Consider the following 72,089-nt stretch of genomic DNA (forward strand, 5'->3'; position numbering starts at 1 on the left):
TGTGATATCAGCTGGAGAATCTGGTTTTATGTGATATTTTTATATAACAATTGTTCTTTATAAATAAATCACTTGTTTGCTTCCCCAACATTGTTGTTGAGACAGTAAAAGTATATTGAAAAAGTGTATATGGCTTTGTCTGCATCTGTGCTCAGATATCTTCATCTCTATTTTTTCATTCATTAATTCATCCCAGCAGCCCAACTCTATTTGCCCTTACCCCAACTCTATTTGCCCTTACCCCACCCTGTTTGCTCTATCGCTTAGCACACAGCGGCGTCAAAACCGGGGCCTTTCACTTTAAGGGAAGCCCCCCCCCCAACAATTTTTTTTTACATTACATTTTTTATTATTGGCTCTGACAGCCAATGAAAGCCTGCTTCGTGAAAGCTCCAACCAATGAAAAGTGACGGTAGGCGGGGTTTAATGACACCAGCCCAAACCCAGTGACTCAGCACTGACGAGCGCGTGCGAAATGATGCCTGGTGTTGATTTAAAGACACAGTCCCTAGAGTCTGAAAGGTATGTGCACCCACCCCCCACACCCCACCCCAACACACACACATACACCCCCCCAAAAAAAAACAACAACAGTTGCACAGTGTGTGAAGTCTCAACTATAGGGAAAATATGGACTCGTGGCAGCAGCATTTAGAGAGAGGGACACAACTGCAGTTACAAACCCAGCATGACTCAGCCTTGCCCTTTCTAACCCGGACCCACATGACTGCCAGCAGGGCAGAAGTTTGGGTGTCTTTGATTTCATAATGTTTCAATGACATATTAACAGACACCAGCAGCCAGGTTCTGATTGTAACATTAACTTAACTTTGAACTTTGGGATCAAAGTCCTACACAACTGAACTTTTCTGTAATTTATCATACAACATATATGACAAAAAGCGCAGACTATAATGCAATGGTTTCAGAAACCGCTCTAAATTCAGCAGGAACCTTGATCAGCATGTTCCTGCGCCAGTAACCAGCCGGGCGGGATGTGAGTCACATGTTGTTCTAGCAGTTCCCCTTAAAGTGTAAGAACAGATTACTGTTGGCCTAGCAAACTCTGATAATATAAAGAGTTCCCCCCCCCCCCCCCATGTATTGAAAGCAGAATTATTTATTATACTCAAGTACACAATGATAAACTCATGTGATGATGTTTGTGCACTTCATTTAATCATATGTGCCAATTCCTATATTTAGACAGTTGTAATCAAATTTAATTTTTTACCACAGTGGACAGCCTATGACCTCTAACAAACACTGCATTGAGTTTGGTGAGTTATTTATGGTAATACTTGTAATGTACTAGTGCCAAGAAAAGCTTTTTTTCTGAAAACTATCCCAATAAAATGGAATAGCATTCAGCAAAAATGCTTTATATAAGCGATATTTTAACATTTATGATAGTAACATTGTGCTTTCTTATTCATCTGAAAAAGCACAAAGTAACACTCCCATTAATCCACTTATTGTCTGAACTCGGTTATTTCATATTACCTTCATGTGGTGCCTGGCTGGTGGACTCTTGCCCTCTGTATGTGAACATATCTGCCCTGCAGGCAGCATAAATGAAAGTTTTGAGAAATATTTATCTGTCTGTCAGTGTGCAAGGCCAAGGCCTGCTTACAGATAGGAGCTAGCCTTGCTCATAGAATGGAATGAGCTTGAGCTTGCTTGGGACAGACAAGAGAGAGTATAAAAACACCCATGCTGAAATGCAGATGGAATCTGCAACACTGTGTGGACCCCAACAGTGCATTATCTACAAACACAAACAAAAATGTTAGCTGATGCAGATTGAAAGTGTTCCTGGTGTAATCATACGGGACAGTACAGTACATACTGAATAGTGCAGCATTTCTGTACATATGATCAGTCCTCAGAGCATATTTCCAGTCTTTGTTAAAACAGCAATGCAGCAAATCATCACTTCCATCCAGTTCACAAAAATATGGTATTGATTTGACCAATATGAGTGATTTCAGTCTCTAGCATGTTTGGCCACTGCAGGGATAAGGGATGTGTTTATCAGACTAAAGTTTAGAAAACATGTTTAAATGATTAAATGCTTTCTAGGGAATTCATGTGAATGTGCAGAATGATAAATATGTGGTTCTGAAGGGGAGAACAAAGATAATATACATGAAGTACAACAAAGACCGAAGAGCCACTTCTCCAGTAAGTGCTTAAGCAAGCTCTACACAAGTTACAAAAATATTTGCTAATCTAGCAATCATTCTAACCCTAAAGGGTTTTAGCCTAATGTTACCCTTGATGCTATTTGTGTTGGTATGAGGATATGAGACCAGAAAGAACACTTTAAAAGTCACTCTGGATAAGGAATCTGATAAATGCTATAAATGGGAATAGTGTAATTGTGTCATAAAATATAAGAATCAAAGATCAATTTATATTGTACATATTGATTTATATAACAAATAGAAAGCTGAACTACAGTTATAATATGTATTGCAGTCAATAGTGGAAAATTAATGTTTAAATATTGACATTAGTTTCAAATAATTATTTCAATATTGTTTCAGTTGTGTCTGTTTTCGTATGTGACATTGCATGCTCTAGAGGATATAACGAAGGTTTACAAAGTAATGACAAATGTGACAAATTACTGAATATGATTTTTGTAAGATAACCCGAATGCAGTCTCAGAGGAAGGTGGCAGTTGTGTACAGAGCTGAAGTCTATTGGCCACTTCTATGGTTAAAACCTTTGGTTGATAACCCTGAAATTTCTGAGCAGTTGAGGCCAAATTTTAACTGGTTTAACTTTGTAACTGTGAATGGTTATGGCACTTGGCTGTTACTAGGTGAAACAGCACTTTGCCTTCTGCCTGCAGCTTACATAATGGTGCTGGTGGCTAGAGGTGTGATAGGATCTGGCAGGGCACATCACAATGCATGACTGGGTCAAAGTATACTGTTCTGTGAGCTTATTCTTATATCAATCTTCCTAAATCTCTCTCATCTGTTCAACCGGCTTTAAAGAAAACAGATTCTCTTAATGTGTTGCTTGGGATCATATGGAAAGTGTGAAAAAAGAGCTGAAATGACCGGAGGAAGTGTTCCAACTCTCAACACTGCCTTGGTTTTGTCAGCACGATAAGGTCTCTGTGGAGGAGGAAACTGCCATTCACTCTGCTATTCCCTATTCACACCTGTTTGAAACTCGAACCACAGCTGACAGTCTTACAGTCTGACACAGATCCAGTAAAACTGCCAGCTGATTTTCCACAAATAGAGCCCAGTGCTCCAGCTATAGCACAGAGCTCCACTCAACACTACACGTTTATATAACCCGGCATGCAGGCAAGCATGGAGGAAGCAGAGTGTTGCTTAGCTGTGTCACTGCACCACCCCCACCAACCATAGCACTGACACTCCTCCTGTCCTGTGTGTGTGGGTGTGAGTGTGTGTGAGTGTGTGTGTGTGTGTTTGTGTGTGTGTGTTTGTGTGATAGATGGTATATAAAGCATGTGCACATACACTTCACAAGCACATCCTTTTTATTAGCTTACCATTTCAAGTGTACACATGATGGTTCAATCAGTTTATATTCAGTATAATTTTATGAGTTAGTCTGAATGTTCTAGAAGTACAATCTAGTCTACGGATGACCCTTTGCCTCACACAGTAATCAAATACACTGACCATATTAGTCCTTCCCTTCCTGTACCATTCACATGACTGAAAACGGAATCTGATCTGTTCCCTTAGTGCTGTTTCTGATGGTATATGTAGCAGGATGTGAATGTCCTTTCTCTCCCAGGTGAAACTTAATCCATGAAGAATGTGAGCAATTCCTCATAGAGATGCAGCCTAGTTGGCTCGGACTGCACAGAGAACACAGAGGCGACTTGGTTTCTACTTTTGGAAGAAAAAAAAAAACACAATCATTAACATAACTGCTGATTCATGATATGCAAAGAGCTGCAAAACTTACACATTCGTATTAGTTTCCTGATACAGGCAAGTCTTTAGGACAGATGAGTGCTGTTTCTTGTCAAGGTGCATTTTTTGCATTACTAATGTAGAGAGATAATATGATATTACATATAATGAAAATGATAAAAGGAAATGACTCCTATCTCTGATGTTACACGATATTAAAAATAACTACAGATGTATAAAAAGTATGACACTTTGGACAAGCGGTTATAGAGCAACAATCAACTTTGGTATTGATTGCTGTCCTGTGACACCACCTCCTGTAGTGTTTTATTCCTTATATAATACTTAAATTAGGATGGATGTACAGTGAGAAGCTGGACATTTTAACCTTCACTTTGTAGAGCTGATAAGGGTTTAAATATTAAAATCTATTTGAATTGAACGTTACAAGTGCCCAAGGCTGCTGTCAGGGTGTTGGGTTACAGTGTGACATGAAGCAGATTTAAACTCTGCTCAGGGCAAATGCCTGTCCCACTTAAACACATAAAAGGCAACGTTCTATTAAAACACTAATCTTAAAAACATGTAGCTATTATTTATTAAAGGGCGATATTTCAATATACCGTGTGTGTGTGTTTGTAATTATTTTATTGATTACGACCCTAATAAAGTGCATCAAAGTGTCAAGTATTCAAGCTCTACGTACTCCTATATTCAGTCCTTCTATATCTGTTATTTATGTAACTTCTTTTTAAAACAAAATGTAGATCTCTGTGGTATATGTACATTCAGTCTTACTACTTTTCCATGCAAGGATTAATCACATACAACAGAAAAAAAAAAAGGTAGTGGTATTGAGCAATGCCCAATCCCAGGTCTGTGTGTTAGTGTGTGAGAGTTTGGTTTGTTTTGGGAGTGGTGACAAAAGGAGCAGTACTCTGAGGCCTTCTCACGCGGACATAATAAGACATAACATTTCAAAGAAAGATATGTGCTGTACTTTTCTGGCATGTGAGTGCTTCATAGTTTTATCGTTAGGAGTGGAAGTTCAGGTCTGTGGATTGAAGAATGGAGGTGGAGGACGCCTGTCTCGTTCTCCATAGTTCCTTCTAATGACTAAAGTCTCAAGGACAGAATTTAGCTGTTTCTGCATAGCATTTCCATTAAATACCTGCATGTTTTAGTTGCAATGTGCATGTTACAGGTAATCAGGGTAGTTATAAAATTAGGTCCTTATTTCATGTTTCATGCATGTTAAGAAGAGAAAATACTAAAACCTACACAAGACAGGGACTTACACTGGGAACTTGCTGCTTGGTAACAACCCTGTGGAATCTAAAGATCCTGTTTAGTCTTTTGCAATGTTCAAAGCTCATCTGTTGTCAGTCTCTAGTCATGCTATGCAGGCACAAATCTGCATAATGGAAAAAGATCTGACGCAAGTCTCCACGAGGGAGTGCAATTTCTCTACAGTGGGACAGGGAAGTGCAAGACAGCTTGTTTAAGCATCACCAGCTCCTTTTTTCTTCTCTCGCAAGCAGCTATGAAATGTGATTCATCTGCAATCAAAGGAAGAAGAATGTAAGATCCTCGCCCCAGTTTCTCCACTGATCTGGTCTCTTCCCACCCAGCAAGACAACATGTCACATTGCATTACATCTTCTTCTGACTGTGTGAGTCCTGCCCAGGGGAATGACATTAACTGGCGTGAGAGATTTTTTTTTTAAGGTGACCCCACCTAGTGTGCCTGCGTCATGCTCATGTTGGGAATTTGCCGAACTTGCCGAAGGCCACAGCAAATATTTGCTGCTTGAGTTGGAAGTAGTCACACCTGGATAGTGGAAACAAGGAACCGCTTTTGTTACAGGTCAAACAGCACAGGTGTTATCAGTGGTGTGAAATAAAGAACAATCCCAGGGAACTCGAAATAAATCCAAATAAAGCCAAGACCATTTTTTGTACTGAACCGAACTAAATCATTAAATTAAATCTAACATCCTGTAAGTGGGAAAACCAGACATTTTGGCTGGATAAACTAGTTAAACTTCAATTCCCATGGGATTTATGTTGTATGTAGCAGCAACCATATCATTAAACTATACTCAGTGATTGTCAGATCAAGATTTTTTTAAACAGATGATGACTGAACCCATGAGCACTGAGTCATGAAGGCACATGCACAAATTTAGAAAAAACTGGAAACTTTGCTGTTTAAAATTCAGGCATAGTCATGCAGTGAATGCATTTAACATGTGGGCTGAGTTTTGATTGCAGTGTTTCCACTGAAAAGGAGTACTAAATATACATTTCCAAGCCAAACATGAAGGGACTGTGTCTGTCGTGTGTCTGTCGTGTGTGTGTGTATGTGTGTGTGTGTGTGTGTGTGTGTGTGTGTTGTCCTAGTTGGTTTTCATCAGTCTGATATAGCTGCTGCCATGGTAATGCAGTATCTAAGCATATACTTTTAAATATAAAACCAACTATAAAAGGATTTTAGTTTTATTTAAAATAAAAACCATTAAACTTCATGAGAATTCATTTTCAGTCACGGTATCATGGGAAAAGAAACAAGCAACAGCTTTCTCTACAGGTTAACAAGCATATGCCATCTTCCAGAGTGAATTACACAAGAATAAATAACTCAATATGAACTCAAACTCATTTACTGCTCAGATTTGTGATGCCTCAGTCACTGCTGAGAATAAGCTATAAAGAAGAAAAATTAAGTAGATTAAACTTATTCTTTATCTTCTTTTCTTTTAGCAGTATTTTGTAGCAGTTAAACCGGACCAAAGTCTAGAGCAACACAATACATTACTCACAGTTTTAAGTCAGTCGATCATCATCATCATCCTGTCACCTTTCAAATGGTGCTTTTAAAGAATCAACAGCTTGTCAAGCCACAACAGGATTTCACTTGAAATTAAAACTGAATAGGTTGTTGGCACTTGGAAAATAATGGCACTGTATGTGTGAGATGAAGAAAAAAAAAGTATTTATTCTTTAAAATGTAATTAATTTTCTTATATTATTTTGATTTGCACACTCTAAGTAGGAGTCGGTTTGATTTTTATTTCACTGCAAGTCAGATACTGTATAAAATCTAGAATCCTGAATTAAAAAAAACATTTCATGCAATACTACACAAACCTCTACTCTTACCTCTTGCCTTCCCTGTTCCTATGCCAGAATAAACCAATGATATAAATGAAGTTGAAGTCAGTTGTAAAAAAAAAAAAGAAAAGAAAAGAAAAGAAAAGAAAAAAAAAAACCTAGCAAATACTAATGAGTTCTCATTACGTTTAACAGCATTAGACAGTCTACTCTTTTGCTCTGCTCCATTTGTTTCCATCAACCATCTTCAATCAGTTTGATTCTCCACTAGATGGCACTGTGAGCATTACAATTTCCAACAAAGTCCTTCTTCTGTAAGCCATTATATCACAAGCTATTACATATTAGCAATATAAAATATCCAGCTCAAGTTTTGTCCACATTCTGCACTGGTGTTTTGATTTTAAAAAAAAAGCAGCAGACTTGACAGGTAATTTATATGCACCTAAAAGAGGAACTGCTGGGTACAGAGGTCACTGAAATTTACCAGAGAACAACTGAAGTCTAGATCTGTTTTGGGGAAGGTCTGATTTAAACCAAGACATCACTAAAGTGAACTGTGGCTAGAAAAACACATCACCTGATGCAATGAATTTTTTTATTGTATAAATCTGTACAAACCTTCACATACAATACAGTTTTGATTTAAAAAAAAAAAAAAAAAGTAAATCTCAAGTATATGATTTTAATTAACCTCTTTCATCGAGCATGTAGATAATTTAAACATTGTGTTATAGATTAAAATGTAAAAAGATTGGCATGTCAGTGTATTCAGTGACAAAAGCAAGAACAACACCACAACCCTGCAACCTTAGTGTGGTCAACAAAACCCCAGTAGTTCCGACAACTACTTAACGACACGTAACATGTCAGACAACAAGGCAATTATAAATATCCCAGCAGGCTCAAAGAATTATAGCACAAATGTAATGGCCTTGTGATAACATTACAGCTCATTGCTCCACCTTCCAGAAGCTGCACATACTGAGAGCGTTACCTCATGGAAAATTCTGTTTTTATCATTTTACATGCAGGATGTTGTAATGGCAGTGAGATCAGCGACAGACAGCCGCTGTCCAGATGAATGTAAGGAATAGATGAGGGAATGAGATACAGGAAGCACCATGTAAATCATGGAACACAGTTCTGTTACATGACTACTTCATTAGCTTTTTTTTTAAACTAATGTTCTCAACTCATTCACATGTACCGTCTTATGTATGTAGATATCTGACATATACCTCATATGTTCTGATATATTTACTTCTTTTGAAAAAAAAGAAAAAAAAAAACCTCCTCCATGCTGTGTCAGTAATCATCATCTGGTGTAAGACCTCTGCCAGTTGTAGATGGTGTGGATGTCATGTGAGCAGACTGGTAACCTTTTGTAGCTGCTCACGCTGCGATGGCGGAAAGATTTAGCACCGAGGTTTGCACCACGACGCCTGGCGGACACCTTGGCCCTCTCTTCAGCTGCAAAGAAGTCGCTGGTTCCCCTGAAGAACTCAAGAACAGCTTCGTGGCTCCAGAGCACAGAGCCTTCATTGGCAGTGGAGAAGCCACAGTGGCCTCCGCTTTCTGTCAACAGCAGGAAGAAGTGAGGGTTGCTCTCAAACAGCTCTAGGGGTAGCGTGGACCGAGTTTCACCACGGATCGGATCGTCACGGCTGCACACGCACAGCACAGGGATTGCCACCTCGTCCACGTCCCTCAATGCGTCATTGCGTTCCCAGTATGCCTCCCAGGCTCCTTCAGCTGGCGCCTTCTTCAGACCGGACTGACAGAACAGTGCCTCTTCCATGGCCCTGAGTGAGCGGCTGGAGAACAGGCTGTCGACATGGATCAGCTCCCCCAGCACTGTTCTGTACCTGCGGGAAAATTCCAACCCAATCACTAAAGATTTTGTCTAGACGTAAAGCAGGCTTCCATCTTTAAAAGCCTGTAATATGTTATTGAGCTTTAACCAATCAGAAGCATTACAGAAATCAATACCACAATAATACATAATTTGTCAACTCAGCTCCACCCCATCACCCCATCTTTTGCTCCTATAAAGGCACGCATAGTAAACAGTTTGTTTTTAAGTGCCAAATTATTAGAAATCAATGAATTTACTTGTACATAGTGGCCAAAGATTAAAAGCAATCTAAAAAAAAAAAAGGTTAAGCCAATGTACAAAAATTTTAAATGTTATGCAACATTGCTTTTAAATTCTAAAATCTGATTGTTCAGATAATGTTGATTAATTTCCCTTAACAGCAGTTCTGACAGCAGTGAAAACTGTACATCAGAGCACAGGTTTTTATTACATGTGCTCTTTCTAATACTTTATCTTGTATTGCGTATATAATGACCTATTCAGGTCATCAGGATGTGCTGTTATTCTCTGGTTTCCTCCCATCTTACAAAAAAAATGCCAGTATGTAGATACACTAAATTGCCTCTAAATTGTTTATGAATCCATTGTGACCCCAGTCTCATGTGGCTGAACCTTCAGACTGACTGCAGAAAGTCTGGACTGCATAACAGCTTTCATTGGCCAAGGACCACCCAACAGGGCATCTGACTGGCACGCAAAGCAACCAATTACTTTTTGTTTTGTTCAGCATCACATTCAGGGACATGAAAATGTAAAGTTAATGTCTATACTAAAACAGACTGGGGTGCAACCACAGATCGTTCGTTTAAGTAAGTCATGCAAATTAATGAGACTGTGAACTTCACATCATTTGGAAAATCCAGTGTTTAGCTGATCCTCAAAAGTGCACACTGTCACAGTTGTGAACATTCCAATTTTGTGTGCAATATGCATGAAAAGTTCAACCAGCGGTATGTAGGTGTGACGCCTGAGGACTACTGTGACCTTAACTGGGATAAAGCAAATACTGCAGATCACTTGAGATTAATTTACTTGAGATTTAGCCTGTTTTAGTTAATTGATGTAAAGTCAATGAAATGTTCTTTATTCAAATGAAAACTAGTGTAAAAACATATTGGGTACACTTTGGTTCAGAATGATTTGTTCGAATGAACAACAAAACTGTTACAATACTGCCAAAGATAGCAGAAGAGTACAAGAAAAGATGAAATGCGCTATAAGATTCTGGATGTAGATATCACTTTTAAAAAAAATATCAAAGAAACCACAAACAAACGAAACAGTCCATTATTTCTATTTATAACAACAGTCTGTATTAAAAAAAACAAAACATATGTAAAATTCATACTAATTGTTTTTGTACATATTGGCTGAAATTGTTCTTTTTTGTGATTAGTCACACATGACAGGTTTAGTGAAGGTTAAACTTCCAACAGGTAAAACCAATGAGACTGTGGTTATATATACTGTAAGAGCAGATCAACAGAGCAGCCAGACAATGCGCCAGAAATCAGCTGTGTCTCAATCAGCCGGAGCTGCTTTGTATTTGATTGCTAATTAATACTGTGAGTAAAAAGGAATACATCTTTCTGAGTGTTGAATATAATGCAAGCATGATTTCAGCATTACCAGTTTTCACTAGCCTCTACAACTGTCCTGAATAAATGCCCACCATAATGCTAAATAGTTTTCATACTGTATTTTGCTCTTGTTCTTTAACTTTAAGTATAGAGGTATATTTCTTGATTTCTAAGAATGTTTGCTTTATACAGTACATACAGTACTGCTCTAGAACAGAGCAAAATCCCAGTATTTCATGGCACAACTGCTACCACACTAGTGTGACATGTCGTCGGTGTGATGAGAATAATCCACTAACCAGATAATATCTAATCAGTTCCATTAACATTGAAGGATGAGGAGGAACTGGAAAATTGAACATAGCAACAGATGGGCAGCGGCCACGAATCATGCATAATACTTAGAGTTCACCTTTGTGGTAAGTGTACCTAATAAAATTACCATATCGTGTGTGTGTGTGTGTGTGTGGATACTACTCTCTGACTTTTCTATGTCCTACCACAGCACACATCTCCTAGTACCTTTTGTGTTAAGGGTTCCTGAATATTTCCTATAAATAATGTTCCTAATATTTATTCTTGAAATTATTTTTCCCAAAAAAAAATTATATAGTCCCTAAAATTATATACACTGCCCAACCATGGAAGTGCCTTGTTAAAAGACATCAGAATAAAATAGGCAGTCCTGGACGGATAAAAAAACGGGAGAGGGTAAAAAAAGAAAGAAAAAAAAAGCAAAGCTTCATCTGTCTAATTTTGGTGAACATGTGCCTACTCTAACCTGTTCTTGGCTGATAGGAGTGGATCTCCATGTTGTCTTCTGCTGTTGTAGACCCTCTGCTCTCTATTATGCCTTCTGAGATACCTCTTTTCTGCTCAGCACAGTTGTCAAGACAGATTTTTTGTGTTATCTTGGCCTTCCTCTCAGTTCTCTCATCAAAAAGCTACTGCACCCTGTCGTGGACACCAAAAGTTCGTGGACAACTGCCCATCATACCCATCTGTCAGTCTTATGTGGCATTAACATCCCTGCATTTTTTTTTTAAATAAAGTGGTGGGTAGTTTTATAATGCATGCAGATAAAGTGTGTCTCACTTTACTATACCTGCTAAGGCAGACCTTCTGATAAAGCAGGAGGACCCAGTGGAAGGGCCAGCCAGGACCGCTCTCAAACCAGCTCTGACAGCGGAAGATGGGTGACAGGCAGGCAGCAGCAGTCATGTAGCTTGAGGAGCCACACTCTCCCAAGTAAGATAGGAGAAGGCCTGAGCCAGTGCTCTCACTCACTGCATAGACACGGCCTGTAGGCTGGCGGTAGCGGATATAACGTACCGCCTCACGCAGATCAGCTGGGTCACCAAACTCTTGTAGTTTGATGGTGCTGAGCGGCGTACCATTCTGACTGCGCCGGTTAAACACCACTGGGAGGTAGCCATGATTCAGAGCTGCCTCACAGAGCTGTGGAGAAAAAGCAGACACCATTATGTGCCAATCACATGGGGAAGAGAAGTCTAAGAGGCATCACATAAACAAAGATGAGTCTCTTCCAGATGTTCAACTTTTATAGCCTTGAGAAAAGAAATGATTCTCTATGTGTGTGTATTACAATTTGTAGAATTATTTATATTATGGGTGTGTGAATGTGTGTGTACACGTGTGTGTGCATGTGTGTTTAAAAGATTCTATTTATCCTGATGCACAGTACTGCCTCAGATTTATTTGAAACAAACAAACCGTTGGACCGTGTAACTGCAGTTGATGCCGCTCAGTATTTTTTCTGTGTAAATCAGGCACATGGGGAATTCTGTCAAGGGGGCTCAAGACTCAAATAAGCAGCACTATTGCTTTACACCACATTCCTCACATGTTCAACGAACCAGAGAATCCATCAAAATCAAGCATTCATTCAACAAGACAGAATAAGGTCAATACTGGACTTTTATTTCAAATGCTCATCTGTCTTTTGTACAAGACACAACTTCAGCACTTTTGCTTGATGCAGTCCATCACAGTCAGCAAGACCAAAGCAATACTGTGTAAAGTTTCTCTGCAAATGATTTTTTATATTTGGTGGTCTGTATGATGATAGTTCACATTATAATTACTGCTGTCTATGATGCTGGTCTGACCACAATATGCTCCATCTGCAATACAGCAGCAGCCTTTTCATGCATGCAAAATGACACCTTGTAACACGGGCAAAGGTTAATCTACATATCGGTGCAGTATATAAACAGAATGCAAGTTTGCATGCAAGCAAGGGAGAGGAGCAACAGCTGATACAAACCATAACTCTGATTCCACCACCAAAAAACCTTGCAGTTAATTTAATAAAGCACTCTTAGGTTCTATTGATTTTTTAAAGAGACTTTTGAAAAAGGGTTATAACCAGATGTTTTTAGCTAGTATATTCGATTTGTATGTTATACCGGAAATAGCCTATCGCTGGTGCCTATGAAAAACTATCCACTCTTCCATTCAGGGAAGGAAGAACGAATAAAATCCAAGTAAATTGAGAGCAGTAAATCAAATAACCACAAAGACATGAACAAGCGCACTTTACTGCTTTTTTCTTGGCATCAATCAGATCCCAAGGAGGCTGAGCCAAATTCAAACGTCACTAAATTCATGACCAACTGGTCTGTACACAAAAGGTATGTTCAAAACAGTATTCCAAGAATGTTTTGGACCAGGAAATAGATGGAAACATCAAATAGGGAAACCTTAATTAGTGAGCCTTAAGGCTTGATTTTTCATATGCTATTTTGTTATTATCCTGTCCAAAAACTATTTTTCAATCGGCAAAGCAGCACCACAGACCTGCCGAGCAAAATGAAGATAATGACTTCCACATTTGACTTACTAACCTGAGGTGATTATCTACACATTATATATTCTCACCTTGTAACCCAATTACTATAAGGTTACTCATAGAATTCACCAACTGATATTAGGCAACACACTAAAGAATCATGATCTAATAAGGAAAACTTTAATTGGGACCTTGGAGTAACAATGGAAATAAAATACTCATGCTCTGCATGCAGGAAGCTTCATAACTGTCAAGCCTATGTGACATGCCTGCTACTGACAGAAAAAAAAACAAAGAACAGCAACCCACATTTCCTCTTGCCACACAGTCTGGTGCACGCCAACATCCACAGAATATTTCTGCATATCATTTCATTACAGGGAGACTGTAAGGCTGTGAGCTCACTTTGTAAAGACTGCAGCCTTATGATGCAAGTAGAGCAACGCGATCCAAATAAAATAAACGCACAGCAGGGTGTCTCCAGTCTCTGTTGCAGCAGTAATCCTCCTTATATAGGTGAAAGGGATCCAGTGACAAAGGATAGTCAAAATTTCTTTCATGCATTTTGAATCTAAGTGTGCACTAATTTTTTCTGTCTTGTACAAGAGGTATATCATGTTTATTATTTCTAAATATCATAACATGAGGATATGGCCCTTATCGAGATTATAAGATCTCTGCCATGATCATGCTATGCTTTAATGACTCTTCACTATATGCATATAGTCCATTTGATGAATAAAACATTAGCAAAACAAAACAAAACAAAAAAAAATCATACCAAGAAGATCATACTACACAAACTGCTGTGGGCGACAGACTATTCATTCCTTATTCTTTTATCTTCTCATACACTGTGATGAGACCTGATACTGATTTGGTATGAACATCATATCCGGACAAGACTTAAATCCGATTACCTGTAATACGTTCCTGGTGAGCTTTCCGAAAGAGTTGGGAATGATCAGAAGAACGGGACTAGAGGAATTGCTTGAAGTCCTCCTCCTCTTTGGACCAACAACAGCCCAATCTAGAGCTACCAGGCCGTCGTCACTCAGCTGTAAATAATCTCGGATGAAATGCACGGCGCAGTCGTGCGGCCAGAGAGCACCCAAAACTGTCTGTAAGCACGGACTCGCACGCCAGTGCCACGCCGGGCACGGTACGTATTTACAGAAGCTCGAGCAGTGTTTGAGCAAGTATTTGGCGAGTGCCGAGGGTTTGCAGATGAACGCGACAGGGGCTGATGATTCACCTGCCGGCTCGTGCGCTTTAATAGTCTCTGTCCCGGTTGCAGGCTTCGATGCGCTCCTTTCTCCTCGTGCGATTTCAGGCCCCCTTAAAAACGCTCCCAAATGCTTGAGCACTGGCCAGACCGTGGCCACCAAGAGGAGGACACAAACAACGCCGATCCATTCCAGCATTTGAACGGCCTCTCCGAACGAAAACAGAGAAATCCAGCGGCGGTGAAAGAGGAGGTGGGGTTCGTTTAAAAAAAAAAAAAAAAAAAAAAAAGACACCGTTTCACCAGAAGCGAAGAAGCCAACGCTCTGAATCCATTCGGTTCATGAGCGCGCGCTCCATGCGCTCAAACCTCTGTGGGAAAAGTCTCGAGCGTGCGCTCAGCTTCTGCAAGTTCAAACAACTTTTACAAGCTGATGCCTTTTACTCTGTTGTATCCGATTAATGACGAGTGATCACTTTTGGAGAAACAATAATCAACCATTGTATCCATGCGTCAAAAATAATATGCGTTTTAAATCAAACCTGCATCCTCCGTTGGCGCCATTAGGTTTTGAAATGCTGTGTGTGTGTGTGTGTGTGTGTGTGCGAGCGCGCTGGAGCTCAGTGCAGGAGCTCGTCTCACGCTGTCAGCGTTTTTAAAGCCAGCAGCAGGCGCCTTTCTTTCCAACATGCAGTATGTAGCATACATCTGTATAACCCCATACGACTGCTGTTGCTCAATCCAGTCCCTAGTAGACATTTCTATAAATCGCATACAAGGTCTCAAGGTGAACTACGCTGTCATTTTGCCCTTTATAATAATAGTTCTTTTCGTTGTTGTTGTTGTTGTTTTTACAAATAGAATATATTACATAAGTATATATATCACACAATTCAAATAAGGACATTTAGACAATTTGAGAACTGACATATTTTAACATTAAACTAATAAATAAATGAAAATTAAAAATCAAAATTAAAATTTTATTTGTCACATACACAGACATGCAGTGAAATGCTTTAAGTTTTCACATACTGTATCCCAGGTTATTATGAGCCCTGGGGTCAGAGCACAGGGTCAGCCATAATGCAGCACCCCTGGAGCAGGTGAGGTTAAAGGCCTTGCTCAAGGACCCAAAGTTGATATCTCAGCAGCTTGTGGGTTTGAACCCCGACCACACCACTAGTGGAAAGAAAAAAGACACAGAAACATATTTAAAGACGTGAGACAGGCTGATTTAGTTTTAGTCCAGTCTGTGGACTCATGCGTCATCAATGACGGTCATACACAGATTGAAACACCTCCTAGATTTGATCTCTATTTATGCTGATATATTTTATCTCATACCACAGACAGATCATGAACACATCATCAGCTCGGTAAAGAAAATGAAGAATTATTTGGTCATACCTGTTAATGCCTTTAAAACAGAATGTAAAGAAAGACAAACACGTTGATCGAACAAAAGTACAAATTTCAGAAATGTATGGTTTCTTTTCTGTTTGGTATTCAAAGAAGATGCTGCATGAATTTAGTGGTTTACTGCAGATTGGTCACACTTGGCAAATTTAACATCATAAATGCATTTTCATAATGAAAATTTAACATTATGAAAGTGTGTATGTATAAATGTTTGCCCCACATAAGGCTTATTCTGCCATTACTGAGATCTCATGATTGCTCAGCCCAAGCAATTTCTTGTCACGCTATTTATAGATATTAGATTTGAGTCTTCTATCTAATATCATGACAGTCATCAGTATATATATAATACGTAATTTATCGTAGCAATATGAATTATCATACTGAAGCTAATTCAAATTACAGAAACAGTAATGAGCTTAATTTCAGTAAAGGCAGCCTGAAAAATGCACATAAATTTAATTTTATTTCTATGTTTTTCCTTTAACAATTTAGTGAATAGAGTTCAAACTCTTGTCTGCCTTTTTAACATAACATACTGTACATCATTCACAAAAAAAAATTATTTGTAGAGTCAATTTGATATTTTAACTTTTTTTTGTACACTATTGTGCAACAAAGTTCTTTCAAATATAAAACCAACATTGTCCTGCACCTTATATGTACACATTTGCTTGCAGCTGTAAATCTTTATGAAATATTGTTCTCTTGTGCAAACAAACATTGTAGGATCAGAATGTAGAATACGAGCAGGCAGAAATACAACTAGTTTGCTGAGAGCCTTATGTTCTCCCTCAGACAATTCACAGAGGAGGCTTTTTATTTATTAGTGTTCAGGAATCTACTGATACTAAACTATAAACAGTGTTTTGGGCATGAATCATTTCTAATCCATTTAACATTCTGTACATGAGCTGTCATGACTTTATATGCTCTCTGAATTGTAAAATAAGTTACACAACCCTGATATTACAGTACTTGTCATCTTACTCTATTTAACCCTTTTCTGCCGGTCAGTTTGCCCTTTAAAGCACAATTTGCTGCTCTTAAATGTAGCCACGGGTTCCCAGAATATTTATAGCAAAAATCCATAAATCAATGTTTGGTTAATTCTGCTACAATGCCTTACAGTATTTATGACAGTATGATAAAAACAGAGCCCCTTCATGCATCTTGTTATCATGTAGTGCCTCAGTCTGCCTCCTTTGGGGAATGTAACAAACGTAGCCTATAGGTGGCATTGGGCCATTTGGGCGTATTGCAGTCAGAGATGGCTGGCAGCCTCACAGCTATTGTTCTCTATGTATTATTATCACTTTGAGAATACATACTAAAATATCTCCCATTCCATTTTCAGCTATTATTTTTCAAATAAAGGACAATTCAGGCAGCAGAATTAGTGAACAAACATATGACACCAAGGGTCTGCTTAACCTTTGAACTCATTTTGTTTAAAGGTTCCCATACACATTCAGCATCATTTTCCAAACATTCTTTTTATATTGGAAAGTATGGATATGAATTAAAAAAATATTAATAAGGGTGGGAGAGAGAATTTGAGTTATTTGAGTTTATATCCATCTTTAACCTTCATGAAATAGTCCCTTAAGGGACTAGTGCAGGAAATCTAAAATCAAACATGACTCGCTGATGTATTTTCGGGTGATTCAATGACAATTAGCGCCGCAACACTGAACAGGAAGGGCTTAAGAATGGTCTGTAAAAGAGGCCGGATCACCAACAAAGTCCTTGGGAAGACAGTGAAGATAAACAAAGACATGAAAAGACAAAGAGGCTTTAACCTGGAAGGAACATATCTTTCTGATAAAATGTGACTGTGACCACTCCTGCTCTTGGTTCTCCTAATCTTGTCGGGGCTAAGAATTATTCTCCTCCATATAAAGTGACAACCCTGTATTGTTCTTTGTTGAACTCTGTACTAGATTGCTGGATCATGTAGTGGTAACAGAGTCATGTTGCTGAATATCTGCTCTTCTTTTCTACTTCCCTGTAAAGTTTTGGCCTTCACTTGGCTCTCTGCTTGAGTGCTGACTCCAAGGAAACTCCTAAAATGAACATAAGCCTACATAATTACTTGAATCATAGCATATGTACCATCACATATATTATAAATGAAAGATCTCCGGCACAGGCAGATAGCATTTCCTGCAAGTCATGCATCTTTACTACAACACATTTTGGTTTCCTTTTAAATTACAACGAGGTTAATGGTGTAAAGAGAACTGACAGAAAATATTATATATATATATATATATATATATATATATATATATATATATATATATATATATATATATATTTTTTTTTTTTTTTTTTTTTTTTAAAGGGAAGTGTACAGGATTTTCAGCTCTGACTTACTGTACTTCAGTCTGCACATTTGGTGTGCTAAATTCCTGAATTTGATAGGTCTCATTGCCGGTTCTTAATGGAAACCAGCTGTGGCTGTGCTGAATACATTGAATGAGCTCCTGGTTCAGGTTCACACTAATTCAATAAGACTCTTGCTCCAGCTCTCACTCTCAGCTGAGAAATCACTATCTCATTACCACTGAAGGTGTGAGACACAACTGTCTCTTTCTTTTGTTCTTTCATGGTTTAGCATGGTCAGTGTGGCAACATTTTCTGATCTTGCAGTCCCACAGTGTACAGTACAGTCAGTGCAATGACTCCTGAAAGTTCCTCTGAATGTACTGTTTAATTCCTAAAGTTTTAGCTCTGTGGGCACCGTTTAATAACACTATACAAATATAAAGTGCCTCATAAAAAGGGGGAGGCTGAGAGACACTGCTCAGACTCTGCTCAGACAGGCACTATGACGTCAAGCACCAGACACACTTCAACCCTGGAGAGACATGATCTTGAACTGTATGCTCTGCTATTGTAAATAAACACCACCAAAATGATGGACTCATTTTGCTCCAAGGACCTTGCTATTTGGACTCACTGTTTCAACCTTCACAGAATGACTGATGAACCAGTGGCACATGTTTCATAGTTTAGGAACTAATCACATATGTGTGCACACATTAGCTCTGATGATAGGTTGAGAATAGGCATAAACTGGCATTCAGTGTGATTGTGGATATGTAAATACACGTGGCAGAATTTATCAGCTTTGTTTAGTAACACCACAGTGAGCCGCTCTATAGTTTGAAGCAGTAACTTCAACCGCATGAAAGACGTTCAACCGCATCCTCTGTGTCAGTCTTTCTGTCCTTCTTACACTTCCTGCCTTGCAATACTAATTACAGGAGACCTGAAACTGACACCTGTCAAAGTTGAATCTACTGAGGTCTTAAACACAAACATTGTCTTTGCTAATTTTACAGCATGGGTGATTATTCTGTTCAAATAATTTGCACTATTAAGTTATTTGTTAATATTTTAGAGGTCTGTTATTACTGTGAGTTTTATTAACACATTCAGACATTCAGATCATGAGAAATGTTGAACACTTTCTCCCAAAGTTAATTTGTTCTGTATTCTTTTTATCTCACGTTTGACAAAGCAAGGAAGTAGGTCAATTCAATGAACTGAAAATTATTAATAAGTATATTATGTCTTCAATTTTGACTTTGTAATTTATAGGTCAAGGTAACAAGGATCCTCATTAAATTCCTAAAACTACTGAGGATGTCTATGAGGAAGCATAGTAAAAAGCTTCTTCCTCCCAACTGCCATACATGGCCAGTAAAGCTGTCACTATATCTCTGCTCTGTATGACAGGTTGCTTTTAAATGGTGTGGTGAATTATCTCTCTTGCAGAAGTTCCCCTTAACACCACTCATTCTGCACAGTCTGGCGGTCAAACTCAATTTAGCATTGGTAAATAGATTCATGAAGATAAGTTTTTGAAGTGTACACTGCCTCTTGCTATTCTTTAGAGACTATGATGTTGAGTAACAAGATACTGTGGCATGTTAAATATGGATTAAGTGTAATCCGCAGTGACCCTTCTCCCTTCTCTGTAACAGTATCAATGTTACAGGCCTCTGTGGAACGCTCCAGTTCTCACAAATATCTATAATTTATCCCAAGTAATGCAGCTGAAGATTTGGAGTATTTTCCTATTCCTTGTTAAAACAAGAACTGGCTCAGTCAGCAGTATTATAATCAACTCCATCAATTTGATGGACGACTATAGCAAAGCAATTGCACTTCAGTGCCTAAATCAGAGGTCATCAACTGGTAGACTGTGTTTTGAATATGGAATCGAATACTGTAAAAAAGAATCAGCCAAGGTCAATGATGAAAACAGAAAATTTAAAGATTATGTGAAGTTTGTGTTTATTCTCTGCTTTACGTACATGGCACTAGGAACAAAAACAAAAAATGAAGACTTCAAATTGTTTTATTTATAGCCATGCATGAATCACAAATGATCTAGCATATGAAGGTAATTTTAGGTTACAAACTGTAGACATTTGTAAACAAAGAATTTAATGTAACCGTACCAATTGCAAAATATTAATTGAATAGCTTTAATGAACATTCTTTGATTTTCTGATTTGCTGTAAAAAGGGTTTTTAAATTTGATCATACATAAAATGAGGATTAAATTATTTATTTTCAGATATATGATGAACCAAAAATTCAACTTTACCAATGTTATTACTTCATTTGACCATTTTTTTTAGGAAATTTAACATTTAAGCATATTATGGAATTGAAAAGAACAATATGCTATTTGCCTAAGTAAACAGTAAACACACCTGGAACTTTTTGACTTAAATTTCATTTAATTCAATGATATTTACACGCAGCTTTTAACCATAGACAGATTGTCAGATTTTCACAAAGCATAAGAAAACAGATGTGGTTTAAGTTCCTGAAGGAGCGAGCCATGAGGTAAACAGTGGGCACTAAAAAAATACAGTTCCAGTTTCCAGTCTTTTGTCAGAATCTTATAAATGAAAATATTAAGCCATTGTCCTTATGGCACTTTGTCAGTAAGATTTCTAGTCAGACCCTCAGTTAATTTAGCTGACTGTCTTTTTCTCACCAGCTAGCAACTGTGTGCTTTTTTTTAGTTAATAATCAAAGTTAGTTTCCATTTTATCTGCCTTCTCAAAATGGAAAACTTTGAGTTTGGTTTAAAAATGTAAGTTTAAATAAACAGTCAGAAGAAATTGTATGTCACTGAATGGACAGATGTACAGAAGCCCATTTCCAAGAGTGTGGTCTACGATACAGTGTAGTGAAAACTCCAAGAAGATGCCTTTTCAGGAAAGAATCACTAATCACTAATCCATGATTAATGATCCAGTAATGATTATTTTTAGGTATCTTAGATTAATCAGATCAAATAGTCAAGTCAAGTCAAGTCACTTTTATTGTCACATCACCACAGCACATGTGCCTTGGTGAGTGAAATTCTTAGGAGCAAACTCCAGAAATTGCAGAACAGTTATACAGATAAGGATATAGATAATGAGTTGACATGTGAAAATGTGCAAAAATGTGCAATTTGCTCATACATATAGTCAGTACAATATGTGTGTACAATATGTACAATTACTAAACAAATAATGAAATCAACAAGTGAACATGTGCAATATGCTCATACATATAGTCAGTACACACAGTGTACTATTGGGCATCCTTACAGTAGCAGTACACATTATGTGCAATATGTACTTATATATGTATATGTGTAAATATATGTAAATATATTATATATAAAATACTATAAGGTGCAACAGATTGTACAGGTACAGAAGTGACATGGATGTGCATCAGATGGTAACAGATGGATTATGATATAAAATGCAGTGTGTATGTATAGTCCAGTGTGTATAATGCTGTATGTATGTATGTATAGTCCAGTGTGGATAGTCCGAAGTTAAAGTGCAGTGGCATACCATATTGTGAAAGTATGCTATAGGGTGTATTAGTTGTGACTGTTGATTAGTCTGATAGTTGGCTTTCACACTAATAATACTGCTGATTCTGTTGCTTCATATCCAAATCAAGTTAGCTAACAAAGAAAGTAAAAAGTCAATTGCTAGTCTCACACAAAAACAAGACCTGACGGTTTCCATAGAGATGTGAGCAGATGTTTCCACACAGTGGCACTGAGGGCAGAGTTTGGCTGTAAAACAACCTAGTAAATTGCATCAGTGAGCAATTTAAGGTCTATGTCCTAAATTCAGGTTAACCTTAAATTAACCTTTGCTAATGTTTGAGTTGGGTAATGGCTGACCAGCAGAATAAGTCACTAGAGAGAGAGAGAGAGAGAGAGAGAGAGAGAGAGAGAGAGAGAGAGAGAGAGAGAGAGAGAGAGAGTGAGTGAGAGAGAGAGAGAGAGAGAGAGAGAGAGAGAGAGAGAGAGAGAGAGAGAGAGAGAGAGAGAGCGCAAGTCTGATGAACAAACTGAGTCTGCAGAAATTGGTCTTTATCTTCTTCATGCTACTTTGGTTCTCATGCAGGATGCATGAAAGGTGTCAGATGGCATTTAAGTGGTACTTCATACATCATCTGTAGGACTAGGCTAATGGGTTAATGTGCACACAGCAGCTTAAAAGCTGGCAGCTGTTCTCAAGGTATAGCTTAATTGGAAAAGGAATCAAGAAAGGTAAAGACAGAAAATGAGAAAAAGAACACGAGAGAGTTAGTGAGCACATCCACTGCACAGATCCCAAGCTTGTTATTCACAAAAACACATTCACAGAGAAATGTAGCTATTACACTCTGTTCATGTGTACTGTCTTTATGTTCATCTACTCAGTTCTTTTTCTGTGTTATTACTACCTAGTTAATAGAACATGATCATAGAAAATGGTTGTTCTGATAATGAGGGGATAAGACATCTTGGGGGCAAAAGCTACTTAGATAAATCAGAAACATTTCAGGTTCCTCTGAGCATCACTGCTTACCTGAGAGCATTCCTATTCCCTGGTTTATTACTGGTGCTGCTGTCAGCAATGTAAATATGTGTAAATTGTTAAAATGAAAAAAATCAATACATTCAAAAATATTTATTTTGTAGCTGAGATACCAACCAGGTCAGAAATATAAAATGCTTTTCATAATCAAAATGACATTTTAATTGCACAGTGGAGCAAAAAACTGCACTTATGCAAGACCTTGAATGGCCCACCAACATTTTATGAGACCACCAATTGAGCATTGTTGCCTTATGTAATGCTGACAGTAATGTGCTGCACCCTATGATGAACCCATGCCAAACCACATTAGCTCATGTTGCCAGCGTTCTTTCAGCAGACGTAATAAGCAGACTGCTGCTATGATGCATATTTTTTCAATTCACCTCAAAATGTGATGTGCATTTAAAGAGTTGAACAAGCAAAACTTTGTTTTTGGATCTTAACATGTTCTTTGAATTTCAGATTAGGTTTCAATATGTTTGAATCCATTTACAGTACCAAAAGCAAGCATAGGTAGAATGACATGAGCCAATAATTCAGTGAAATCCATAATGTTACAACAACTTTCAAGTTCAAAGGCATGTCCATACGCTTTCTGAAATCTCATCTTCATGCCTTTTCCCTCTGATTTTCCCACTTCCCTAAAACGTCTGGAACCTTTTATAAATGTACTTCTCGCAGGTCACGTAAAAGCCCTGCCACATCATCGTCTGGATACAAAGCCCTTTTGATTCAAAAGGAAACCTGGCTCAGGATCTGTATGTGTCTAAATGAGTGTAATGTCATTCTGATACTGTATCTTAAATCAGTTTAGATTAACTCAATTAAAGCTACAGCATAATTTGTTTGTTTAAAAAAAAAAAAAATTCATTTTCAAGTCATGGGAAAGAAAAACACTATAAACTGTATTGTTCCTAGGATGAAATTAGTCACCCTGAAAAGCTATTCACAGTTGGAGGGTTGGATTTGGTAGGAATTTTGATGTGTGTTTATTATGTGTCTGCTCAGATATGTTTTAGATCATTTCATTTCAATTTTAGGCAAAAAAAAAGTAAGTCTTCACAACAAATGGCAAGTGCTGACAGTCAATCAGGTAGAGACAAGGAGATAGAAAGAGTCCAGTCTATCATGCCAATAAAACATTCAGTCTCTGAAACAGAAAGTCTATTAAAATACTATAATAAAATCTCAAATATTTTTCTTTTTTTCTTGCTGAAAAACTCAGCCATTTATTTGTTCTCTAATTTGCTATATATCCAAAATACAATGTGTAATTTACATTGTTACCCCGTTTAAAGCTGTTTGGCTAGAGTGTTTAATATACTACTAAACACTAGTTGTGTTTAATATATTCATGTGTGTTCTATTTCAAAGTCTGTTAAATTGGGAAAGTGAATGTAAATTGTCACTTCTGTTCACTTTCTGCTATATTTTTCCAGCTATAATAAAACATTGCATGTATTTCAAACTCATCTATGCTTGGGATAGTTTTCAATTCTCCTAAAATTTCTGTAATCCTGAGAGGATGAGATAACAACAACAGATAGTTATGTATTAATAGTATATAGTACACCAATGGACCATCATTATTTCGTCAACATGTTTAGCATTTAGAACGCAGCCAGAATTTTTATTGACTTTGTATTATTTGGCACTTGCAGTTAATGCCAAATAATTGGCTTGGAGATTAATCCAAACCATGAAGGACACGACACACATTATGAAATGTTCCACCGTGAATAACAGGCAATAGCATCAGTTTAATAAAGATAAGATGGTCAAATCTTAAATTCAGCAGCTTTAGGTCCTATCATTTTGGGTATATAAAAAAAATTTAAGCCAAAAATGGGACTTGCTGCCTTGATTGCCCTGTCTGACCATTTATCAGATTCATTTACACCAGGCCAAGGCAGAACAGTTGCATTAAATAGAGCACCGTTGGTCAGTATTCATCTTTCATTATTCATTCATGCTCTAATGTGCATTTCCTGTCATTTTTCCCTCTGCCTTTGCATCTCCACAACTGTGCAGAGATAAAATCAGCAGACACTGTGCTACATATAAAGAACAAATAAAAGATAGAAATATCAGTTCTTGTGGATGAGTGAGAAACCACTCAGCTCTAACTCAGAATGAATGAACCTATTCTTCCTACAACACAATTCCAGTGGAATTAAGTGGAATTACTACAGATATTTTCAATTTCAACTTGATGTGGAAAATCATGTGGATAACAATTCTGTCAGTGAAATGCAGGACTATTTAATTATTTCTCAATACAGCAGCAGTGCATGCAATCTGATCTAATGTTCCAACAGAATGCCTCTTCAAATGGGCAACATGGCATGATATAGATTATAATATTACCTCTGTTGAAAGCATGCATACTCTTTTCCCAAAGCAGTGATTCAAAAGGAGACCAATTCATTTCTGACTTACTGGCATAATTTCAGGATATTGAAGTAATAGAATATTTATATAAAAGCATCAGCAATATAAAATCATGAATTCTAGCAAAGTAAGAGAGAGATGAATTATTGGACTACAGAATACTGCAAAGAATGCTACGGTCTATGCAAAAGAAAACTACATCATTGGCAGTTAAATCAGTTTGTAAAAATATTGTAAAATATATAAAATATTATAAGATATTCAAAGGTTTTTGTTTTATAAAAGATTGTTGACATTAAATTACACACCTTCCATTAAAATTATACCGTAATCACCTAATTATATTTTACATTATTGGCAAAACCCATATTTTAGTTATAGGACCTCAGTACATTCTATGCAGCTTAGAAGCCTTTGAGTAAATACAGTATAGACATGATACATTACAGAGCCATAAAGCACAGCCACTTTAAATTATAAACAGAACATTGACTAGTTTTATAATGGAAACATCACAACAGATGTTTGCCAGAGCATCTGGTCATAATTTTATAGTAGTTTAAAATTCTTGTTGAGCTAATAACAAATTATTTGAGCCTACACATGGTATTAAATGTTAATACATTCAAGTGACAAGTTAAAGGAAAAAACAACATAAGGCATCTTAATTGGCCACCATGAACTGAGGCAATTTCAATGTGGCATTGATTGTGCAATTTTTCTACAAGTCTCTGAAACTCTACTGGAGAGATGAACATGGTGGAAGATGTGTTTGGATGGTGGTGTTGGAGACTGCTGTATAAAACAATTCAAAATCTCTCATGCATATTTTGTTAGTTTTAAGTCTGGTAACTGTGTAGGCCAAAGCATAAGATGTACAACATTTTCATACTCATCAAACCATTCAGTGAACACTCCTGCCCTGTGCCTGCAGCCATTTTAATCACCACTCCCATCTGGATAGAAATGTTTTATCATAGGGTAAACGTGATTCATCAGAATAACTTTCTGTCAGCTCGCAGTGATTCAAAACAAAAGTATCCAAACTGTGTGGCATGAAGGAGTTGCAATGGTTCGGGTGGAATGTAAAATACAAAAAAATATGTATATATTTAATGCATTTTGGTAAGGATTAGTAGTAAAATTGATCTAAATATTAGATTAGATTTGAATAGATTAGATTAGATTAGATTAGATTAGATTAGATTAGATTAGATTAGATTAGATTAGATTAGATTTGGTTAGGTTAGGTTAGGTAAGGATAGGTTAGATTAGATTAGATTCAACTTTATTGTCATTACACATGTACAAGTACAAGGCAACAAAATGTAGTTTGGCATCTAACCAGAAGTGCAATAAGTGCAAAGATGTACAGTATATACAGTAGGATTACAGTATTTACAGTATGAACAGTATAATTTACAAATGAATATGCTATGGATATATAGGTATAGAAGGGGGCACGGTGGCTTAGTGGTTAGCACGTTTGCCTCACACCTCCAGGGTTGGGGGTTTCGATTCCCGCCTCCGCCTTGTGTGTGTGGAGTTTGCATGTTCTCCCCATGCCCAGGTTTCCTCTAAGTACTCCGGTTTCCTCCCCCGGTCCAAAGAAATGCATAGTAGGTTGATTGGCATATCTGGAAAATTGTCCGTAGTGTGTGAGTGCATGAGTGAATGAGAGTGTGTGTGTGTGTGTGCACTGCGATGGGTTGGCACTCCATCCAGGGTGTATCCTGCCTTGAAGCCTGAGATAGGCACAGGCTCCCCGTGAACCGAGAATAGTTCGGATAAACGGTAGAAAATGAGTGAGAGTGAGGGTTGCTGAGGTTGGAGTGTAAGATTCCAAGTGTCGTGCACATGGTTCTTGACTCAACCCCACTGAACTGGAACAAGAATGCACCTCAGACCTCCGTACCTGTCCTCAGTGCCTGAGTTCATGAATGGCTAAAAGGTCAGGCCTCCACATACACTCTCCAAATTCTAATGGAAAGCTTTCCCAGAGGAGTCGAGGTTATTATATCAGCAAAGTGGAACAAAATGAGTACATAATTGATCTTGTGACAGTCAGGTGACCCACGAACTTCTAGAAATTTAAAAACATTTACACTATAAAATGGATGAAATTAGAAGACTCTAATAGAAGTTATCTCCTGGTGTAATGGTTAGGACACTGGACTCTGACCACAAAAACCCAAGTTCTATTCCCACAGAGGGAAATGGCAAAATTCTTTGGGGGAGCCTAGTGGTTAAGGTGTTGGGCTACCAATCGGAAGGTTGTGAGTTCGATTCCTATGTCCACCAAGCTGCCACTGCTGGGCCCCTGAGCAATTGAGGGCCCTTAACCCTCAATTGCTCAGTTGTATAAGAAATGAGAGAAAAATGTAAGTCGCTCTGGGTAAGGGCGTCTGCTAAATGCTGTAAATGTAAGACTCTGTTGGTTCCCATGTATACAGTAAAGTAAAATGACTGTAAACTACAACTTTGTCTTTTGTTTATTGCTATTTAGCATTCTAATGTGTTTTGCCAAGAGCTTAATATTGTAACACTTTGTTAGTGAGAAAAGTATGACATTTCATTAGCAATATGCTGCCCACAGATTATCCCCATACTTTTTGGCAAAAGCAATTTACACCCATCCTAACAGAGACGTCTGTTGTGTTGCAGCTAGATACTATTGACCACATCACATCACAGAACCCATATAAAAACTAGCTGTATTTCAAAAGCTTCTTCAAATGAAACACATTCAGGTCAGATTAAAAAAAGAGTCTCTCTGTTTCTTTCAGTCTCTCTGAAGCGCATATTATCACTATCATGAGAAAATCTTGCATGTTTGTGACAGTGACCTTTGAAAAGAAATATTTATAATTTAGATTTACAGTTATATTCACACACCTGAAAGATGTTTAGACATCTGTACACTCTCATGAGACATGAAAAGCATTGTGTCAGCTTTTGAATCATTTAAAAAAATAAATCAATCCAGCAAACTACTCAGATTAATTGTTTAAAAGTATCTTTTGTCCTTCTCTCTCTAAACTGATTTTATTTTTAATTGTTTCGAAAAGATTCTGAGGGATTTATGGCACATACAAGACATTACTCTAAACATGCGTCAATGGACTTTCCCCTGTAACTGAGATGTATTCCAGCTGACCCAGGCTCTTCTGAGATGCTGGCTGCTGGCCATAAGCAACACAACTCTGCGCTCCCCTTCCTCCACTCTTCACACTCTTCCGTGTATGCTAAAAACAACTGTGCCAGCAGAACATCATGCAAATGCGACACATCAATTTCAGTGCTCATGTTGACCATAAGCTGACCTGTACTTCACCACAGCTCACTACTGAAGAGGTTATTGTTTACCAGAGACATTGTAGGTCACCTGATTTATGTCAGAATTTTGGAAAAATATACTTTGAGGTACTTGCTTCAATTCAGAATCTGCTATCCATGCCTTATTATTATAGTAAACTGAGTCTAGACCCAAACTATTTTATTTTTGGATTAAAGTCTATATATATTGAACATTTGATGGTTCTGTCAGAAAGGAATTTATGTTAAAATGAATGAATTCAAAAATTGCACTGATGCTGATACTGTTTTCTGGTTTCTTCCTAATGTTGTCTCAGGGAGTTTTGCCTTGCAACCTTTGTTTGCTTGTTATAGAGAAATACAAATTAAAAATTATTTTTTTTTATTCCTATAAAGCTGCTTAGGGACAATATCCATTGTTAACAGTAATATACAACCAAAATTAAATAGAATTGAATTGAATTAAGATTCTTAATCTACTTGGTATGATTTTCTATAGCTGTAATGAGTTATGGTAGTGACATTACAAGCATAAAGAATTGAAATGAACTGTTCTTGCAAGTTAGACTTTCAAATATGGATGTGTTAACTAGAAAAATACATTATAATATGTTATAATATTGTTTACATGGTGTACTTGTAAACACTCATTTTAACTCATTTTAAAGCAAGACAATTTACAGAATGTACAATTTAAAGGCATGTTCCAGTATTTCTTCAGTATATTTCATAAAATTCCTCCTTTCAAAGACTTTTTATGATTTAAAATTTAAAGAACTAAAATTACTTTATATTAACTTTGTATTGTTCCAGTGATGTAAAGTTGAATACTACATAATGTAATGTACTTTTTTAAAATTTGTCTCATAATTTGAGTATATTACAGTAATTATTCCTTAAGTGAGTTTTGAGTAAACAAAGTTTTTTGTTCTATTCCCAGTATCAGAAAATGTCAAAATAATTGCAAGTTGTGCTATAGAAGCATTGAGTAGAGCTTAAATTTAAAAAATGGTTTGTACTATTTGTTACAAATTTTCATGCAGTACTACTGGCTATTATACTGACAACTAAAGTTAAAATGAATAGAAAATAAAATGTTTAACAAAGCTAATTATCCAAAACTGAAACTGAAATCCACAAGGGGACTGAACACAATTTAAAAAGCTAATTAAGAGCACTTTTATAGAGAACACTATTATAACTTTGTGCTGAACTCAAGCTAAAGGGCATGCTGTTTCCATCAGTATATCCATCTCTCTGGCCTTTCTGCAGAGCCCCAGACTGACGTCATGACTGAGATGCACTCCCTTCTCCCCTCAAACAGTGAAGAGGGCATCTATAAATACCATTCCTGATGGAGCCCTGTGGCTTTTTGCCAGCCTGAGTCACTGCATGAGTCCACCAAAGCTGCTTGCTGAGGTGATCTGCTCTTTATCTCAAATACAGTATGTATGTTTAGTGCCCAATCAGACCTTAGACAAAGCAGATTCAGAATCTCAAAACTTTACAGCACCATGAAACATCATAGTTCACTTCTAAACCATATCTAACACAGGATCTTTTGAACAGCTTTAGTTGGATTGGATGCAGCATATTAGGATTCAAACTAAACTCTCTGCAAAGGTTGCCCTTAAGGAAATTTGATCAATTCTCTACATTCACAATCAGATATAAACCATTATTATTTTTGCCTTATCACTTTCAAAAAGAAACACTGACTTTGTTTAAGTTCAGACTGTTGTTTTTGTACCTTTGCACCTTTCTTCCTACTAATATTTTTTAACTGACTTTGAATCCCAGAAAAATGTTATAAAAATTAAATGTACTATGAATTATTATCCACAGCACTGTTGAATTCTTGATTCTGATTGACTAGTAAGTGTTGATAACTGTTAGCTTTGATAGTAATGTCTCCTTCCACTTTAAGTACAATTTAAGTTTATATTAATGTACTTGTTTCAATACGTTATCAATTACACAGAGACTTGCATGATAGATTCTTTATTTAAATAGTCTGAAAAACACAAGCGTAATTGTTGATATGTTGAGTTTTCTGTCATGAGAGCATTGTTTTAAGAAGCATAATAACTGTATGGAATGCACAGACACAACACACACAAGCACATCAGCTGTATGGACTGCACAGACCTACACCAAATACACACTCTTCCAATATACATCCATCAAACTGTTTAGTTGATTGCTGTTTTAATACTTAAAAATACCTCATGTAACTGCTGCTATAATACTGTGTTCATTCCAGTATTTCTGTACACACAATATTGTTTGAACATACAGTATTTACATTGGTCTGCGCTGTTTCTGTTTATTGTCTTTTGTGTATTGTCTATTGTGTAATGTCTTGTATTTTTTGTCCTGCACTGTCTTGTTTGTCTTGTCTTGCACTGTTTGCACCAGGTTGCACAGATGCACTTAATGTGGTTAGGACTTACTTACTAAGTCCTTAGCTCTATCTTTGTTTTATGTAACACCAGGGTTCTGAAGAAACATCTCATTTCACTGTGTACTGCAGCAGCTATATATGGTTGAAATGACAATAAAAGCTTCTTTACTTGACTTGACTTGACTTTATGTGACAGTCGTCAGGACAGAGAGCATAAGTAAAAGTTGCGTCAATTTTTGTTGAAACAGAGGAACATACAGAGGCTGGTCACTAGTTACAATGCAAGTATTTAACATTTCTGTACAGACATTCTACAACATTTCATTTGCTGTGGTATAAGAGGAATAAAATAAGAAAATAACTTTGTTGGTAAGAGTAACTCTTCTCTGTATCTCTGTACAGTATCATCACATCACATCAAATCACACCGTAACTGATTATTTTTATTACTGATTATTATGTTTGTGCTATGTTGTGTTTAATTCCTTACTTTGTGTATTAATGATGGTATTAAAATAATATTTGCACCCCATGTTTACTGGAACTGGAAGTATATTTAAATTCTTATACATTTAAATTTCAATTACCAGCATGCCATCAATATTCATTTCAGTTAAACACCATTAACATGCCACACACAGTGGGTGGAAAACCAATTCTGTGCGCATGCTGGTATAAAAAAGGCTTAACAAGGTTTAACATAAGAGTTAATTGGCATCACGGTTTTAGACCACCATGTAACTTTGTTTTTTCTTTTTTGTAGAGCGCTCTCATGCATACTAAGTGAACCATTGTACCTTATGACACTAATAATCCTCCACATACACATGAGCAAACTATGTATGCCTCACTACACACACACACCACACACACGCACAGTCACAACTTCCTGTTTTTGACTATAAATGTCAACATGTCGTCTCCACCTGCAGCCCCCACACTGCAAGAGAGCATCTCATAAAGGCCATATCAACACTCCACAGATGCACCGTATTCGCACAACAGCATAAGGAACACCATCTTATAGGAAGCACAGAGTGGAAAAAATTAGTGCCTTTGTGTTAGGATCTTTATTACAAAAGAAAAGAACATTGAGTTTATTCAACCTCACTAGGCCTTTCCAGTAATTCCAGCTGGGTGATGACGCTTCTCCTGGCTTGTTTTGTTCCTTTCACAGGTACCAGCTGACCAAAAGATAGCACATGCAATCATGATAGTAATTGTTTGAGGGCTGCAGTCACGGTTACTTTCTGTCATTAAAGGGAATAGCTCTCAAGTGTTGTCAGTAAAGCTCGCTTAAACTCTGTAGGAGTCCTTCATAGCAAATGACCTCAGTGATTGTTAAATTAACTCAATGTAGAGACACTTATGTTTACATGAACAAGGTGATTCAGGGACATGGACACAAATCCTATTATAAATAATAAATGACTTCAGACACCACAGCTGATATGTTTCACTTTAAAAACCTTTTGTTTATTAAACAGTACAGAGATTAATTCCTATTCAAACATATTGTAGGACTCCCACATGTTGTTTTCTTCAATTAGAGCCTGAGAAATCTTTACTACAAAAAACCTACTAAACATTGTGACTCTGAAAGGCAGTTGGTTTTCAGCAGAGAAGACTCAGAGCACCCAATGACTCCTTAATTCGCAACAGTCTGTTCTTGCTGTATTTATTCATTCGCAAATTACATTTCCTTAGTACATTTTCTTAATGGCCTAGTGCACTCTGCCTTTCACAAAGAGAGGAGACATACTGTACATTATGCTCAAAATAACTAATGAAGCCCTATCTCTCCTGGAGGAAATGGTCTTTGTAAATGTGTGTGTGTGTGTGTGTGTGTGGGTGTGTGTGTGGGTGTGGGAGAGACACAGAGAAAGAGAGAGAGAGAGAGAGAGAGAGAGAGAGAGAGAGAGAGAGAGAGAGAAAGACCTTGCCTCTTGCTTGAGGATCTTGCCTCTTTCTATGTTTTGATGTTGTTAAAGCGCTCACACAGCAGCCGTAGAGTTCGCTCATAAGCGCGTCTATGCGTCAGACTTGCAGGGCTATTTTCAACTGCCATTTATAATAACCACACATTACTGCGGTCTAATTAATGCAATCTATTTATTGAGCGTTCTCAAAGGTATTCATTGTGCACAATAATACACAATCATACAGTAGAAATAGAAATTTAGTAGTTGCTCAGTGTATTGTGAGCAGTAAATAACATTAAATAACACTGATGATTTCTTGCAGAAAACTTCATGCAGGTCGCTCCCTCACATTAGAAACATATTTTCCAAGACAAGAAAAAGATTACATTTTCACACCCCATGTACAAAAGCCTTTTTTTAACCTCAAACAAACATCTCAAAAAGCCTGGTATAATATCCATATAATTACTATTTTTATCTACCTGATCAGAGCACATGCTTAGTCACTTAATCACTGAAGTGTCAGCTTGTTTGTGGGTTTCTTTCATTATTTTCTTTTCTTTTTTTTTGGCTGTTTGGACAAAGTGATATAAAGATTATCTACTGTAGCAACTACCTAAGACGAACCATTTGCACACTATACATTGCACAATGTACACTTAAATTCCTTCTCACACTGGTCACTTTACATTTGCTTTATTTTACTTTGCACACTGTCATACATATATATCTGCCCTGTATATATTTCGAAATTATATATATAACATACTCATCCACATTCCATCCCATTCACTGCTCATTGTACAGATCTATTTGAATTTTTATTTTTATTATTTTTTATTGTATCTGTACATTTTTCCTTATACTTCTACTTACTTCAATAGGAAACAGTCATAAAACACATTTCACTACATTATACTGTGTGTGTATATATATATATATATATATATATATATATATATATATATATATATATATATATATATATATATATATATATATATATACACACACAGTATAATGTAGTGAAATGTGTTTTATGACTGTTTCCTATTGAAGTCAAATTTCAAAATTCAAATTTTAGATATTTTTATATATATATATATATATATATATATAAAAATATCTAAAATTTGAATTTTACAATTAAAATTTGAAAAAGTTTACTGCGTATCCTCAGTATACACCTCCTTACTGTGTATTTCAGCCATTTACAATGTGTCTGAGATGCATAGATACATATACATACTGTGTATTTGTATATTCTACATCCTGTATCTCTGACTTTGTATTCTTCAACCACTGACATTGAATTCTATGAATTCAGTCTGTCATTTGAGAGATACGATTAGAGCTGTAACCAAATTATGTGGTCACGTATTTTCATATACATAATAAAGTGCACTTCCTTTAGTTATATATGGCCTTAGCTTAAACCTACTGTTACAACCTGTGTTACAATCTAGAACCAAAATGGACTTCATTGGGATTATGGTTGTTCTTTTTCATTAAACCCCTTCTTTAACTGTTTTTCTGGTATCCTTGCCATGTTTTAATCGAGAATTTAACTTTGTTCCATGGGATGTTCAATCTTCTGAGTATTCTTTTTAACTAAACCCTGACTGATATTTTTCCAGGTTGACATGTTGTCCCTCAGTGATTTCTTAAGGTGTCTTCTTCTTATCATTCAGTTTTCATCAGATCACTTTTTTATTAATTTTTTTCTGCTTTATTATTTTTCATTTGTAAATACTTTTGCATACAATATTGTTTCAAACTGCATTCTCTCTCAAACACACACACATACTATGAATTATTATATATTATAATATTTATATATTATGTTTCCACTTTTCACTAGATCTTGGTGTAACAGTATGGTGGCCCTCATGCCCTGAGGTCCCTAGGATAGACTCCTGGCTAACCTTGACCCTGTGTATAATAAGCGCTACATAAAAGGAATGGATGGTTTATGTACTTAATGTTTTGATGGTGATGCATTAGACCTTAAAAAGTTACAGATGACAATGTTGTTTGTCATATTGGAATATAACTAATAAGACATGAGTCTCTTGGATTTCCACCACCAGGCTGATGTTGACACTGGAAGGATGTTGAGGCTATGGCTCCCTGGAAGACCCCCAGTCAGGGCATTTTTTCCAGTTTAGGCTTGATAGATTATGGTTCTCAGTTTTCCCATGTCTGGAAAGTGTAGAGATCTCCAAACACACAAGGGTGGAGGTCTAGCATTACCTTATTCATATTACGTTATTCATAATCAATGTCAGCTTAACAAGGTCAACTCCACAATCAGTTTACAGGCTCAGTGCTATATCAGTTTTATTTATTTCTCTTTGCAGTGACTTAGGTCAGGCAGGCTTTAACCTTGAATTTTTTTTTATAATTTGGTTCATTTTTAGTCAAAGAACTAAAAAAAAAAAAAAAACTGCTGTTGTGAACCAAATGAATGATTCACCAACTGGGATTAATATAACAAATCATAATCTGAACTATTTAATTCTAATTCAACAAATTTCCCAAAAGGATAGTAACAGTTCAAAAAGTCTATTCATAGTGACATTAAGTATTGTTCACAGTGTTATCTCTGCTCATGTTCTTACTTTTGCCACACATTCCTTTTCCCTGTAGATAAATATGAGGAGGACACGTTTCCTTCTCTGAGCAGCTTTATAGGCACTAAGTGAGCTTAATGGCCTCAGAAAGCAGGACATTGTGTGAATCAGTGGAGGACATTACAGATGGCCAGTTCCTCCATGTGCCAGGTGTTTGTGGAGTGTTTAGTGGTGAGCAGGAGAGCTTTTACAGGAGCCTGGATGAGCAGGTCATTAGCGTCTGAGTGACTTCATTAGTGAGCCTGAATTGCATGGCCCTCTATTTGTGCAGGCATTTTCTCCAAACAGTACAGTGATTGCTCTTAACTTATCAAGCAGCAGATTACAGCCTAAAAGCAGCGACGTCCTTCACCCTCTGGTGCAGGTGGAAGGGACACGAAGAGGGACAGAGTCCAGTAGGTGGAGCACAGATCTAAGAGATCTCCCTTTACTTTTATAGACTGGTTGAAAAAGAAACTTAGACTGTATTTTCTTTTTATTATCATTAATTGGAGTCTTCTACTAGGTCCAGGCTTAATTAAATTGCACATACATATGTTTGCCATTGTTTATCATAAAACGTGAAACCTTTCAAACTTCAAACTACAAAGGTTAAAGTGTTTTAATCTGTGTTTCTCCAGATCTGCATCCATGCTGACATTCTATGGTTAATCTGACTGTGAGTCATTAAGGTCTAATGACTTAAAATAGTTAACACATGTTTATTTTCTTCTTACTGTAAACTAGGAAGATTTAATTACACATACAAGCACTTTGCTGTAAGTAGTGAAGTTAAGACTCGATGGAACCTGAAAACAACTCTCACAGTCCTAAAAAGGAAAATACTGGCCCTTAACTGGAAAAAGGAATAAAAATGTGTTCAGAGATAGCATAAAAACTACATTCAAACACAAAGAAAATAGCCTAAGACAAAAACTGACAATGCCCAGAGGAAAAGAATTCATTGGTTTTATCATATCAATATACAGGGTTTTCACATTTTTGCAGGTAACTGAACACTTTTGAGGTAATAAAATATATTATGCAGTATAGCTTTTCAGAAATAGTCTATTTTAGTTTGTGGTCCTGACTGTATGTCAGATTTTTCTTGTAAGAAATACTCTCAGATCTTCACCAAATTCACCCTTTGATTTAAATTGGTCAAAAGTAGCACAACAGTACAATTAGTTTCATCATATCGCATTTCATTGCTGAGATTCAGTACAGTATACAATAGTGCAGTATGAGTTATGAGGAAATAAGTTGCTTAGATCTCAGCTTTTAAATATGACAATACGTGCACTACTGTACTGTGTTTGTACTGACATTTCCAATGCAAGGTGTAAATTATGTGAAAATTGGTAGATTTTTATTTTTTGATAAAAAACACATTTTTGTGTGAAAAATGCAGGCTTCCTAATGCATGATGTGAATTGTAAAAATCAAAGTATGGTACATTTTGGCAAAAAAAAACCTTAACGATTTTCTTGATGCTCTTAGACCTTCACCAACTTTACCCTGTGCATTAAGATGGTTAAGAGAAACAAAGCAGTGCACTTAGTTTCATCTTGTCACACTCTAAGCCCAAGATAATGTATAATAAATGTGCATTGCTGTATAGTACAATATAGTGTATGTAAAGTATGTAAATATAATGCTTAGAGCTCAGTGCTGGAGCACAAAGGGCAAAACATGATGTACCTCTGTGTTTGTCTTGAACTTTTTAACACAAGGTTTGAATCTGGTAAAAAAAATCAAAGTATAGCAAATATTTCACACAAAAACACTTACCATTTTTTCAGGTGGAAAATTTGACACTCTCAGATCTTTGCCAAATTTGCCATGTGAGAAAAGTGGAAGTCAAGAGGAACGCAGCAGTGCACTTAGTTTCATCCTTTCACACTCCATAGCTGAGATACAATATAGTACACTACAGTACAGTGTAGTAAAATATAGTGTAGTATACGGAGTGTAGATGTCCGTAATTCACTGCTCAAGGGACATATGAGAGATACATCTTCCCATCACATGACAGAATCTCTGAGGCTTTTAAAACAACAAATGCAACACCTGGCTTCTATCAGTGAACAACAAACCATTTAAAAAATAGACACACACTCACACACACACACAACCATGATTTAGTTTCAGCTTTTTTTGCTCCATGTAACCAGTGTATATATATATATATATGTGTGTGTGTGTGTGTGTGTGTGTGTGTGTGTGAGAGAGAGAGAGAGAGAGAGAGAGAGAGAGAGAGAGAGAGAGATAAGTGACCTGCAGGGAGTCTATCAGGCCTATTGCCAGGATTCTGATGTGTTCAGCTCTTCTGTGTCCTGGTAATAATGAGGACGAGGCCTGCAATATGACACACCACTGCCCTGGCTGCAGATTCAGTTACAAGTGCAAATAAACACACAGCTTTTTTCTGCCCACATCAACACTCCAGTGTCAGAGATAAATTTAATGTCAGCAGTAAATGTCACACAGATTTTAAGAACAAGCTTTTCAAGAAACAAAGACAGAACTGTGTGTCCTTATTTGGTTATTTTACAAAGCAAGAATGGGCTTTATCATGTCACAGTATCTAATTTGTGTTTCCTTTGTCTAGTTTCTATTTAAAAAAAGAAAAAAAAAAAGAAAGAAAAAAGACCAATAGCCCCACCTAATGGATGACTGCCACAAAATGCACACATCATATAAAAACTGATTTATGGGAAAATTATTTTCATTCATTTATTCATTCACTCACTCATCTTCTACCGCTTATCCGAACTACCTTGGGTCACGGGGAGCCTGTGCCTATCTCAGGCGTCATTGGGCATCAAGGCAGGATACACCCTGGACGGAGTGCCAACCCATGGGAAATTATTTTAATAATTAAAAAAGTTATAGCATATCAGCTTTGTGAAATTGTGCAAAAAGAATCAGTGCAAAATATCAGAATTTCTGAATGAATGAATGGCAAACCTTGTAAGAAGCGCAGCAGTATTTCTCTGCCTCGTTTCACAAACAACAATGGCAACAGCATGATGCATCTCTAAAATGTACACAGAATCATGTGGGGAAAAAAATGTAGATGGTTAGAGGAGAATGTCCAGACTGCTTATAGCTGACAGTAAGTCTACAGTAACTCAGATAAACTTTCTTTAACTGAGCTGAACAGAAGAACATCTCAGAAATGTAAAACATCACTCACTGATGTGGATGAGCTAAAAGAGCAGAACACTTCACCAGGGTACACTCCTGACTGTCAAAAACAGGAATCTGAATCTGTGGCACAGGCTCGCTGAAACTGGACAGCTGAAGAAAATTATTTTAACCCACAAAATTATTTTTAAGCATTGCATTATACACAGCTGTTTTAGTACATGTACTGTTATATAGCTGGGATGTACTGCTGGAATGGACTGCTTCAGCGTTTGCCAATTTCAGTGGGATTGAGGTCAGCTTCCTGACTTGGCCATACTCTTGTTAATTTATTATATTTCAGTTGCTTCAACCTCATGCTTTAAAATTCATTGAGTTCACTGGTCATTTAGTGGGTTTACTCCAAATATCACCTTAGGTTTCCCAAAATATTTTGTGTCAACAAAACCTTATAGAAGGATAATTGGAATTTGGAATGAGCACAGTGTTCTAAACACATACAAACACATCATTTATTATTTTGTAGACATCTTGCCACAATAAAGTTCAAAGGGCATCTGGTTAAGACTAAAGTTATTCATTTGGATCAGGATCCCATATGACATAACTACAAATCCACACGTGTAGAAGGTTTATACTTACAGTTTGCAGGACAAACACAGACCACATTCGATTACCATGAACATGCTGCACTGTCGAATGCAATTACAAGGTTTATTCATTCATCTTTAGAAGCTGCCGGGTCTGGGTTGCTGTGGTTTAAATTAGGCTGCTAGTTTGTTTGAATTTTATAAAACAGAACCAATTATAAATTCAAGCTGAGGTTGAGGAACTGTTACAAACCATGCAGAGTGCTAACATTGCATACATCTGTTAAGTTCCAGGATTTTCCCTGAGCATAATCGTTGGGCTCATATTGAGTTATACAACAACAACCTTCCTGTTTAGACCACACCCAATTTGGGTTTAAATCTGAGTAAAGATAAATATATGAATATTCTGACCAGAAAACATACAGATTCAGGCACTGAGGTACATCCATCCATTTTCTGTACCACAGGATTGCAGGGAACTAACTATGGATTACATTCAGGGGATTTGGAGCACAAAGCAGGGAACGCCCTGCATTGAGTGACAACTCGTTGCAGTGCACAATCTCACACACATTAATTCAGAGACAATTTAGTAAGATGCCAGTAAGTTTAGATGCCAGTAAGCTTATAATACGTCTTAGGACTGAAGGAGGAGACGTGGGGCTTCCTCGTGGATACTCCAGTTTGCTCCCCAATTCTGAAGACATGCACTGTAGATTGATTGGCATCTCCCATATAGGGTGTCCCCATCCCCAAGACCCTTGACTTATGCTCCAGACTCCCTGCAACCCTGTGTAGAATAAATGGTACAAACTGAAAGGATGCTGCACTTTTGGTGCATGTTCTAAGAGAAGATATTACAAGCTAAAGCATGCTTTAACAAAATATCCATTAATGAGGTGTACAAACTTATGCAACCAGGTTATCTGTTAGTTTTTTCTTTTCATTGTTTTCCCTAAATAAGCTTCTATTTGCTTATCACTTGTATTTTGTTGGATACTATATCAAATAAAAAGGTGGTAACATCTGACATCATTTATCCTAGCTTCATTTTCTTATTACAAAACCCTGCAAATGTAAAGACTTTTTATACACTGTACCTGCTGCATTTTGAGATGAGTTGGTGTTTTAACCCATGAAACATTAACAGAGAAGGTGAAATCAGATCCAGCTGCTTTTAATTACAAGGTAATGAACAAAGACTGGCTTTATTTATCATGATTATCAGAGGAAGGTAAGCTTGTTCCATACATGAATTAAAATAGTTTAACAGTCTTAGTTTCACCTCATGACTCTTTTTACACAATCTTTATATTAAAAAAGTACATTATATTTTAGTGAAAAGAAAAGTAATGAATTTTTAGATTTGGGATTAAGAGTTAATGCTTACTAGAAAATAATCCATATTTCAAACATATAATAAAAAGATAAAATCAGTAGTTAGAATCACAGACACAAGTTAATGAAATTAGCATAGCTGAGTGAAATAAAATAACTGCATGTCAGTTCGTGTTGACTCTCTTCCTGGTGTGAAAATTCTCATGGACCAGAGATCTATTTTTTTTCCAGTCACAGATCTCTTCATAGACACAATATGTGCATTTCCAGGCATCTTCTATATCCACCCCCTTGGGCTCTCTCTGTCCTCTCCAGTATTCCAAGTATCCACGAAGGTCTGCCCTCATCTGGGCCTCGTCAAACTGCACCGACATGGTGCCAATGAAACTGCTAGATCTCTGGTGACAGTACTCCAGCTGAAGCACGTCGACACATGGCAGATCAGAACAGGACAAAGTGAGGATAAAGGCATCGAGCAGTTCATCAAAGGTGGCTACATTTACCCCGACGTCTGCGGCATGAGTTATGACCTCAGTTCCAAGAGCCAGGGAGGCTTTGAGCTTGAGGTGCTCCAGAATTTGTTCTTTCTTCACTTCCCCCCTGACCAGTGCATCAAACAGAAGCTTATACATGCCCACCTAACACAAATACACAGAAATGACAGTCAACAGAGCATTGACACACACAATACTAAGCCTAACTTTTAAGTGTATCTTGGTCCCTCGTCCAAGATATTTTATATGCTATTCTTGTGCATGTGAACGTCCCTCTTCAAATCAGGCCAAAAGACTTCAAAATCCACATTGGGATAATTACTGAAAAAAAAAACACAGGCTATGCTACCTTTCTTTATTGATTTGGAAATAGGTTTGATGCCATTATATTGCTGAAAAATCAGTCTATAGCAAAGACTAAATCTCCTGCCAGAGACTATAAACCAGGTCAATGGCTAAAATGTCCTAGCACATGGAGTAATTCACTATGCCTTCAATTCTTCACAACAACCACTAATCAGAAAACAGCCCCAATGCATCAATGATCCAATGTCAGATTTTCTGTTTTTATTTTATGCTATTCCTTGTGTTAAGTTCTCTTTATTCAGAAAACATACTGATGTAATCTTGGCCAAGTAAAGCTTTGGTCTCATCTGCCCACAACACATGATTGCAGTCATAGTTAAACAGGCTGCTCTTAGGAATGGTTTCTTTCAAGATCCTTGAGGAAAATCAGCGTTTCAACACTAAAGAAATAAATAAGCGATGAATGAATGAATGTACATGAGGTGTCAATTTTGCCACATAGGTCTGTTTGGAATAATGTGACTAATAAAAAATAAGATTTAAAAGAGGACAGAGGAGGACTAAGTAGTACCACAAATTTGTTGATTTAAAAATGTTTGCCCATTCTCTATAATTGTGTTGGATTTGATTGAATTTACTGCATAACAGGTCAGTTAGGTCAGTTTAAGAAGAAAAAAAGGTTGTGGGAGAGAAAATATTTCACACACCTGAAAGCGATGGCCGAGAGCCTGGGCAGCTCCGGGCAGAGAGTCATGCCTACGAGTCTTTAGCTCCTTCAACACCAGCTCCCCCTTCTGGTTATAACTCAGCTCATCAATAATGCCCTTAAAATACACACCCTCTACTACACCGAACACTGGAAACTCACGCACACACTGCCCTAAAGACACCATAAACACACAGAAAAAAAGAGATGTGTGGACATAAAAAAAAAAAATACATGGACATACAATCTTGAGCTATCTAAACGGACATTCTGTTTTGAACAGCAATATTGTTTTCTTGCTTTTGACTTACCCGTCTCTAAAATCGGAATCATGTTTAGCATGTTGATCAGACTAATAGCCACAGCATCCTCACGGGTTTGAATATTAATCGGTAAAACATCATGAACCTCCAACTCTGTGTGGATACAGATATGCAGCAAAGAATACACATACTACTCGGCTAAAACATGTTACAGAAAAATAAATGATCCGCAAAAAAAAAAGAGCCAGGCCTTTTCACCTCTTGCTAGATGAATGCTAGATCCGTTCTGCACCTCAATTCGCTGTTTATCTTTCTGCCTCATTTGAGGTTTCAGTATGCCATACACAACTTTCTTTTCGCACCAGGTCTGCTCAGACAGGAGGCTGACACTCAGGTGAAGCTTCCTGAAAAGCAGAGGAGGAATACGGCTGTCCTCAGCATCTCGCTTCCTCTTCACACCTGTCTCATCATTTCTTTTAACAGGACACTGCTCCTCAGTACTGCAAGCCAGGATAGAGACAAGTAGAATATTTATAAAGAACTGAACAGAAGGGTACTGCAGAGCAATTGCTCAGGTATTATCCCACATCAGCAACTAGATAGATAGATTGTTGTATAGAGAAAGATCAGTATATCTTTTAAAAAATAATGAACAAATAAAAATTTCAAATGTCTGTATTATGTGCATTGTATGTACAAGACTAACCAAGAAATATACTGTGTATGTACAGATAATATACCTAAACACATAAAGGGAAATAAAATAGGGTACGCAATCGATGTACAGTTATATACAAATATTCTTGGTGGAAAAGATGCAACAGAATGTACGGGGTGGAGCAGAAATGCAATGTGATTACAGAGAAATATAACTCAAAAAAAAAGCACATCCGTCACCAAAAATTATGCCATTTTCAAAATCACTGAAATAAATTTCCCCCCATTCTGAAGGTTGGTATGAACATTACCTGAAGCTGCTGGTCTGTATCAGCATGATCTAATGCACTGCACTGCTGATTGCACAATTGGCTGATTAGATAATTGCATGATGGTGTAGGTGTATAGGTGTTCCTAATAAAGTGCTCAGTGAGTGCAAAACAATCATGTCATTTGTAACATGACTTGAAAATATGCTACACAATAGACCTTGCTATTTTATTCATATTTATTAATCATGGAATTACATACTAGTAAAATAAACACTGTCCCCAGATCAACTCTGAAAAGCAGTTTCACAAAGAGGGATGGTGTCATTTGTGTAGAAAGTGAAGGCTGGTCAGTGCAACTGTAACTTTATTGCATTTGTAGTTCAGCTTACAGGCAAAGAAGGGATCTAAAACCCACAAATTTCTGAATCCAATATTTTGAAACAATCTTGACTTACTTGGGCAGTGATGTGGGGAAAGTAATGGAACTAGTAATCGCAGGGTCTCCAATTGTGGCACTAGAGCTGGGTGCCTCAGAGGACTCTTCTGAAATTTTACACAATCATGTGGCAAGAACTGAAACAGGTTTACTGTAGTATGGGTAAGAGAGGCATTTAATTAAGTAATACAGATTAAAACAATGGAAAATAGCACAAGCTATTTAAATGTGCAGAATCTCACGTATACTGCCTGGGTGGATTTGAGCAATTCTGAAATCCATATAATAATTAAAACTTAAAAAAATCTAAATAAAAAAAAAAAAATCCTACACACTGGTACAACAGCGACATCTTGCGTTCTGACAGAGTCATTACAGTTTACTCATGGCGCAGAACTAAATTCGGAAATGATGCATGCCGTATATCATCAGGAATAGGATATATATCATCAGAAACAGGATATATATCATCAGAAATATTGCATGACTTGTTTGCCTAGTTCAATAAAAGCAACCAGCAACCAGATCTGTACATTAATAAGAATCAGAACTAATAGTAGACTATGGCTTTAAAACGCAGAGTTTTCTGCACTCTCTCACACAAAAACACACACAGAGAGAGAGAGAGAGAGAGAGAGAGAGAGAGAGAGAGAGATGTTATTTACCGATGCAGAAATGTTCTGACTGTATATCCAGTAGTTCAGAGTCGCTGATGTTGCCCCAGTCTCCTTCCGGCTCCATGACCACTGTGCGTAAAACAATAACGCACGTGCTTGAATATCAGTGGTGTTCCTGGGCATCTCACACAAAGTGAGATCTTGATCCACTCTTAGTGTGATGTTTGAAATAACCTGGGATTAATTGTTTAAATTAAGTCGCGGCCACAAGTCTCCCACCTCGGATTTCAGTGTTTTTCCCCAAGCATTAACCCGGGTCTTGTCCAGACTTAACCCTGCTTTAGACACGCCCACAAACTGGAGGACATATACAAAGCTGAGGCTGCAGAGGGAAGAGCCTCAACAAAACCTGGACAATTGAAGACTGAAAAAACGTAGCCTGGTCTAATGATCTTGTTTTCTGCTGAGACAAACAGATGCATGAATCCATGGACCCAGCCTGTCTTGGCTCAACAGTCCAAGCTGGTGGGCGTGAGGAATGCCTTGAATGAAACAACCTATTGTGTTGTTGATGTGCATGTAAGTATTGTTGATGTACATGTACGTGTAAGTATTGTTGATGTACATGTGCGTGTAAGTATTGTTGATGTACATGTGCGTGTAAGTATTGTTGATGTAAATGTGCATCCCTTAATGGACACAATTTACCTATCTTCTAATTGCTAGTTCCAGCATGATAATGCAACGTCACAAAGCAAATGTCTTCAACTGGTTTCATGACTCCCAACAATGAGTTCAGTGACACCAGATCTGAACCCAATAGAAAATCTTTGGGATGTGGAAGAACACATCCCAAAGATGTGGGAGATTCAAAGCATGAAAGAAAACCTGAACAAATAACCTCAAATCTGGTTCAAAAAAATGGTTCAAACCTGACCAGAACCTCAAATAAATGTTTCCAACATCTTTTGGAATTTATTTTATGAGGAAGTAGCAAATTGTGGCTCTATCAATTTATTTATTTATTTTATTTTTTCCTTGTAGGGGGCGTTAAAGAGCTACAAATAAGTTCATGGTTCGTACGATTGTGGTCTTTATTTGAAAAGCAACATCATTTATATCAGGATTTACCTAACACTTTGCTTTGAAGCATACATATTTTAATCAGTTAAAACAAACTTTTTATTATTATTTTAGTCTGAATTTGAAATAACAATACCAAGCTAAGATTAAACCAATGTTTTAATTTAATTGGAAAGCGATTAAAAACATGAATGTAGTACAGCTGAAGTACTTGTGTGCAGTTGAAACCTTTTAAAAGCTTTAAATAAATATTCTGCAGCAGTAAAATTTATATCTATGCATGACTAAACTGAAGTGCTCTATAACAGGTAAAGTCATTGCAAAAAAAAAAAACAATGATACTGTCTGCGAGTTCTGCAAATTAGATTTGCACAAATATTCAAAACAGTTCAGTTCCTCACAGAAGAAGCCTTTAACTTCCTCATTCTGACTGTAGCGGTGCAATTTTTAAAAATGTTTTATAATTTTGGATTAAAATGTTTGAAGAAGCTAAAAACCTGAATGGATGAAGTGAGATGGAGAGAAAAAAGTGACATCAAATAAAATTAAAAAAAAAGCCCAAATGTGAACTTACAGTAGTAGACATAGACAACCTCTATCAGCCTGTTCTATTGAATCTTGTTATTTAAACATCCATGTACCTGTTCTCACCTAAATGACTGTGCAATATGTCCCACTATTCCATACCTCAAGAAACCCATTTACACACTAAAGATTACTGAGTCATGTAATATTGCAAATTCCTGGACATTTTACAACATTTAAAATGAATGTAACTTTCTTTAATGCCTTTCTTGTTTGATCACTTTCAACACTTTCCTGTTTCACTAACAGCTCTTCTCTGTATTTGCTGAGCACAGTACAACTACATTACCATGAAACTTTCTAGAAGTGATGGATCAACATCACTGAGCAGAATTTTAAAACCAACAGGGCTTTAAATGTTACATAGAATGTGTAATATTCATTTGTAGAGCTGTGACATTAAAACCCATCCGGACCTCCAGACTCAGGATATCCCATCCATCTAAAAACAATCATGCTCATTAAACCAATATTATACCTAGATAGCAATGCCACCCATGCAGTTTTAAACACCCTCAATGGTGAATGTGGTTTTTAATAACCAAGGATGAGCATAATTTGTTAGCATTTTTCCCAAAAAAAAAACAAAAACAAAACACTATTCTTTCAACACTGATTGGCCATACAGTCAGACACCTCTAGTTCCACACTGGAGAGGAAGCGCTTGGCCAACTTGCGTCCATCATAGCTGAGCTGTGTGGTGTACATGGTTCTGGCATGTTTGGGGTACACAATGGTAGTGCTTCGGTAGCACTGCACCCGCTGACGGGGCTTGAACTCCAACTGGGTCTTATATCGTCTCCACGTGCTCTCGGAGACAGCTATGATGGTCTGGCTGCACAGCTCCAGGCCCAAACCCGTGGGCTGTAAACACACATCCTGGATGTAGTGGCGATCCGAATCATAGCGCACTGATGATGTGTATCTATAAATGATAAGATAATGCATGTTCAATTGATCACAACCTAAAAGAACAATGTACAAAGCTTCAGTCAGATGAAATCCAAATGAGCATCACCTTAATTCTTTTGGGGGCAGAGGATCAAGTTCAATTCCTTCACCATAGGAAAATGGTTGCAATTGGAAAACACCTCTAACAGGTTTAATAGGACCCTGAAAGAAAAATGACAGGACATTTTTTTTTCTAATACAGTAAAGATTTCAGAGGTGTAGATAATAGGAGATATACCTGTGGCATATTTTAAAACAAGTTTGCTTTGTATTCAAAGAAAGCTCATGAAATCATGGCATAAAATACTTCGGTAACTAGATTTAACTGGAAAATATGTCAAATGTATTCCAGCATTTTTTAGCCTGATAATTTAATTCGGTTGATTTATTTTCTTTTTTGCATTTTAATTTGTTCACTGATTTAGCAACTCTTCTACAAGCGCATTTAAGGTTAAAAATGTCTCGTATGTACATTATACATTATATTTTATATGAAACATTGTAGTTTACAGCATCCAAAGAACAAATGAGCCTCAGTATTAACTCAGTACATCCATATTAGTACTACTAAAGTTTCCAGGTAAAAGATGTACACAACTGCACACTATTTTAGGTATACAAAATACATAGAAATATAAAACATAAATACAAATATAGGTACAAAATAAATGTTCTTGTAGGTAGCTCTCTTTTTTAGATTGTACAGCACTTAAAACAATGTTTTAATTTTTTTTAACCCTAAACTGTGTTAATAGCAGGATTAAATGTGAAAGCAAGAGTTAATCATTAAGAGCTAAGCAATAAGAATAAGTGGTGTCTCAGTGGTTAAGGTTTTAGGCTGCTGGGTGGACGATTGTGAATTCATATCATCGCCCACTGTTAGGTCAGTTTTTGCTTATGTGTATGAGGGTTTTAACTGAAAGCTGATTTAGATTAAAACATCATTTAGACTGTGCGTAAAACTAACCGCAGCGGGTGTCGTGGCTCTGCTGTCGTCCTCACACACGGAGCTGGTGGTGCTCCGGTCTCCACTCAGCCACGGGCTCGGACTCACACTGGGACTGGGAGGCAGACCAGAGTCCGGACTGTCCAGCAGTCTCTCAGCTTTCAGATTCATGTCCAGCAGGTCTTCATCACACACATTGCGCAAATTGAGCCTCCCCACCATTGCCAGCCTGAGTGTAGTGTAACGCGTAATGCAGTACCTTTTAAATCTGCAGCTTTCAGTGGTCCTGAAAGCTCTTTCTGCCCTTAGATCCCTTCACGGATACTTCTTTAAATCCACTTAGCTACTTGTATCCCCTGTTTAGTGCCCTGTTTATGAGAATAAGTGCAGTCCTTGTACCTGTTCAGCAGAGAATCACCGGTTTAACATTACGCATAAACATCCCACCGGGGTTTATTCGCGGACTTAAAATCGGTTACATCCAAAATCGTGCAAAATACACCAGTTCTGATTTTGCCTAGTTTTTAAACATGTCCTCCTTCAAAGACGCTCATTGTTTTACCCTCAGCAGGAGAAACGGAAACCCTTTTAATACTGAGGTTCAGGAAACGCTGTCCGGCGCACAGCACAAGCCCCGCCCACTTCCCCACATTCACAACAGCCAAAAGCAGAGTGTATAAAGTCAAAGGTGCAGCTCATAGCTCATCCTACCCACACTCACTCAAATTAATCACACAACATTCTACAACAAACTGAAGTGAACTATAAAACGATACAGTCCTTTTGTCAGCCAGAACCTGATATTACCACAGACAAGATTTCCCCTTTACTGTGAAATAAAACAAGAAGAAACCTGATTATTCAAAACTGGTTTATAATGAAGGTCTAAATCAAGGTGGACTTGTTTATCCAGCTTGTACATTTTTGAATGCCTATTACCTTATAACCTTCTACTTGTTGTTCCTTTACAAGTGTCTGCACATTTTTTCAATGCCATAGCCTTAGAACCGTTTACTTGTACTTTTCAACAATGTCCAAAACTCTCTGCACTGCTATAGCCTTTATATTTATTCACTGTACATATGTTTACATATATGTCTATATTATATTACATACTGTACATGTTTAGATATATACCTATATATATTACATACTGTACATGTTTACATATATACCTATATATATTACATACTGTACATATGTTTACATATATATCTATATAATATATTATATTACATGCTGTACATGTTTACATATATACCTATATATATTACATACTGTACATATGTTTACATATATATCTATATAATATATTATATTACATGCTGTACATGTTTACATATATACCTATATATTACATACTGTACATGTTTACATATATATCTATATAATATATTATATTACATGCTGTACATGTTTACATATATATCTATATATTATATTACATGCTGTACATGTTTACATATATACCTATATATATTACATATTGTACATGTTTACATATATATCTATATATTATATTACATGCTGTACATGTTTACATATATACCTATATATATTACATACTGTACATACGTTTACATATATACCTATATATATTACATGCTGTACATGTTTACATATATACCTATATATATTACATACTGTACATGTTTACATATACCTATATATATTACATACTGTACATGTTTACATATATACCTATATATATTACATACTGTACATATGTTTACATATATCTATATATATTACATCTGTACATGTTTACATATATACCTATATATTACATGCTGTACATGTTTACATATATACCTATATATTACATGCTGTACATGTTTACATATATACCTATATATATTACATATATATCTATACATTATATTACATGCTGTACATGTTTACATATATACCTATATATTACATACTGTACATATGTTTACATATATATCTATATAATATTATATTACATGCTGTACATATGCTACATATTTATCTGCACTTGTCTATTTGCACAATTGCTACACTTTGTACTTCTGGTAGATGCCAATCTGCATTTAGTTGCTGTGTACAGTACCTGTACTATGCAATGACAAAGTTGTATCTATCTAAAGGCACACTTATATGTTATATGTGTGTGTGTGTCAACCATGTATTTTACAGAAACTTTTATTAATTCTTAAGGCAGAAGTAGCAAGTGATCAATAAGTTATCCTTTGTACAGAGATGAGATTTTACACTTCTTTGTTGCAGGGCTGGTATCAAGTGTTTAGCAGTTTTCACTGGAAATGTGGATATAACCTACCTTCGAAGGTAATTTTAACAATATAAATGGACCACAATTAGAGATAAGGATAGTAAAGATTTAAATACACATTACATCCACAAGTGCAAAATGGTACATACTATGCTTGATGGTACAACCCTAACAAGAAGGTACAGTTTAGTGCAAACGACGGTTGAATCGAGACTCATGGTATCTTAAGTATGTATCCAATGATAGAGACTTAAGCACTTTTGTATGTCGCTCTGGATAAGGGCGTCTACCAAATGCTGTAAATGTAAATGTAAATGTACTCTTTTTCCTGAGTGTACAGTAAATGGTGTGGACACAGAAAACACAGAACTGTCCATTTGTGCCTGATCATACAGAAGTCAGATACTACAAAAACAGGGATTACTTTCAGTGTTTCATTGCTGAGACGTTTGATATTTAAGAACTACTTAATAACAGCAGCAGTAAGAAAGTAGTAGTAGTAAAAAAAACATGCTTAAGACCTTTTAGTTAACAGTGACATTTTCAGTTTTTCTATATGGTCATACATTTTAAACATTTACTGGTTTCCAAAAAAACTGTTCTTAGACTTTCATTAGATGTGCGTTTTAATATAAAGGTTCTTTGCTAAAAACAGTACAATTTGCTACATATTGAACACAATATGACAGATGGCAAATTAGCTGTCGGCTTGCCTACCAAAGAAGCACATTTAATATTCATAGATAGTTAGACACACCCTATACAACCAAAAGTATGCAGACACCAGACCAGTCATACCGACTGGCTTAACGAACAAACTGTTCCAGACTTAATCCCCCCCCTTGCTGTTATAATAATGGGAATTCTGGGAAGGCGTCCCACTAGATTGTGGAGTGTGACTGCGGAGATTTGTGTTCATTCAGCCACAAGAGCATTAGTGAGGTTAGTAAATGATGTCAGGTGAGGAAGCCTGGGCTTCAGTTAGCATCACAATTCATCCCAAAGGTGTGGTTGAGGTAAAAGCTCTGTGTAGACACAAGTACATTTACTCCAGTCTTGGCAAATCATGTCTTCACTGACCTTACTTTGTGCTCAGGGGAAATGTTATGATGTAACACATTTCAAACCCTTAGTTCCCGTGAAGGGAATTTGTATTCTGTAACATTAAAAAGACATTTTTGACAATTCCACACTTCCAATTTTGTGGCAGCAATTTGGAGAAGGACCACATAAGGGTATGAGGGTCAGGTGTCCATTTACCTTTGGCCACAGTGTATATGTGGTTTATATTACTGTTATTACAGTATGGTGTTTTGCACTATTTACTATGTTACTATACACTACAGTAATTACAATTTATTCCAAGGAAACAAATCTTTGCCATGTCTTTTTATGTCAATTGAATGATTAGAAGCAGTAGTCAGAGTAAAAAGCAGTAAAGAGATGGCCAAAGCACCACCTGTATATATATTGAAAAATCTCTACACTCAAATCCATAACAGGCAAACACGAGTAGACAGAAGAAATCATATAAATAGTTCACATTTTCACACATAAGCATCAAATTTAAGATTATGACAGTAATGAAAATTACCGTCAAGATTATGACGGTTATGCAGAGTCCCTAATAAGGCCCTTTTAAGAAATTTCAGAAAGAATCTGTGCATAGGATCTGCTCATGTGCTGAAAAATATCTCAAAACATCTTTAAGCCTTTACAGTTTTGTCCATTCCAAGGCAACTCGTTTGTGTCCCATTGAGAGACAGGAAATCCCTAGTTTCTCTGTGGCACAGAGCACCTAGGGCTCTACTCCTAAACCTGGAATCTGCATTACAGACTCATACCGTTTACACACCGGGTCCCCTAACACACACCATTCGCAAAGTGCCTCATAACCATTTACTGTAATGGTGAGGGTGAAGGGGACAATTAGAGAAAACACTACCTTTAAATCATTCTGATGTTTAGATTCCCAAGCCGGAAGAATTTGTGCCAAAGTAGCAGCAGTAGGTACTTTTTTGGACTATTCTGCCATCCACTTTGCTTTAAGTGCAAACATATTTCAGAAAACTCTGCAAAGTAAATGACATGCATTCAGCCACTATGGAAAGCCTGTGCATTAGTGTTATAAAAGAGAAAAAAGGAGGAAAAATTCAGGGACACTAGGGTAAATGACTCATACATGCCAGCAACACAGCAATGTGTGACAGGAAATTTTACAAACAACTACTGATTCATGGGGTTTACGTTAATTAATGGAATGAAAGCTTCATTATTTTAAGAGGGTTTCGGTACAAGACGGCTGATTCATGTTAATATGGGAATGTTCTCTTTTACCAGCTTTAACATGTGTGAATAATGCCTCTTTGATCTTTGAATGTTTTATGAGTTAAGACACTGCAAGAGAGCCATGATCGCGTATAGTTTTAACGAGTCCTGTGTAATACATTGATGAAGAAATGGTCACTGAATTCGTTTTTTGATCAGCTTCTCCAGTTTGCGGATGCGTGAGGACTCCTGCTCAGGGGTTGGCGTGCTGAAGGACATTGAGGGCCCTGTATCTGGCCCTGAGGGGGGAGTGGGTAACCTCTGTCTGAAGAGCTCCAGCATACTGCTCTGCTCACTGCGCTTCAGTCCCTGAGGATACACACAAATACATACACACACAAACATGAGAGGCCAACAAACACAAAGACAATCAGGCTTCAACAAAAGCGCAAAAGGACTGAAACGGCAGACATTCTCTTCACACCAGCATTTTGGCCCATGAGCCTAATTCATTTATAATTAAATTTGTTTTCAACGAGAAAGTATGTTTAAGTTTATTTTGAAGGTTAGAAAGAGTTCTGCAGTGACAGTCTCTTTGAGCACATAATACATATGTACTGACAGCTACTTTAGAATCCATGTAACCATCAAGTAACTTCAAAATATAATAAATTGCACAACTGTGACTTGTGCACAGGTTTACCTTCATGTCTAGAATTTTCTGGAAAGTCTCTGGGTTCCCATCAGCAAGAAGCTTGATATAGTTATCCACAAAGACCACTGATGGCTCATGAGGGGCCATGACCACCTGAAGAAGAGAAAAGTCTTTAAAACTGAAAAGACCTTGGTCCTGTCTCAGTGCTTAAATGTTCCCACATGAGCAAAGTATGGAGAGCAAAAGAGCATTAGACAGTCACCAAATTGCAAACAAAGCAACACTCAGGAGTTATATTTAGGACCTTTTTTAACAGAGCAATTACTCTACGCTTGAACGGAGCTGAATTAGCCTAGTCCGTAATTGTTTTTGCTATAATGAGGGACTCTGGGCAAATAAGCAGTTAAAAAGGTTAAAAAAGGCATGGGCCCATGACATGGAGATCTTTTTTTTTATTGTGAGAATAACTTGCAACTATTCATATTTCTAACAGAGCTGGAGAACACATGGTGTACAGACACTGAAAAAAGATATGGACTAGCAGCCCCGACATTTCTTCCCCTGCCAACCTCCATTACTACTCATGTATGCCTCGAGGGACAGGGCTCACAAATATGCACAAGTCAAAGTTGGAAAGGCAAAATTTAACTTCGTGGATTTTGTGGAATTTTAATGACAATCCCTCCCTTCAACAACGTGATTTACTTAGTGACTGTCTGGAGTTAAGCCAATGAAAAGCCTTGAAGCTGCTTGCTGTAATTACTGTAGCATGTTGTAAAGGAGAGAGAGATAAAGCAATGACACGGGTGAGAGTGTAAGAGAGTGAGAAAGACAGAGATATAGACAGACAGACAGACAGACAAACAGACAGGGAGAGGCCAAAGGGCTGCCTTTCCGTTTAGTTTCCAAAAAGAACCACAACAGGAGGGAGAGAGACTGTGGAAAACAGACACGTCTCACTGGCTGCTTGCTTGGCCTGCAACACCTTTGTTAACTTCTCATCTCTACTGGGTCAGGAGCAAACTCTTTCCCAGCACAGAGATCTAAGAACATCTTTAATAGATTATTCTCAGTGTTAGCTCTGTAATGAACATCATAAGGACAGCCAAACACTAGCTTCCAACCACAGTGGGCTCACATTTCAACCCTAAACCAGTGAATGTGTCACGGAAGTAACAATGTTTCACAGAAGTAACTCATTTGTGCTCGGAAAAGACTAACATTGTGAAATGCAAACTGACAGCAGTCCACTGAGCACAATATACACATCAGCCTTTGCTAATTCGGTGGCCTTTTGAGTTAAAACCCAAAGCAACATTATAATGTTTGATTTTTTTCACCTATAAAACAAACTTTAAAGCTCTGCAAAAGGCAAAGTGGTACAAAAGATGGGAGCAATTACCCAGGATGTACCTGGGGCAGTGCAAAGTTAATCGTTAATGCTAACCAGATCTAAAGGATCTCTGTATGCATTTATTCAGCTTGTCAATAGTAAAAGGAATGCATATAAACTTATTCATGACCAGGACATTAAACAAGATCAACAGCACATAGCTTTTATGCTGACACAGACCAATAATCCATATTATCTAACATAATACAAAACAAATACTCAAAAAAAAAGTCCAGCCTCATAACATATTTGTAAATTATTTTGTAATTTATCTTCAGCCATTTAAAAATAAAGCAGTATTGAATAAAGGTTTCCATAAACAGATATTTTATCAAAATCCTAAAATGGTCTTGCTCCAGCTCTGCATACACATAGCCTAATTTGACAAAATTAATTTTATATGAGACCTACAAGCAGTACAGCAATTCACTAGCACACACCAGACACAGGCTTTGGACACAATTATGATTTTATCTGAGATATTTTTATTACATGTATGTTATTAGATATAAGTAAAGAAAACTCTCTTCCCAAGACAGCTGTGATAACTCAAGACCTGGCAACACCAGTTTGACAGCAGTTCAGTTGCAAACTGAACCTTGAAAAATAAACATTCCTGTAATGAACAGTACAAGCTGATATTTTTAAACAAACTTATCCTAATAGCAAGATGTCACCGTTCACTAAACTTTTATCTGTTAGGAAATTGCCTGTGCTAGCATGAGAGTGCACGATTAAACCTAATCCCAGTCTGCCATTAGGAATATCAAGGCTGAATTCCAGGCAGATGAGTAAAAGAGCAGGAAGTCCCAGGGGATCCTGGTGGGTGGCATGGGAACAGGGGTCAATGTGTCCCATTACTGTGGTTTCCATCCACCTGTTTTGATGTGAGGTCTGCACACACGCAAATCTGAATGAAAGAAAACTGACTGCAAGTATGTGGTGGTGTTTTGTTTTTTTTTTTTTGCAATGAGTGCTTTTTCAATCATAGCTTGATACTTTTCAGAAAGTCACAGAGAGATACTTTTCTCAGCAAACCGAGCCAAACCATCTAACCTTGTCTGTTTATGCTAAAGGAATAACGAAGCCAAACCAAATCAGAGAGAGAGAGAGAGAGAGAGAGAGAGAGAGAGAGAGAGAGAGAGAGAGAGAGAGAGAGAGAGAGAGAGAGAGAGAGAGAGAGAGAGAGAGAGAGAGAGAGAGAGAGAGAGAGAGAGAGAGAGAGAGAGAGAGAAAGAGAGAGAGAGAGAGAGAGAGAGAGAGAGAGAGAGAGAGAGAGAGACTTCTTGACCCTGAGTAGTGGCCTGCTGAGCCCAGGTACTTCCTGCTGTGGAAGTAAAACACAGGGACATAGCGGTGAGAGAAGCTCCTCTTCAGTGCACAGCCATGAGGACCTTTATGAGCTGCTCATAATGAAATACTTTTCTGCAGGCAAACAGATCTGTAGTGTAAATGCTATTAAATGTGAATTCTTGGAAAATAAACTGCGCTATATATTTTCTCTATTCTTCTTCTAATGTGTATACATTCAGTCTTATATACTGTACACATGCACACTTTGTTGTTGTCTATGTCTAAATTAATGACTGAAAAAAAAAAAATGTAGACACTTAAAACAATGTTTGGCCCATTTGGGAACTTTGGGGGAGAAAAAGCCATCATAAAGCTGTTTGAAAAGGTAGAAAGAGTGAGAAAAGCTTCATTAGGAATACGGTTAAGAATTTAAACAGTAAATAATGTGACGTGTTTAGCACTTTTTTTGGTTAATACATGCATGCTCACTGATACTGTTATTGTCCTCAGTATTATTATTTGAGAATTGTAGAAAATGAAGAAAACCTTCTCTGCATACTGTAGATACAACCAAACTTTTCACTGTATTGATGGATGAAATGAGGAGATTACCTTTAGAATCATCTCTGCCCGAGTCATTCCTTTGACCACTATTTTAGTGTAACTTGCTGGAGCTTTGCGAAGGACCTGCGAGCCAATGGATGGGAGGTCTAACAAAACCGTCTTCAGAGAGTGTGTGTCCAATAAAAGCTACATACAAAGATGACAAAACAACCCGGAGGGAACTCTAATTAAATTAATTTGTTTTTCTTTAGTATTACAAAGCTAACAAAAACAAAAACAGGATGAAAAGATTTACTGCACCACATTTCATGGAGACATAGTTAATCAGCAACCATTTTTGGTTAATCAGCAACCATATAAATAAAATGAAATCAATAGTTTCACATCTAATCGCTGTGGCTTTGTGTTTACCTGCTCAGCTCCAACCATGCTGATGGGTTTACACCTGAACAGGTGGTTGATGAACTTTGGAATAAAGGAGCTGAAAAGATGTTATGAATATAGATGAAAATATTCATATTCTGAATTAATTGTTTTGATTTTAAAGAACTGTTTAAAAGTCATTTGATAGGGTTCAGATACAGACTTGATGAACTTGATGCAGAACTGGGTGAAGTATTTGCGGGTGGCAGCCAGGTTGTCTCTGATGATTGGTACATTTTGCTTTATATGCATGATGACAGAAGTAACGTAGGGGCTTTGGTCACCAACATGCTCCACGCTCTGCCATGGCATCTGCACAATCAGAGGCACACACACACACACACAAACGTGCGCACACACACACACAGTTGCGAATCTGACAGAAATATACCACTCATCACTGTGGGATTAAAAAAATTAATAAAGTTTGAGGCAAAAAAAAAAACAAACAATAAGTACTTTAAAACAGTTTGATGCATGTCTTTAACCCACCTTGCTCATGGCTGAGAGGGCGGGGTCACACGCGGCATCCAGATCCTGAACCAAAAGCTGGATGCTGTTGGAGATCACACTGCCACGCAAACAAAAGCAGTTATAGCTAAACACATGCAAATAAAGACAAACAAGAAATTTATTTGAGACTCATATGCTGTATATATTTAGCCAGTTGACAGTTACGTGCTAAAGGTGTCCATCTCTCCTGTTAGATTAATCCTCTCCATGAGTGGCTTGTCCACTTTTTCCTTTAGCTTCTCCTCCAACTGTGGGCAAAACAGCACATAAAGACCATTAAATAAATCCAACCATCAGTAACATTTTTGCGAAGTTGGAACTTCAGCTGTAGCTTTGAGTGCCAGGCATCCATGACCAACAAAGAAGACAGTTCACTAAAATAAAACAGTACCATAGACTGTGTCGAGTGAATAATGTATGAACAGTTCCTGATTTTTTTTCCTGAATATTCAGTTCTGTTCCACTACTTGGTGGAATAATCTTTTTCATTGGAATCCAGCAGTGCATTTGCAAGCATCAGAAAGTACATACATATAATTCAGACTGATTTCTTCTGGTTTCTTCTTGCCAATGATATACACACTCCCAAACATGGCAATTTCTGAATGCCTTAAATGTACGTGTCCAAGTCACTCCCTTCTATACCACTTATAATAATTACTGATATGTTTGGCAAGTTAAAATATTGGAAAATGAATCTATAGGGTGTAGGAACATATTGCATGCTAATTTTTGATAGTGTAAATAAACACCTGAATGAAGCTGCTGCTGCTGTCATTTTATTGTTTCGTATAAGCCTAGACTCTTTAACGTTTGGGTCTATATGATTGATTAAATATATAGGAAATCTGGTGTATTGTGTTTGTAATGACCTGCTGAGTGGTAGCAAGGCAGTATTCAGCTGTGCTGAGGATACTACAAATAAGACAGAGCTCTTCTGTGGTAAATTTGGCCACCTCTGAACCCTCTTTTTCCTTTAACAGGCTGCTTATGGTCAGACCACCACTGTTACTGCTTGTCCTGTAACACACACAGACACACACACAGACACACACAGACACACACACAGACACACACCCTGTTCAAACAACCCACAAAAGATTTTTCTTCAGTTTATCCCCTTTAGTTTGAATCCCCAATTATATTACAGGGTGAACCAACCATGCTGGAGATTGGTACTTATTTGCCTTGGCAGTGCAGCACAACGTACTTTTCTAAATGGTTTTGTTCACTGAGCATTAGCCATAACCAGAGCATAAACAGCTCCACATAGTACAAGGATCAAAAGCCAGTCATGGCAGAAATTGAAGACAAAAAGCAAGTCAAAGTTAAACCATATGAGGGGCTGGGCGCACTGCTGTAGGCCATCACTTACTTGGGCAGATTCCCAGACAGGATCTTCCAGGCATACTCGCGCAGGTACTTCTGGAAGATGGTAGTGAGGGCAATCATGGGTTCTCCTGTGCTCAGCTGAGAGCACTGCACCATACACTTTTTATAGTATACAAAGAGATCTGCACAGCTGGGCAACACAGCTCCCCCTTCTTCTGTGCCTGACTTAGGGGGACCTTGCGCTCGGAAATCAGCCACAAAGCGGTCAATCAGCTCCCCGAGGTTCCTGTTACAATGACAAAAACAAAGAGAGCTGAAACACCAACATTAATATGACTGGTAATGTGCTGAGGTGTGAGAACTATGTGGAATAAGGAGCACATTGTCTGTGCCATCACTGTGGGTCATCCCCTTCAGCACTCAGTAACCAGATAGCAAATGCCCAAGTAAAGAATGTGGCCATTTTTCATGCCAAACAGGTCAGCCTGTACTGGAATAAAGGAGTCCATTGTCAAGAAAAGGTCAGTCTACTTTAGCCAATGTACCATAACAAGAATAGACAAACCCCTCTTTAGAGCTTACAGCTTTGGAAGTTCTGGTGAGTAAGAAAAAGGGCAATGGAGAGAATATGGGAAAGAAGGAGAAAATAAAAGGAAAATGCAAACAGAGACAGAGAAACAGATCTCCTGCTATTACACTTTTCGGTTGCTGTGGTTAACATGGGAAACATTTCGGCTCGATGGAAAGATGAAATTGGAGCACAGATGAAGGAATGACTGATGAGGGATTACTGCTGGGGACATTTATAATGTATGCAGCATGATGACAGGATTACATATAAGTACACAGCACACACATATGAACACACACAGAGGACATGAAAGCAAACTGCTTACTCCAGTTTGGAAGTAAATAAAAATCCAGTGTACAATGTGATACATAAGCCACTTGTATTGAGTGTATGGGTCACTTTGTCCTTGTATAATGGCTTGCACATTGCACTCACTTGTCCTGTGATTCGATGTAGACATAGAGATGAGGCTCGAAGCATTTGGAAACAATGCCATGGAACGGGTTCTCTGGGGTCTTGGGCTTCTTCGGCTGAAAACAGAAAAGTATTTAGCAAACATGAGGTTCTTAAGAAGCTTGACAGAATATCTGATAAGTCTGAGAACACGGAAGGAAATTGCACTGTGTGTACATTTGCAATTTTGTAGATTTGCAAGATGTAGAAATGTCAAACATGACGTGTCAAATTACAAATAATACTAAAACTGCACATTATCTTAATTCACATAAAACTGCATGACAGACAGAGATGAATTGCTTACAATTTCACTACTGAGTTGTACAATCAAACTGTATTTTATGAAGATGTTGATTACATAACAGAATAGTAATGAAAACAGTAACATGCTCTAGACTTTTGGTGAAGTATCACATCACATGGGGTTTGTTGATTCTGGAAGTGTTTTTCTGTACATTCCTCAGCCCCAGCTGACCTTCACACAAATGTTTTAACTATCTTTGTTTAACTATTGTAACTCATCCTTGAAATCTTAATTCAAGCATAAGCAATAGACAAAAACAATCTATATTGCTGACTGTAATCCATAAAGACAGGATGAGTGATGATGAGGATGATGAATAACCTCACCCTGACCAGATCTTCATCCTTCTCAGAAATGTTGTCCTCTCCTGACTCATCCTCCAGAAAAGGGTTAGTGGGCTCCAAGGGCGTCTCAGGTCTCTTCTGCAAACAAAGGAACATTAAACTTACAAGTAAAAACATCTCTGCCTCATTCACTCTGGTTTAACGCTCCAGAACTCCACCGTGAACTGGACAGTAGAGCTAGGAACATCCTGCTGGCCTTACCCCCGGGCTGTTACTCAAGGTGCTGCCCGAGAAGCGCTTAGCCAGCAGCCCCTCAAAATTGGTGGTCCTCTGAATAGCAAAGAGCAAGAGTTTGACCTCAATCTCCCTGGCACGAGCTCGCATCAGCTTGGCCAGTTCAGTCCTGGCACAAAAAACACACACAGTGATCAACAAAGACCTCACGTACGGAGTGGAGCTTCAGGTCAGGCAGTTAATAGGGTAAAACATGGACATGGTTAAACTGACCACGGCTGCAGGCCAAAAATGAGCTCCACCTGCTCTAGGTTTTATAAATGAAGCCTGACTGAATAGAAATGTATGAAGCTTATGCTGATGAAGAGCGGAGCAATGAGTTCTGTGAAAATTACAGTGGAACAAAATCAAACATTCTTTCCATTGTATCTCTGGTATAACTTTGACTGTGAGTAACAGACAGCACTTAAAATGTTTTGCTTTGCCTATTCAATTATTAACCTAATCGTTTCCTTTGCATAGGTTTAATTAAAGGATTTGTCTAGAATATCACTTCCTATTTCTTTTATATTTTGTGTCATTTAAATCCACGAGAAGCTGAAGAACTGGAAAGACTTAATTTTAAACCCTTGTGTACAGGCACCTGGTGATATGGCAGAACTCCACGGCGATACGCTCAGTCATGCACCACTCTTCAGGAAACATGCGGACGTACTTCTCCTCATAGTCTACTAGCTGACGCTTTATCCATGCATATCGGCGGTCAATCTTATCCAACCATGCCACCTGCATTTAAGATACGACTGTCAGCATTCAGATCCGCACATTTACACTAGGAGTCTGATAGTGAGGACAAACTGTAAACCACACTTACATCCTGGTTCTCTTGAAAGAGTACCAGGTACTCAGAGAGATGCTGCCTAATAAACTTCTTGATTATTTCCTGCTTAATGCGAGGATCCAGGACATTGGCCACCAAACAGGCATCTCTAAGCACAATGCTGGGGCCTCCAGGCCTCTAATAAACACACCAACACATAATTATTGGAGAGCGCATATGAGTAAGTAATTAATTAACACTAACAACAATAAGAAAAATATATGGATAATACAACATTTTAAATTGACACTTTTTATATGAAACCGAACATTTTCAAAATGTAATATAATATAAATGTTATATATAATGAATGCAGTACTTCTGCTTTTTTTGTTACACTGCATTACCTTTGAGCCCTGAGCCGGAAAAGCCTCATCAAAGTCAGCTAAGATCTGTGTGCCTAGTTCACTTTGTGCTGCTTTCACTCTGCAGAGGAAGAAAGACAGACACACAAGTTTCAAAGGGTAAGAACCCCCACAGGCACAGACTGGAAATCTCTTGTGCAGGATCAGCTTTTAGGAGAGGTAGAGTGACTTTCCTTGTCACATGACCCCATAATGGAAATCCACTCTCTATCCGATCTTACTCCTAATCCTTTGAATTAATGATCAGCAGAAAGAATCATGGGAATGAAACAGAATATTACATATGTATTACGTACATGCATAATATTATCATAGAATTAAGCAAAAAAAAATGTTTAGCACCAGGTTTTTAAATGCAAATAATATTCAGTGGCCATCACAAGAAAAGCAGCTTCCTGCTGAGTCATTTGTTTATTAATAAGTCCATCAGCTATGGAGAAATAATACATTGCACAAATTTTGAGCAGGAACTGCTTATCTCTGCTTCTAGCAAACTGTTTCCCTGAAAGCTTTAGATTTGGCATTCATGTTGTTCAACAGAACTTTACTAATACTTTTCGTTTCATTAATCACACATGATCAGATAGTTCTAGCTGAGGTGCACTTACCAACAGAGATTTTTTTGGGAAAATAAGTAAAATCTGACCCGATATCGATCTAGCTTTTCATGCCAATCATTAAACAACAATGCTTAAGCTCTGATTTGGGAATCCAAACTGGATATGAATATTGCAATATATAATTATGATAACTGCTCTATAAATCATCCAGTCCTCTTATTGCATGTTTATTTACTTGGCACACAAGTTGTTACAATTACATTTTATTCCTTTAGCTTTTTGCTATTTACCTTTAAACACACAAAAAGCAGAGCAATGTGAAAAATCAAAGAAAATCCGATTGGGCGAAAACCTTTTTAATGATACTGTCTGCAAATCTGTGTGTATTCCTGCACAGTGTTTGTCAGGTTACTGCATTCTCAGCAATGTGCAGGTTCATGGTTATTTAAAACTGACATTAAAGAGGAGTATCACAACATGTTTTGATGCTGGATGTAGCATTCCAAGTGCCTTCCAATATTAACAGGAAAGGAGAAAAAGACGAGCTCTTTCTCAAGTATTCTCAAGACCCAGCAGTGTTTGAAGTGTGGTAGGACTCACAGCTGCTGTCCTTAATCAAACATCTTTACCACACATTTGTCTGTTTCTATTCTGGGTGGCACAGGGTGGGTGAATAAAAGTATTTGATTTCTCCCATTTCCGGACTGGAATAAATAATCCTGTATTGCCGTAGGGAAAGAAGATGCAAAACATCATCAACAGCTTCTATGCATTGCTCTTTCCCAAGAGTTATGTTCAGCATTCATAACACAGAAATCCTTATTGTGCTCTAACAAAAGCACCACCCAAGCAACAAAGGGGGTAATGTATGTTTACACTGTTGTAAAAGTCAGAACAAAGCCAAATGGTCCAGCTTTTTTAATAAGCTCCAATGGTTTATTACAAATACTGTAGAGCTCCTCATTTGAAAAATTATATTTGCAGCTCTTCAAAGCTGCATTGCACTTATCTATAGCAAGTGCTGGGGTGGGGAACGATAACTATAGGAGCAGGAGCAGGGAAGGGCAACCAAAGCTACAAGCCTTTCCAGATAAACATAAAGGCACTGGAACATTCTGTAGAATAGCTTTACACATGAAAACACCCTTCCTTGCCCCTTATTTATGAAACAACAGCCTTATCAGTCTACCCAGTATAAATACACAGTGGGAAGCACTGAGCATTAACGACACGTGGAATGAGATCCAGGTCTTAGGTCTCAAGATCTCACAGTCTTCACTAAAAGTCTAGTCTCTATGTCTGCATGGACAGAGACCACACCACACAGCCAGAGACAAGGCTCCACTGTTGGAAGAATTAGCCTGAAAAAAACAAAAACACTGGAATAATAAAGAGCAAGTGGAACAGATTTCCTTCCTGTGTTGCATCTGTAGTAAACATAAACAGGAACCTCAAACCCTCAACATCATTCAATTTAGCGAATTACACCAGAAAATTAGTCGTATAAACACTGCCTGCCCTTTAGCTCATTCAGATAACATACCGATTGTCTGAGTATACAGTTAGACCACGGCTCACATCACATGCCAAAATGTATTACAGTTTAAATGTTTATTTTTTTTAATTCAGGTCAGATTGTAACATGGTTGCAACATTAGGTCGGCCTTCAACAGAAGATAAATGGCTTGAGAAGGGCTGAAGAACAGATTGTGAGGGCACGCTCACCTTTCAGACAGTTGGCGGATCTGAGGGATGCCCATATACTTTTGGAAGTGTTCCAGCACGTTGACTACTCCCTGGAGCAAGTTGGCGACCTCCCCATACTGCCTCTTGCGTGTCATAGCTCTGAAAGATAAGCAATTAAAAAGACATTCTAAACTTATGTATAACTGACCAAACAGCACATGGTTCAAGTGCTTCTATCTCTAGTCTGTTGATAGCAAACAGTGTAGCCACTTACTCCAGTGAGTCCACCCCTCCTGCTAGCATGTGCAGGTGATTAAGAGTAGTAATGGACGTGGTTAGGTTACGCTTTGCATGGTCCAGCTGCTTGATGTCCCGGGTGATCTCTTTTACCTGGGCAAGAGAACAAACATCTTAGAGCTGATGGCTCCAGCATATCCAGGCCTACACGGTTTCCCATTGTTCTCCTGTCCCACTAGCTCCAGATAGCCATACCCTGCCCTTCCTCTGACCTGCTCAGCACCGCTTACATGCAGATGGCTGATGCATAACTCAAGGATTAAAAAAGGCTGCAGCATAAGGAGGACACAGGATGTCACGATTTCCTTCCTATTTAGCCAGCAGCAGCAGGAGTGTTGGGAGACATTATATGCATTTTGACCAGACTAGATTCCTGTGTGTAAGGCTTATTTTTACTCACCATTTGCTCAGATTTTTCCGCTTTGTCCTTGATGTCTTTGATTTTGCCAAACAGTTGCTGGATGGCTATCTGAGCCTCCTCCAGGGCCTGGAATAGATGCAGAAGTTCAGACACACTGCATCTGTGATCACTCTTGGACGTGCCATAATGGTTTCACTGCTGTCATGGTGCTGACAATGATATTCGCTGCATCATTACAATAGCGGCGAAGGTTTAAAGGGTAAAAGCTAATGCACATTAAATCCTATATTCAACATATCAATTCCAATTGTAATTAAATGTTTTGTTTTTTAGACAGAAAACTCAATTTTCACACCACATCAAAGCAGTTTAATATCCTAAGGTAATACTGTTTTCAAAAGCCTCAATAAAAAGAGACGATGAGGATGATGATGATTATGTTGTTGTTTTCCTCCTCCTCCTCCCTTCACTTTATTTTTAGTGCCCATCTTTCACTCATACAAGCAGAGAAATGAGAACCAAATGGGAACACTTGATGAAAAATCCTCACTCACAGTTTGTCCTCACATTCCAACAGGGTAAGTGTACAGCAGATGCATTGACCAGCATTGGCCTGCCACATGTTCGCCCACCTAACCCGCTGCTATTGACCAGGCGCCCATCCTAGCCTTGAAGTAGGCTGCCTTCCACACCAACAGTTATAAACAGAGCCAAACTTCACAAAGTTATGCAAGGTCCTGCTACACATCCCAGCTGGGTTTTAATAATGGTAGTCACTGCTAGTATTTTTGCCAGGCCCAGGGCTAAGCTGACCAGGAGGAGGATGGTTGGCTCTCACTTACTCTCTCACAGGCAGATGGAATGCTAACAGCTGGCACCAGCTGCCTCGTGGAATTTACCACTTTAAAAATATATATAAAAATTTATCCTCTTCAAAATATAGGCAGACATGGACTTTCTCTGTCGCACATGCAGTTGACAGAATATTTTCAAAAGAGCCACAAAGCTCAAAACAAACTGAAGGCTTTCCAGATACTTCTCAGTGAACTCAGCTGTCTTTCTCTATGTCATGGCTGATAAAGCCTACGTAGGAGTGTAACTGAGAAACCATTTTCCAACCTTAACCTCAAGTTCAACACTGCACATATACAGATAGAGAGATGAGGAGTGGCCAGCCACTTCAAATGATTTATTTCCAGAGTACGAATCTGAATGCTGGGTGTGTACCTTCCTTCCTCATCCATGGCCAATATACCGTTGGCTGATAAAATCAGGTGTTCAAAGGGTTCAAGAGACTTATCTGTATTGTTGAAATACTTCAGGAACATCAGGAATACAAGCCGTTGTCTGAAGATGAAGTCAAGCAAGCTATTAAGAAAGCAGCTTTTGAGCATAATAATTTACCCAGAAATACTAAAGGGACAAAAAAAAAAGAAGAGAAATAAATAAAAAATCAGGGTTGTGCAAAGCATAAATAAGGAATCTGTGGGGTCCAGATAACTCCTTCTCATGCAGTGAATTTGAAAACTGTCTTCTTCACATACAAATAAAATGTTAACGTTTACATTTACAGCATTTGGCAGACGCCCTTATCCAGAGCGAAGTACATAAGTGTTAACATACTCTAGCTGTGGTTTCTGCAGAACACAATGTTTATAGTTCCACATTGATGGACTAAATACAGCAGTAGAATATCACTCTTTACATGGACTAGAACAGCGTTTTTTGACACATCTGTGTGATTGTCTACCGAGATGCTCCCAGTGACTAATGAAAATATAACCATATACCATTCACCGTTCAGCTAATTTGCCTATTGAAGCTGTCAAAAACAAATCACATTGATCTAATTAATTATTTCAGCTACTGATAAATGGCTTCAACTGTGTATGCACCAACATTTTCAGCCAACTGGACCTGCTATGGAACTCAAAGAACCATTAGTTCACAGGCATTTCCCAGGCACTTCTTTTCAGTTAAATAATTTTTTACACATTATAAGCGTCAAGAGTTTCTGGTGTTTGAGTTTTAATAATCCTCAAACAAAACTGACTACTAGGTTTTGACTAAATACATAAAATTATATCCTAATATTATTATTGTTCTTTAGAATTTCTTCCATAAAACCGAAATCATTAAAAAAACTCCTTAATTCTTATAGAAAAATAAGCTTCCATTTTAATCTTCCAATATCAGTTTAAATGATAAAATTAAGTTTACAACACAAATGTAGCTGAAAATGTATTGTATTGATATTTAACCTATGACTTTAAAAAAAAAAAAAAGAGTAATACAGGGCTGAGTGTTAAAAAAAAAAAGAAAAAAAAACACACTTTCTGCATTTACATATTTTTAGAGTAGTTCCTCAGCATTCCTAATAAGCACTTCCACATGCCAGAAACTAGATGAGACATCCTGATCCCTACTCGCTCTGTGACAGCCATAAAATCCTTATAGGAAGCCCCTACCCCCAGCCCCATCTGGGAACACAATACAGCAAGGATTTTATATGGAATTTCAAACTGCATCAAAGAAAATAATATACATGACAGTTTTGGCTGGGTTAGACAACAATGAACCAATGGGAGGGACCAGTGACAGCAATAACTGGCACCAAATGCTATGGTGTCTTTGTGATTTATGTGCTCTGTAGAATGTTGACATGTTAACTTCAGCATATTGTAAAACTGTTTTTTAGTATTATGGAAAACATCATCCTTTGTGTCAAGAAATATCACAAGCAATTAATCAAATGAGAACTTCCAAAGTTGTTGACCGAACAGTGTCAAAAATATGTGAAGGCAATCAGGAAGAGAGAGGTACTGTATGTAGCTACAGACATGAATGCAGGGTAAATAAGGTTTTTCTTCAAAACAAGGTGTTTAGTGAATTAGCTTTTTTCCTGGGGTGCGCAGCTGCCCATAACTTCCACTGAGTGAGCCCGCTCAGCAAACAGACAACACCATTTCTTTTTTCTCTTTCCAAGATGTCCACAAGGCATTTAAACAGGGTGAACATCTGTGGAACGTCGCTGGAGTCACTGCTTATCTGGCTGTAAACCTCTCACTCAACATAAACGCTCTGAATCACTCTTCAACCTCTCCTGACAAGACGGCGAAGAATGATCTTTTCAAATCCGAGAAGGTCTGAACAGTTTAAAGACGCATGTTTTCCCACCACCTCCACACAGCTAGAATTATCATCATGCAGGCCCCTGAGACTGCGTTTCAGAAGCAAATGTCTCCACCCTAATGATAAATACTTCTCAGACTAAACAAAGAACAAGCTGGTGTGTTTTCCATCTCTCCTCCATCAGCCCCCGGCCTCTACATCTGTAATCCAGCATTTCCATCTGCAGAAGGGATTTTCCTTTTGCTTGGTGGAAACATCTCAGAGGGATACCGGCCCAGAGACTCCAAACCTTGACTTTCCACATCTCAGAGTAAGGTGGTTATGGGACGACCACCAGGCCCCTCTCAGTCTTCGCCTGCACCGGCTCATACCTCACAATTAGGTGTCACATTTCACCTCTGCCTGCTGCTCTGATTGAGCACGGATCTGTATTGAATCAGGGTTTTCCACCAGCTCCAAGAAGCAGCAGGACACAAAACCACAATATGGAATGCCAGCATAGCCGAAAAACAGGGGAGTCTGAAAGAAATGTGCTTTCTCTTCCAGTGAGAAGTGGGGGCTAGGAACGTGACAGCTCTGAAAAATCATGGCTAATATGAACACAGGAAACAGAAATAATTATTAAATGTCATTGGAAAAATAAATAACTGCGATACTGAATATACGATTTCTGCTTAAAAAGCATGCGATAAGCGTGTCAAACCCAGGCTATGAGAAAATGTGTGAGCAGACAGAAGACCTCTGACAGCAATTGCAGCTCACCAGGATCTGGTTTCACATCTAACACTACAGAACTGAAGCAGCTTCCTTGTATTCGTGCTGTAGCCATCAATCAAGCTTCAAGAACATTTCTCTGCTACTCCAATTCATCTTACTTCTCTCCCAACAACAATCCATCATCTTACACAAACATTTATTGTCAAGGCCCCTTTTCAGAAAGTACACATCAACAATCCATCGTTTATTTTTCACTGCGCATGGATTACGTGACTGAGTCGGCAACTGACGATGTGCGGATATGAGACACCCACCTGCCTTCCATCCTGTCCCACGTTAGTTTGTCCCCTCACCACTGTCCTGATGTTGTCATCCAGGCGTCTGTGAAAAAGACACAAAAAAGTACAAATCACAAATCATAAAGACACCAGGGGGCGAATAACTAGTGTAATACACTAATCAGTATCAGGCATTGTAATCATTTTACATGGCTAATGAAAAGCTCACCTGATTTTTAGTCGAATCTTGTTTACCACTTCATCTATGTTTGCCAGTGACTGTTAAAAGCAAGATTAAAAACATAAAAAGAAAAACTTAGAACATAAAAGTCAATATTACTATAAATTAATGCATATTAACACAAATCTTCCCCGAAGTCTAATTAAGCAGTCCTTGAATGTTAGGGCACAGGGTAATAGCACAACCTAGTGGTCAAATCAAGAAGAGGCAAAAAATGAAATACATAGTGGTGTAATATACAGATACAAACCAGTCGCCCAAAATGAAAACAACATGTAACAAACAAAACCTGGTAGACCCTTATGGTAGTACCCTAAATCAGTACATGTGTATCTGTATCAGTTTGTCCAATAGAACACGTGCAAGTCTTTTTTTTTAATCACTATTATACGCTTATTTAGGAATGTTAATCATTTCCTTTTGCACTGAGCATTTCTTATTTGCTCTGTTACGCTGTGCTTGTCAGTCCCGGTCAGTACACCTAAAAGACTCCGATGTGTCGAATGTAAAGGAGGTTTTACTATCTGACTCTCAATCTCAAACAAGCGTGTTTATTGATGTCGAAGTTTTTGTGGCAAGTGTCAAAGTTCTCTTAACTGTCCGTGACAAAACAAATAACAGAATCGCCAGCCAAAAAAACGTGCATAATATTGACTAACATGAATACTTGTTTAATATATATTTTTATTTCATATATTAATAAAACAAGAAACTTTAGCTGACCATAACCTTTGCCTTGCAAAGTAAATAAAAGATATATAGCTGCCTGTGACAAGCTCAGATAATTCTCAAATTATTTTTGGGCGCATGTTTAATTTAACTAAACAAATATCAAAGATTCATTTTAATCTGCTCTTAAAATCTTCCTATATCTTTTCTAAAATATACCTATAATCATTTTTGCTTTTGGAAAAGTGCAATCATCACATAAACTAATGTTTTATACGAGCTGTCAGACCATCAAGTTACTCACCTGCTCAGTTGGAAACAAAGTGTTGATGTATTCAACTGCATTGAAATCAGCTCGATCCAGTGGGTCCTGACTGGGAAACACCTTAAAATAAAGAGATAACGAGGAAAATAATAATTATAATAATAATAATAATAATAATAATAATTATTATTATTATTATTATTATTATTATTATTATTATTATTAAACCATATCAAACAATAATTACTCAAAGTGTATGTCTTGCTGATAACCCCAGCTTGTAGCTTTGTTTATTGAAAAACATATTTCTGTTCGTTTTTGTTTTTGAAGCTTTATACAGCCCTGTGTGTTTTATAGGTGCAAAAAACAAATGCCAAATAGTCTAAACATCCAGATCACACAGACATGAAAAATAGCCAGATCACACAGACATGAAAAATATAACGTCAAACTAACTAGCATGTCTTATAGCTAAGCTAGCTAGCAAACACAAACCACTACAACTGACACTTATTAAAGTAAAGTATTTACAATTGTTCGTATTGTATTTATTTAGTTCATTTTCTCGACGATTTGGTCAAAATTACTGTTCAAGGTGATGAAGGGAAATGACAGTGATGAACAAGATGATAGAAGCTAGTTAGCTATCTAGCTAACCTGGAGTGACAGCTAGCTTAGCCTAGCCAGGCAAATGTAGTAACTGTTCGTATCTCGAAACATATCTATATACCTGCTCGATGGCCAGCTGGACTTCGGGGGTAAGGTTTAAAATCGCGTCCAAATCCTCCACAAATTCTAATTCTTCGTCTTCCATCATTGTATGAAAACAGCCGGGTGACAGCTAGCTGTGAGTCTGTAATGATGTTGGAGACCTGCTACTGATCCCTCCTCCAGCTCAGGACTAATCCCAACCCATTACTGCCGCCCACAGGACTGGAGTCTGCCTTACTTTTATTAGTGACATGCAGAAAGTTTTACACATTGAAAGGCAAAACCACCATTTTTGTTTTATCTTTTCTGTAAAAAAAAAACAAAAAACAAAAAAAAGAACAGTCCTGTAACAGAAGACACAATTGCATTCATTGTTTCTTAGACTTTATTGGCTCATTGCTTCTTTATTTATACTGCAGTGATTTCTGAAAATCACAGCAGGATCAAAGAGGTGTATCAAATTTCTTAGATTCATTTAACAATTAAAATAAACATTCGCATTAATTTACAAAAAGATGGAATGTGTAAAATGTAAGTGTCGTTGGTAAGAAAACCTTTCAGCCTGTTGTTTCCCTTCATTTTCAAATATGCATTGTTTTGGTATACTGTAAAATCTCTCTTTCTGTAACACACCCAGTTATATACACATTTCTATTAATACAAATATATAACGTATAAAACGTAGTTCTTTATTATTTGAATGCTCTATAATGAGCTACAAATATACTCCACACTTGGGTTGTAAAATGTTTTATCATTTTTAGCCTTGTAAGTTACACAGTAAATGATTCACTTTGTTAGTTAAGATACGGCATTGTGTTCTTCTTGGACACGTCGGCTGACAGTTCACTTCAGAGCAGGAGTGAGAACAGCAGAGAAGCAAAGATGAGTCATGACCAACATGAATCAGTCTGTCAAAAGATTTCAAGGGAACTCAGACATTTCAAATGGAGGGAAATATTCACATGGTGAGCGAAGATATGTCCTCACTATTACCCATTTCCTTTCCATTCTAACAAAGAATCATTTCAAGCTAATTTACTGATTGCATGAGTCATTCTAAATGACTATAGTGCACCCTAGCATGAGCAAATGTATAATAATAATCTACAGCGTTAAAGCAATTAAACAATGTTCACTCTCAGAATAATAGTGTGCCAGACTGTACATTTCCTAGTTGCCTGGTGAAGGTATTAGTAAATGAACACCTTTTGTTACTTTAGTATGTATCTTTTACCTGGAAAGGTTCAGGTATTATACATTTAAAACTCTTAAAAAACAACTTTTATTTACTACCCAGTGGCAAAGATATTATACATTATAATACAATTATAATACAATTTTCTGAGATTGTAAGGAGCAGCTTTAGTTTCATTTGTGTATGGTTTTTATAGGAAGCTCCTGAAAACGCTGGCCATGGGCCAGGGTCTCTCAGCACTGATTTGTGGGACTGCAGTCACATCTCAATACCTGGCCACAGAATTTCACCTG

General features: G+C 37.5%; 5 protein-coding genes across 5 annotated transcripts in view; 1 reads left to right on the forward strand and 4 right to left on the reverse strand.

The window, feature by feature from the left end:
* Positions 1-7,636: 7,636 nt before the first annotated feature.
* Positions 7,637-15,117, reverse strand: abhd15a (abhydrolase domain containing 15a). Its single transcript, XM_060888648.1, has 3 exons — positions 14,217-15,117; positions 11,590-11,942; positions 7,637-8,893 (listed from the first exon to the last, which is right to left on the reverse strand). The coding sequence occupies exons 1-3, from the start codon at positions 14,718-14,720 to the stop codon at positions 8,344-8,346; spliced, it is 1,407 nt and encodes a 468-aa protein (XP_060744631.1). The 5' UTR covers positions 14,721-15,117; the 3' UTR covers positions 7,637-8,343.
* Positions 15,118-40,427: 25,310 nt separating this feature from the next.
* Positions 40,428-44,868, reverse strand: exo5 (exonuclease 5). The gene is made up of 6 exons (XM_060888778.1): positions 44,376-44,868; positions 43,730-43,817; positions 42,604-42,845; positions 42,394-42,498; positions 42,084-42,256; positions 40,428-41,214 (listed from the first exon to the last, which is right to left on the reverse strand). Exons 1-6 carry the CDS (start codon positions 44,449-44,451, stop codon positions 40,741-40,743), a joined length of 1,158 nt encoding a protein of 385 aa, XP_060744761.1. The 5' UTR covers positions 44,452-44,868; the 3' UTR covers positions 40,428-40,740.
* A 539-nt stretch (positions 44,869-45,407) lies between these two features.
* On the reverse strand, positions 45,408-48,546 carry rflnb (refilin B). Its single transcript, XM_060888596.1, has 3 exons — positions 47,914-48,546; positions 47,014-47,108; positions 45,408-46,920 (listed from the first exon to the last, which is right to left on the reverse strand). Exons 1-3 carry the CDS (start codon positions 48,112-48,114, stop codon positions 46,602-46,604), a joined length of 615 nt encoding a protein of 204 aa, XP_060744579.1. The 5' UTR covers positions 48,115-48,546; the 3' UTR covers positions 45,408-46,601.
* A 2,208-nt stretch (positions 48,547-50,754) lies between these two features.
* On the reverse strand, positions 50,755-70,803 carry vps53 (VPS53 subunit of GARP complex). Its single transcript, XM_060887763.1, has 22 exons — positions 70,618-70,803; positions 69,927-70,007; positions 68,942-68,991; positions 68,749-68,815; positions 64,625-64,711; positions 64,202-64,317; positions 63,967-64,086; positions 61,664-61,742; positions 61,311-61,454; positions 61,080-61,222; positions 60,464-60,605; positions 60,245-60,340; positions 59,594-59,688; positions 58,631-58,873; positions 58,128-58,275; positions 57,421-57,503; positions 57,235-57,313; positions 56,906-57,054; positions 56,731-56,800; positions 56,368-56,505; positions 53,118-53,222; positions 50,755-52,783 (listed from the first exon to the last, which is right to left on the reverse strand). The coding sequence occupies exons 1-22, from the start codon at positions 70,702-70,704 to the stop codon at positions 52,610-52,612; spliced, it is 2,496 nt and encodes an 831-aa protein (XP_060743746.1). The 5' UTR covers positions 70,705-70,803; the 3' UTR covers positions 50,755-52,609.
* Positions 70,804-71,437: 634 nt separating this feature from the next.
* The window catches only part of slc35f2l (info solute carrier family 35 member F2, like), a 7,382-nt gene continuing 6,730 nt past the window's right edge, over positions 71,438-72,089 (forward strand). The window contains exons 1-2 of the mRNA XM_060888155.1: positions 71,438-71,566; positions 71,993-72,089. The exon at positions 71,993-72,089 is cut by the window's right edge and continues 79 nt beyond it. Of these exons, the coding sequence (XP_060744138.1) occupies positions 71,484-71,566; positions 71,993-72,089 (180 nt within the window). The 5' untranslated portion in view covers positions 71,438-71,483. The remainder of the gene's footprint in view (positions 71,567-71,992) is intronic.

This window comes from Tachysurus vachellii, chromosome 15 (assembly GCF_030014155.1).
Source record: "Tachysurus vachellii isolate PV-2020 chromosome 15, HZAU_Pvac_v1, whole genome shotgun sequence".
NCBI lineage: Eukaryota > Metazoa > Chordata > Actinopteri > Siluriformes > Bagridae > Tachysurus > Tachysurus vachellii.

Excerpts from the sequence above, each read along its gene's own strand:
- vps53 (XM_060887763.1), bottom strand. The coding sequence starts at position 70,704 with ATGATGGAAGACGAAGAATTAGAATTTGTGGAGGATTTGGACGCGATT. Across the intron at positions 60,341-60,463 it reads CCTTGAGTAACAGCCCGGGG|AAGAGACCTGAGACGCCCTT; the intron begins GTAAGGCCAGCA and ends CTTTGTTTGCAG. Across the intron at positions 52,784-53,117 it reads AGAAAATTCTAGACATGAAG|GGACTGAAGCGCAGTGAGCA; the intron begins GTAAACCTGTGC and ends GTGTATCCTCAG.
- exo5 (XM_060888778.1), bottom strand. The coding sequence starts at position 44,451 with ATGGAGCCGGAAGGAGACTGGGGCAACATCAGCGACTCTGAACTACTG. Across the intron at positions 43,818-44,375 it reads GTCAGAACATTTCTGCATCG|AAGAGTCCTCTGAGGCACCC; the intron begins GTAAATAACATC and ends GTAAAATTTCAG. Across the intron at positions 42,499-42,603 it reads TAGCATTCATCTAGCAAGAG|AGTTGGAGGTTCATGATGTT; the intron begins GTGAAAAGGCCT and ends GTATCCACACAG.
- abhd15a (XM_060888648.1), bottom strand. The coding sequence starts at position 14,720 with ATGCTGGAATGGATCGGCGTTGTTTGTGTCCTCCTCTTGGTGGCCACG. Across the intron at positions 11,943-14,216 it reads TCACCAGGAACGTATTACAG|CTCTGTGAGGCAGCTCTGAA; the intron begins GTAATCGGATTT and ends TTTTCTCCACAG. Across the intron at positions 8,894-11,589 it reads CAGAAGGTCTGCCTTAGCAG|GTACAGAACAGTGCTGGGGG; the intron begins GTATAGTAAAGT and ends ATTTTCCCGCAG.
- rflnb (XM_060888596.1), bottom strand. The coding sequence starts at position 48,114 with ATGGTGGGGAGGCTCAATTTGCGCAATGTGTGTGATGAAGACCTGCTG. Across the intron at positions 47,109-47,913 it reads GAGCCACGACACCCGCTGCG|GGTCCTATTAAACCTGTTAG; the intron begins GTTAGTTTTACG and ends TTTTTCTTTCAG. Across the intron at positions 46,921-47,013 it reads CTGCCCCCAAAAGAATTAAG|ATACACATCATCAGTGCGCT; the intron begins GTGATGCTCATT and ends TATCATTTATAG.